Raw genomic sequence first — 64,096 nt, 5'->3', positions numbered from 1 at the left:
CGAACTCACGATCTTCGGCTTGATACGCCGCTGCTCTACCACTTGAGCTATCGTGACCTCGATCCACTCGGACACCAACTTCCCATCTCAACCGCACCTTTTTGAATTTTCCCTCCTTTTTGCCATTTTTCAAATGCCGTGTAATCGGGTTGGATTCTTAGATTCTGGATAATCTTACATTCTAATTCGCCCTATGATAGCCTGATTTGGGCAGAGAAGGCTGATGCTTCTGGAAAGAAAAAAGTTAGAATGGTAATTGACCACAGAAAACTTAATCATAAAACAAGAAAAAAAATTTCACTAATCAAAACATTAAGACTCTCTTTAGTAGCATATAATCATTCCATAATTTCAAATCTAAAAATGACTCCTAATGAAATTATTTCGGACCATCACAAAACTCATACGCAGAAGACGTTATCCTAGAACAGAAAGTTAAAGAATACCACGACAACAGAGAACTTGTAATTAAAACAATAAGAAAAATCAAAAATGAAAAGACAACAGAACGCTTAAATTGAATCAAACCCGAGAAAACAAAGAAATGAAATTTATATACGAGACCAACAGTTTAGAAAAGCCAAACCTGAAGTTGCAAAACGGGAACTATTCTCAAGATACAAAACTAGCCATAATTCAAAGGAAACAATGTAAAATTCACCACAATCTTATAAGGAGACCACAGAAATTTTCAGGAAACCCTGTATCTGTTACGGATGAGGACGTGGCTCGCACTGCTTCTCCTGACATAAGCGAAACGAGCCAGACCAGTCGAAATAATTGACTTGACGAATGGACCTGGCATTGTTGCTATTCAACTACCGCAGGCACACATGGTAGATAAATACTATACATTCATACATGTAATTGACTTAAATGTACTAAAAAATGAATTAAAATGTACACGATACCTAATAAACATAAACTGAACGAATCAGATCGATTTGGGCACTATATCGATACACAAAAAAGGAAATTGTTCATTTAATTAACAGTGAAACCAAAACTAAAATAGAAATGATAAATGGTGGAGTTAGTGTGGTGTTCAATCCTTTTTTAAAAAGATAGTTCCGACTCACAGTAAGTTGTTTTGCAACGATCGGGATTTCGAGCATTTTAGCTCATCATCAGGTTGAAGGACTTCTACAACCANAATATTATTAAATTACTATAAAAATAATAACAATTAAAATAAATTAGTTTAATTATTTAGATGTTTGATATTATTTATGTACATATTTAAAATGGGTAACACTCTTGTATTTAGATTTGAATTGAAATTATGTTTTGTTTCTTTTAGATGGTCCTTAAATTAAAAAAATTTGCTCGATTTAGGCAGGTGTTCTTTTACTCTTGTTTTTATTTCTCTACCGCTTTGTCCTATATATTTAATATCACAATCATTACAATTGAGTTGGTAAACCCCGCTTTTTGCCAAGTTGTCTACTTTGTCTTTAGGTTTTGAGAGGACGTTTTTAAGTGAACCCGTACTTCTAAAAGCTAGTCTAAAACCTTCTTGTTTAAAAATTTTACGACGCTATGTAGACGATATTTTATGCGTATGGTCGGGAACATTAGAGGAGGCTCTCAAAGAATTCCTGTAACTAATTAATTCTCTACACCGTAATATGAATTTTACATTGGAAATTGGCAAAGATGGTTGATTGAACTTTTTAGACCTAAAACTGTCCATAATAAACAACCTAATAGAAATAGACGTATATAGAAAACCCACAACTACAGACACTATGATACCAGCGGATTCTTCCCCCCCATGGTCCCAAAAGGCTAATGGTTTCATTTGGCTCATAGACCGGATGTTAAAACTTCCGCTAGCACCTGATAACTATAAAAAAGAATTAAAAACTATTAAAACCTTAGCAAAAAACAACGGGTATCAAGAAATATTTATTGATAGGTTGCTAGTTAAAAGAATAAAAAAATTAACTTTAAACGAATCAACAATAGGACTCAGCCACCCCACCACAAATGAATCATTAGGTTTCCGCTGTTTGCCATACATTGGTGAATTATCGGAAAAAGTTAGTAAAATTCTGCATAAATCAAAAATATTTATTTAATACAATATTTCCAATTGTATATAACAAATAATAGTAATAAAAAATAACCAAAAAAGAAGTGTGAATACCTAAAACATAAAATTGCTTTCAAGTTTATTAAATTTATTCGTTATCAAGGGGAACATGGCCGAGTTGTTAATGTGTCTCCCGGCTATACAAGACACAAGACGTAATGCCTATAAAAAAAAGTGCATTATACACTGACACCCAAAAAATACCACCCAACTGATTTTTTTTTTCATTTTCTCGATAAAAAAAAATTCTGCCCTTAATTTGTCTCATTATTTTTGGCAATAAATATTTGTTTATGCTATGTTTTAAATTGGGAATATAACGTAGACGTAAATACATTTTATCCAAAACAAGGATAAAGGATTTTTCAATGTTTACTTTTTAAGGAATTTAAAATGTTTATTCAGTCTCTTTTGACTTCTGATGCAATAAACTGTTTAATTTTTATTTTTGTTTTCTTAATTTTAATTTTTAAACTTAAAAATGCCATTTAGTGCTGAGGATGTTGCGAGTGGTGTGGCACTTACTGATGATGGATATTCCATCTGGTATGCGTCTTACTGTTGTTCAAGCGATTCATCTGCTCCAGTTCGAGGTATCCAAATTTCTGAACGCACTGCTCGAAGAAGAATAAATCAGTATGGACCGATGGCTTTTCGCCCCGTAAGAGGACTTGGGGGGTGAACCGCGGGAAGGTAACACGTTCAATATAGCCACGTGCTAACCGGCGTTTTAAAAATCACGTCTTTTACTCGATTCAACCGAAGTTTTCCACTCTGATGAGTGGAAAACAAGAGTCTAACCCTGTGAAGGAGTTAGAGAAGGAGAGGAGGCGGAATAAGGACGAGATGGAGCAGACAACGANCTTCTAGGGATGGGGTACGGGCCTACTCAGGCTTTTAACCCCTCGGGTCCTGGTCGCCCGCCCTGTGTAATATATAAGAGGACGAGAATTGAACACACAGAGTTGCACGGCTCGCATTTTCTCGAGACATGAGGTTCCCGAGTACTCGTCGTCACAAGACTAGAGAATGTTTAGCGTCCGCACCTGGCCTATTCGGCCTTATCGGACGTTTTGATTGTCAAGATGAGAGCTGACGCACCTCCGCATACGACGGAAGAGGGATACCGCCGCAGCATTGGTGTAGAGGCGTCCCAGCCCCTAAGGGCCAAAACAACCTCGCTCTCCGCTCGCCCACTCCGAATGGTCGGGCCCGCATTGTGCATCGGGTCGTATGCCGCGCGCAAAGAGCTAACAAGCCGAAATACATCAGCCTGTTCTCCCGCGCACGCCCTAGATAGAAAAAGAGACTCTATCTCCAAGAGTATTGGGGCTTCCCATAGCGTAGAAACTACCGGATTCGCCCCGGCCGCGGTTTTGTTTTAAGTGGAATTGCTAACCACCCCCTAGACAACCACTGCCTACGGTAAACCCTCCTGTCGAGCTCAGCCTACACCAGCCATGCGCATTCGACGGACGGCGTAGGCTCAGCCTAGTTGGTCCGATTCTTCGCTTCCCCAAGGGTACCACGCCGGACAAACGCACAACAATGCAAAACATACTCGAGTCAGAGACACCGATTCACTACCCATTTCCGTTCGCTTACTCATGCATTCGAGGGACTATTCAGCATGATCAACGCATCCTCAACGCTTACACGCTGTCGTCCGGTCGCAACGTCTCCCGTGAGGCCGGGGGTAATTACGCTGGCCATATGCAAGCTTCACGAAGGTCACAGATAGAAGACAGCCTCTGTCTAAGTTCCCGCCAGGGGCGTCACCACGCGCCACCACGAATCTCTTCCCAGTGTAACTAGTGCTGAATTTGGAAGGCTTAGTTACCCCGTGGTTCAGATGGCCATACACCCTCCCCCGTCTATGCAGACAGGACCTAGTGCACTGGCCTTCGTGTGACTCTGCTAAGGCACCCGCCGCCCATGCTGACCCCAAGCCGACCCGAGTACAGCTTGTGATTTAGACAGCCCTCTGGGCTGCACCTTTATTTTGTGCCCGGATACCCCCTTTGCAACCAAGGGTTGGGAGGGGTTACAGGATAGAATGAAGGAACCCGGATTGAGAAAAAGGGCCGTGGATGAGAACACGAGGTGAGCCGTTTCGGGGTCTCGAGTCTCACACCACACTATACCACCCGTCCTCGTCGTAGTTCCACACATAGTGGGCCACGACTCCCGGGGTGGGTTTTTAAATCCATCCCTAATCCATTTCTCGAGACACACAGCCATTGGTCTTTGGTCGATTGGTCTGCTGTACTTTTTGCAGATGAGTGTAGATTTGGTCTTTGTTGTCTTGTCTTTGACGGCCACTTTCTATGTGGATCAAATTTTGGAACATCTGCCTATCCTCGATGAAATCAGCGACAATCCTGTTTTAATGCACGATAACGCCCGACACAATTATTAAACGTTAAAAAACGTGAAACTTTTATTGATATATAAAAATATATACACAGCAAGTTATATTACAAGTGGGCGGAATTTTTGCTTGTCAGTGTAATTATTTTAGTAAAATGCAAATATGTGCAAAGTGCAAACGGTTTTTCTTCATGTACTTGATGTACTTGGTTTTACCAGCCTTTAAAACTATCGCACATTAACTGGTTGACTGATTTCTTCTACAGATTTGATTAACGTTGTGTAATAATGAAAATTTAGGCAGTGATAAGCCATTTATTTCTAAGAATAAGTAGGAGGAACATTAGGTCTAATTTTATGTCATTCACTGCCATTCTCTCAAGTCGTTCCGTTCACCCATCTCCGACTTATTGACAATGAAGCCGGTTTGCTTAGCCGGCGTGAAAGCGCCGGCATATCTGGAAGTGCGGTTTAGAAAATTATTAGCTTTTCCCTCTTCAATGCCCTCGGATACGCTGATAGGTAGATATCAGGATTCCGTAAACTGAATGCTAATACACTCCCAAAATAATGCATAACTCCGGTTGTTAAATCACGACTTTAATTTTATACACAATGAGAAATGTCCTTCGATGAAGCAGATTTACAACATGATATTTGATCAAAAGTTCAATTTAACTCAGGATAATTTTCATCTGCGTTTGAAAAGTTTTACACTTATTGATTTCTATGTAGGACGCCGACTTGTCTTACTCTGAGTATTGGCCACACCTCACTCTTAAGCAGCCATAAATTAAATATGATTCCGGGAAAAGGCATTATGGCTTAGTCTTCCATAGAACTTTCCTTTGTTCTCGCAATGAGGCTGCGTAAATTTCCTTCCATGAATGGAAGACTACTTTTTTATTTGGGGTATGATATCCGAGGTCGATCTGCTTTTTCGTTTCCCGTTACCCCAGCATGTCCTTTTATCTATTTACTTGCGGTAGAACTGATTGGGAAATTGTTGACTCCGCAAAGCTGCGTTAAACTAGGAGGAATGCACTTCATTGTATTGAAAACTCTTTGGTTGAACAGAATTCAATATAAATCCTTACGCTCGTGTCTAGGGGCTTTGACGTCTACACCGACCCTTCTATTAGAAGCTAAAAATCCCCCCTTGAAATTAGAAGGTACAAATTTATGAGAAAGATACTGGTGAAAAGATTAATGACAAACCACCAACCCCCTTATGGCCCAGATGTCAACACTAACCGGGGATATACTGACAAACAGATTCTGGGGTAAGAAGAGAACACCACTTGTAAATGTGGCTGTTTTGGGAGTTTGCGCCGAAAATTAATTCGAACTTCAAAAAAATCCATTGAACTATCGATGTATAACCTTTAGTACTTTGGAGCAATTAGGAAATTCACAATAAGACCTAACTTCCTAAAACATGAGAATGACAGTTCAAAATCTCAGAAATTACACGTAATGCTGAACTCCACGTTTCCAGAAACCTACACATATACACGGATAGCACTAAAAATGAAACTGGGGTAGCATTTACCGATGTATACAACAAACTGAATGACCTACTGCCAAAAGCCCAATAATAATATTAACAATAAGATAACTAACGACTGAATATATTCCTTGTGAGGAACTACAGTACGTTATGCACTGTTATTCAACTTGATTCGAATCTCAATATTAACAATTATCATATTTCATTAATTTATTCATGCCATCCTTGAAATTACTGCTGGGCGATATTTCATGGGGGAGGATTTTGCAGTATGTATTCTGAATATAATGTCCCAAACTGGCTATCAAAAACTTTTACTTTCCTTGTGTTAAAAATTGAAAGACCTCGGAACAATGGCATTAATGAAAATGTAAATTATTAGTTATGTGGGTAAAACGTCAAATACACAGATGGACAAAATAAACGCATCACCTTTAAATTTTAATGTATTTATGTTTATTCCTATTTTACATAGTAAAGATAGGTTTGGTTGTAAAATAAGACATTTAAAAAGAAAATGTTTATTACATAATTATACAAAGAACGATTATTTAGTAAAGAAAAAATGTAAGGAATTCTTTCTTATTCATAAAGATAATGATCACGTTTCCAACTTTTCTAGGGTGTTAGGAAGTGAGTTTGACCGTCTTCATATAAGTCGGTCCCAAAAGTTCGATTGGGTTCACATTTGGACTTTGAGCTGGCCACACAAGCAGTCAATTCAAACCTCACTCAGGTAGTCATCCACTTACGTGCTCTATGGGGCCTAGCATCATCTAGGCATGCATTAGCAAGAATCTCTCGACCATGTGGGGGACACATGTTCTTTGATTATTTCTTGTATACTGTAATGCCACCTAAAGGAACCATACCTTTCTCCTGTGCGTCTCCATACGAAACTACACCCATCTGAGGCTTTGAGGACAACTCTCACCTTATCTGTAAAAAGAACTCGTCCCTATTCTTCCAGTGCGAATGTCTGGCCGTTTTATGAGCTGTGGTAAAAAGAGGTCCATGAGCCGGTGTCGCTCCCTAAGGTTTTTTCATTGAGCATTCTTCTTACAATACAGGAGAAAATCGAAACATTTCGGACTTGTCTTATCAGATTTCTTATCTCATTTCCCGTAATGCTGCGGNTCGAACCTGTCCTGTCCTTCTAGTGTGAAGCCCTGTTTCTCTGAAACGCCGAAGAACCCTTCTTATTTATTTCTTTTTATTTTTACGAGGGTTCGCAACAGCAGAGGTTATATTAATCCTCGGGGTGCCAGTGTTTTTGAAAAAGAGCCCATTTGTAAACATGTTGGGTTCAATTGCAGGGCCGCTGGATTCGAACCGGAGACCATTACCCTACAGTGATGGGTGCCGTGTCAACGTCTAAACTGTTGCGGCCACCGACGTCCCCCTCCATAAATAGTTTTATCAATACTTGAAATGTGATTTGATAAAAACCGAAAGAAACGCTTCTTGTCATAAGACCCACAAAATAAAAATTCTCATAACATATGTTCTGATACATCTCCAAAATTGTAATAATTTGTACTCATATCCGTTTTATAACATACGCGTCTCTCGAGTCAATAACCGATGTTACACTGCTTCAGCTAAACTATTCAAACTTTGTAATATAACAGGATATCGAATTGGTGTGCGTCCACCGTTGATATTATGACCGCTCCAAAGCGTACAGAGTTAAATTGATCAATCAGGAGATACTTTCCACACCTCGCATCATCCATCTACTTGTAAGTTCTGTTTTTACTAAATTTAATTGTAGAATTTTCTTTAAAAAAATGAAATTTAGGTACGGGGCTAAACATTACAACAATGATTTTTTTTTAGAATAATTTATTTGTAGCCTCGACATGAATATTAGAAATATGTGAGTATATGGTGTATTTTCTCCTGGTCACGACACTGACACCTTGGCCAGCACTGCCCGTAGAACGTAGGTTAAGCCAATGATGGTTCTCAATATGGGAGATTATGGGGAGAGGTCTCGAGGCCATACTCGTTTAAGGAGGTGTGGCTTTTTTTAAGAATGGGAAAAGGTTTGACAATACATTTAGAATGGATCGAATGCTTGTGGAACGTTTTAGAGCGGGATGGCATGACCGCAGACAAAAGGACTGTTAAGGTCATTGTGAATAGTAATGGTAGTGACGTAATAAGTAATTTGGACAGTCTGAGGATTTTTGATTTAAAGGATTGGATGCGCTGATATTGGATGATTTGGCCGAACCCCAAAGTTTCACCCCGTATGCTCAAAGATGTCGCAGTATTGTCTCGTAAAAGTTTCTTGAATATTGAACGTCAAAACAGATTTCGTCTTTCAAAGTTTTTGTAGTTTGTCCCAGTCTGTTAAGTTGTTGTCACTTAATCTTATATCGGAATTTCAAACAGTCTGCTATCTAGTCATGTATAGTTCGAAATATCAATTAGTGGAAATTGGTAGCTCCTTATTATACAAGGACACTATAAACCATAGAGGGAAGAAAGTTTTTTATTTCCCACTGGAAATGTGCACTGTATACATTTTTTTTTCATTCAGTTTGGAAGCCATCGTCGTTTTAGGTGGCGTGTTCTAAGAATGGGGAAGTGTTGATAAGGGTTTGAAAATATGGTTAGAATGGATAGAAAGATTGATGTGGAACGTTTAGTAAAGGGATGGCATCACCTCAGACAAAAAGCCATGTTAAAGTCAGTGTGGATAGTGAAAATAGTGACGTAGTAAGTAGCTTTGACGGTCTGAGGAATTTTCATTTGAAAGATTAGATGTAATATTGTATATAATAATATATATAATAATGTATAATGGATGACTTGTCAGAACCCCACCGTTCCGCCCCGTATGTGCAGAAAGTCTATTTTGACGGTCAAAACAGATTTCGTCCTTAAAAGTCTTTGTAACTTATCTAAATCGTAAAGTTGTTGTCTTTTATATCTTTTATGAAGATTGTACGTCTGCCTATGTACTTAGTATGTGACTTGAGAGGAAATTGGATTTTTCAATGTAAATGTCAATTTGCTCATGTAGTGCAGTTCCCTTCTTTTCGAATCAGTCTTAGATAAAGTCAAGGCGCTCTTCGTTGGTGTAGGTTGCTTGGTGGTGGGATGGGTAGATGTAATATTATGTATAGTAATACATATAATGATGTATAATGGATGACTTGTCAGAACGCAGATGACTTTCCGGGGGCCGGTAACCCACGCTCTCCGCTTGTCCACTCCGAATGGTCGGGCCCGCATTGTGCGTCGGGTCGTACGCCGCACGCGAGGGGCTAACGGGCCAAAATCCATCAGCCCGTCCCCCCCCCTCGCGTACTCCCTAGATAGAGAAGGCCACTCTATCTCTCTGAGTATAGAGGCTCCCCCAGGGTAGAAACTTCCGGGAACGCCCCGGCAGCGGTTTTAGTTTAAAGTGGAATTGCTACCCACCCCCTAGATGAGCATTGTCTACGGTAAAAGTCTCTTATCGAGCTCAGCACGCATTCGCGGGACGCCATAGGTCTAGCCTAGGTGGTCCGATCCTTCGCTTCCCCAAGGGTACCAGGCCGGTCATACGCACAACAATGCAAAGCATACTCGAGTCAAAGACGCCGACTCACTACCCGCTTCCATCCGCTTACTTACGCATTCGAGGGACTGTAGCATGATCATTACGTCCTCAACGCTTACATGCTGTCGTCCGGTCGCAACGTCTCCCGTGAGGACCAGGGGTTACTACGTTGGCCATACGCAAGCTTCACGAAAGAGAACCCAGATGACTTGTCATGGGTATAAAGGATGGGACAATGCCCCGTTGTAGAACTCCGGCTTGGATTGTATTAGTCTGAAATCTGAGTTTTATTTGCCGCACCTCACTATTAAGCAGGGGTGAGTTAAGGATCCAGGAAAAGGTAATAATGGGTGGGTATGAAGTTTTTAATTTATAAAGGATGCCAGGGTGACAGCCCCTTCAAAAGTCTGGTCCACATCCATAACACATCCAAGCGTCTTTGTCCTTTAGAGTGAAGGAAACGGTTTCAACGACTCTGATATCTTCCTCGATCGTGGATTAATGTTGACGCAATCCAAACGGGTGCGAAGAAATTATTCTAAGTGGATCTAGGATGGTTGCTAAACGTTTTAAAGGAATCTTTTGAGGATTTTGAACGTCACAGGAAGAAGACTGTAGGAGGTTGTTGTTATGAGCATTGCTAGGGAGTCTATGGACTCGTGAAAAAAAGTTAGGAAGTATAGTGGAGATATAAAATTTTTAATGAGAATAATTTGAGAAATAAATAATTGTATGTAAAGTAATTTTCTGCTATGTAAGATGGAATTGTTCATAAGAAGTCTTTATGTACATTCGAGATATTTGATAAAAAGAGATACCAGATCCTTGAGACCGCATGGGATATGTCAGAATAATGGAAAGCCACCCTTACTTGTTTACGAGAATAAGGCCGAGCAATTTAAGGCTTATTGGCTTGCATTAAGCCTTGCCTTCAACGTGCTAGGAGTTTAGTGACCCTGTAACTGTAAAAATGAAGCAGTGGAAATCTGCTAATAAAGCGCCTCAGATTTTGCGTTTTACCGCAGTTTTATTTTTACAATACCATTTATAGAAACTGAACAATCCACAAGGATTTTAACCGAGTTTAAAACACTTATAAAAATCTAACGCTCTATTATTTAACAAAAATCTAATCATATATCTTGTATGAAATTTTGTTTGAACGGCCAGCCATAAATTTACATCTTTTTGGGGAAGTTTATGAACAAGTTCATCTCGAATTCAGGCCGATGTTGTTGTAAGCACTGGCTAAACGGCTGGCGCCATTTAGCCATTTATGCGAGCGGTACATAAAACAAGACTCCTGTGAATGTGCTTGCATTTTTACGACCTTACTTCGAAAGACACATAAAGGCGAATTGCTTGAAATCCTACCAAACAAAAAACTGGACGTGAATCTTAATGAAACTCACAATTTTTGAAATATTCACGGTTCGTTCTTACGTTGTAAAAGTTTTATTTTATGAATCATTTGTGCATTATGCCATAAGCGTCAAAGCTTGTGTTTACATTGAAGTAGTTAATCGTAATAGTTTAATTTTACTTTTGTAAACAACCAAAAACATAGGCACTTTACAACGTAAACGCAAACAAATAACAAAAATATATAACAAATTTGAACGGATTCGAACTCTGAACCACATGCGTGGGGGCGCGTGGGACGTCTTAATAACTCAGCCACCAAAAGAACATCCAAATATGTATAAAATAAGAAACGAATATATAAACTATGAAACACACCAAATAAGCAAAATATCCATCAAATCATTAACCTACCAATAAAGTCAAGTATACGAAAAAACTAATTCCTAATTTCGCCATTAATAATCATTCCGGTTTGACTATTCTCACTGAACTTTAAATCAAATAAAAAAACTTTATCATAAGTTTATCATCTACAAACATCTATTTATGTATACTGANACACGCACACACATACACATATCCAACTAACCACCTATTCATATTATCCATATATCCATATTCCCACCTATCCATATATCTATCAACTATCCATCTACCCGAAACACCAACTGGGTGAGATACAGAGAGTTACAGGGGGGGGGGGGAATACACTAACTACAATGGCTAACATTAAAAGCACTCACAATATTGAGTTCTTACTTCTAAACAAATACAAGAAGCTATAATAAACTCATATCAGTAAGCCTTCCTACAAACCAACTTCACCAAATAAAAGAGAATCTGCTGGTGTAATGGCAATCTGGTGGCACTAAGAAAGAAAACTCGCAAATTCTGGAATAGAGAGAGAGAAACGGGAATACTTAAAAAGTAGAGTAAAACCTTAACATTAGGGAAAGTAAAAAGGCAAAACTGGGAGTCGTAGAGGAAATATTGCAAAGAAATTGATAACATCACTGAAGCAAGTAGACACCGCAAAATCCTTGCCAAAGACCCTATGAACCTGAATTTGGGAGGCAAGCATAAAATCCTTTAAAAATCATCTTGTGAGAACTTGGGACTCACGTCCGCTTTCCTTCGAGGAACTGAGTACCATAGCGAGCAGAATAGAAGCCCTGCTTAATTCCCGGCCACTACATCTGTTATCTGCCGGTCCTGATGACTACGACGTTTTGCCGCATTTTCTCATTGGTGCGCCCTTATTTTCGATGTTGTAATGGATGTCGCTGATTATATTAATATGACAAACCTCAAAATGGTCATAGTACATATATCTACATCCATCTATTCATTTACACACACACACACACACACACACACACACACACACACACACACACACACACACACACACACACACACACACACACATATATATATATATATATATACATACAATATATACATCTATTCATCATTCCACGTTATCCACCATGCATATACACATCTTACAATCTCTCACTCACTCTCTCTCTCTCGCTCGCTCTCTTTCTTTCTTTCTTTCTCTCTCTCTCTCTCTCTTTCTTTCTCTCTCTCTCCCTCCCTCCCACCCCTCTCTCTATCGCGCGCGCGCGCTCTCGCTCTCTTCACTTTAGTCCTCGAGACCAAATCTTGAGAGATTATGTAAATAAAGCGATATCAATCAATCAATCTCTCTTTCTTTCTCTCTCTCTCCCTCTCTCTCTCTCTCTCTCACTCCATCTCTCTCTCTCTCTTCTTTGTTTTTTTCGTTTTCTCTCCATTTATTTAGTTTTATTTCTGACTAGATCTCTCTTTTCAATGACACTTTTATGCATGTTGGAGGAATTTAAGCAATGTAAATATTAATATACAATTAATTAAGGTTTTTAGTTGAGATGAAAAAAAGCTAATGGCACGAGAGGGATTCGAACCCACGACCTTCGGCTTGATACGCCCGCTGCTCTTCCACCTGAGCTATCGTGACCTCGATCCACTCGGACATCAACTCCCCATCTCAACCCCACCTTATGAGTTGAAAAATGGCAAAAGGAGGGAAAACTCATAATGAGCTTTTTTTCATCTCAACTAAAAACCTTAATTAATTGTATAGTATTAACTGGTCAAGCGGACCACGAAATTAGTGAATTTAAGGAAGTAAATATTAATAACCTAGCCACAATAACTTAAGGAGTGAAATCAAGTCATTCATCTTTCATGTCATTCACGCAAAAGTGAGAAAACACAGTTAACATGTCGTAATCCGAACACTTTATGTCAAAGTAATTTACACCTTAACATTAATTAGCGAGTATTAGACTGTTTAACAATCTGACGGTTTTTTCCATATTCTAACGAGATTAAGTCCTGTTTACAAATTAAGAGGAGAAAAAGTGTTAAATGATCTCCAACTTCTTATCTTCTTTGAAATAAAAACCTCCGGACTCGCAAGTTAACTTTTATCATTTGTGCTAATCCTACTAGCTTTATCGTGTTTCCGAGTTAATCTAATTTAATTTTTTCTCACTTTGATTAATGTTTTTAATTGTGTAGCCTCTACCTTAAAGAGCCTTGTTAAATTTTTCTGTAGTTATTTAAAATTAAAATGCATTTGTTAGAGATAGCTTTAAACAAAAACATAGAATAAAAGGAGCACTTCGTATGAAAATCAATGAAATTTCGTTGATCCAAAAACTTTACCTTATTATACTTATTTTAATTAAGCATCTGTCTACTAGAACATTTAAAATTTTAGAGTTTGATGCTTAAATCGAAAGTACAAACCCCTCTGAAAAATTGATGCGTGTCAAAATTGAAATCCATTTGGTAGAGATGGGGTAAAACGAAAACATATGAAAAAAGTTTGCCAAGGTGGGCAGCACAGCTTCCTCACATTTTTACCATGCGCAATCAAACCATTACCGCGAAATCAATGAAATTGTTATGTTTCATGTTATGTCCCTAGAGACAAAATAGTTTATACGGCATGCGTCATATCCCAGTACAAATATACCACAAAAATTCAAGGCAACGGAATAATATTTAATGAGATACGTCTACGGGATTTTACATTTGCGCAAACCCATGCACTAGATCAATCCAAACATTACAACTACAGTCACTTTTCCACGGAAAAGGAAACTTGATCGCATGAGGGAAATAACACTCAATAACACTGTGATAGAAATCAAAAATGAATTCAAATATCTGGGCATCACACTAGATAAAATACTAACATTTAAGAAACACATCAGCTCTATCATCACAATGGCGACACGAGCTTTGATGGTGTGCAGAAGAATAGCAGGAAGAAACTGGGGATGCAGACCAGAAACCCTGTTATGGATGTACACCATGATGGTAAGACCTTTACTTACATACGGAGCTATAGCCTGGGATGATAAAGCAGAACAAATAACCAAAAGGAAAGAACGAACAAAAATACAGAGACTTGCGTGCATCTGCGTAACGGGAGCAATGAGAACATGTCCTACAATTAGCATGGAAAAGATACCAGGATTAATTCTCCTACATCACATGGTAGAAAGGACAGCACAGAAAACCATCATCAACTTTATCAGAGAGAAACCTCCAACAGGAATAAAACTGAAATGGAGAGACAGTAACAAACTATGGAAAGACCATCACTCATGGCTCCAAGAGACGTCATGAACAGGATGTTTGAATTATCCAAAAATTCCGACTATATCTGGGTACCAAAAAAGAGTGGGAAAGAAAAGGAAATAACTCCTTCAAAAATGGCACCATCCTCTGGTACATAGATGGATCTAGAACACAAGAAGGTACGGGGGTAGGAGTATTTGGATCCGGAACCAAATACTCAGAACCCATGGGAAAACACACCAGTATCTTCCAAGCTGAGATTCATGCAATTGAAAGATGTACCCAATTCAATCTATGTAAAGGGTACAAAAACAATAATATAGCTATCATGTCAGATAGCCAAGCAGCCAACAAAGCACTAAACTCAAGGATGGTGCTGAACTGCAAAACCAAATTAAACATATTAGGTATGCAGAATAAAGTCAGCCTCTGCTGGGTCCGAGGACACATGGGAGTAGAAGGCAACGAGAAAGCGGACACCCTTGCAAGGAAATGGGCTGCTACACCGCTGATAGGATCCGAACCCTTCTGTGGCATAGGAATCCACACTATTAACGAATATCTCAGACAGAAGGACAAAACAAAAATGAAGGAACGATGTAATTCACTCATTGGACATAAGCAATCCAAGAATCTTCTAACCAATTTTGGTAAGAAAGAAATCACAGAATGTGTCAAAGGAAGCAAGAATCCTAACAGGATTCCTAACAGGACACTGCAGACTAAACGGACAGAAAATTGGAACAATCCAAGATGGCACATGTAGATTCTGCAAGGAGGCAGAAGAGACACCAACACATTTACTAACAAACTGCGGAGCTAAGTTGGCCCGCAGGAGGAAATGTTTTGGGATGTATAATGTGACCATAGAAGAGCTTCAACCACTGAAACCGGGCCTATTAATCAAATTTCTTGATGAAATAGGACTCACCGATGTGCTTTAGGCAGATACAATAGCTCTTAAAGGGCGCAGTATACCATACCCTGGAAAAATTACATCTACATCTACATCATCTACCCATCTACCCGGCACTACCGTCAATCCGATTGCCATTGGGGCTTACTAGATGACACATCATTCAATCCTTGAAAATTTCATATAAATACAAAAAGAAAGAAACTTGTTCAGAAACGTTTCAAACGCAAAATGCTATTGGAAATTTTGATTTTGGCGGGCAACATGTTTTTCGTCTTTCCACATGGCTTCCCTACGGTATTTCTGAACCAAAAATATCACTTCTTCCGAAAATCAGCCTAATTACAGTTGGTGCCAAAACTTAACCATTGTTTTAATAACAACTGCGTTTACAAATTATCAGTATTCAAATACAAATATATAATATTAAAAAATGTGCTGTAATAGATTAAATAGATTTTGAGAAAATCCTAACCAAAAATGACAACATTATAGCCATTCTTTAAACATTTAAATGGCCTAAAGGAATTGCTGAAATGCATGAAAATTTTAGAGTTTGATGCTTAAACCGAAAAGGAAACGAAGATTTTTTTAATAAAACCTTTTCCTTCGAATTATTAGTATACCAATCCAATTATAATAAAAAAGATTGGTTGTAATAGACAAAATAGATTTTCAGAAAAACCTACCGAATAATGCAATTTTTTGGCCATCCTTTGAACATCGTTACTGACCTACATATAATGTTGATATAATAAAATATTACAGTTTGATGCTTATACAGAAAGCACATACACTTTTGACTAAGAAAGGCCAAAAATTAAATTCTTCTTTTAATTTCCTAAATAGAAATGAATACATCATTGAGCAATTGAAAATTTCTATACGGGGTTTAGAGCCGCTAACTTTGGGCGCTTCCGGTCTGTAAATACATGGTGTGGAGTACTGAGAGATTACATAATAAATTCCACATTGTTTAGAAATGCCATTATCTGTGCAAATGTACGCAGATTTAATTGAACAAACGTAGCCATCACACTTCGGTCCCTGCGTTTTGAAACTTTACGATGTAAGCGAATAAATTAATTGTATTGAAATACCTTACTATGTGGATCGACTGATGACGTTCTATAAATAATTTAACTTATTATTCTTGATGAGGATATGTAAAATTATGTCAATGTCAGTGTAAAGGAAGAGGAAACTATTTTAATTTACATTTGTAATTCAGCATATCAAAAGCGAACCTGGATCATATGCCATATCACGAAATAAACAAATGAACGTTCCCTCTGGTTTATTGAGTTTTTCTTTCATTATTTGTAATAAAAAAATTGCATAGCATGCTTAGATAAATTGTCCTCTTGGGAGAATTAAATGAAGGTTTGGCATTTCTCTTGATCCAGGTAACACTGGTCGGTGGCAAATTTTAAAGAATCAACTAAGCATAAGAAATTTTATGAATTTGTAAACCTAAATTTCCGTCAAATTAAGACTCGACACGCCGAAGCTTCTCGAACCATTAAATGCCCTAGTTTTATTTGGGTGTTTTCTTCTGTTAGAAATGAAATGTTACAAACCCTTTCAAAGCCTACATAATCATCTTTGTCTTCATCTTCAGTATTGAACGTATGAACCTGAAAAACTCTTTCCATGGAGTTCTTACAAGAACAAAGAAGCGAGGCCGCGACTGAATGGAAGATAAAGACGGTAATTAATCAAATTTCTAACGAACACGCTACAAGTTTTTGGTCAACATTTCTTAACGTGATAGAAAAAAATCCGTTCCTTTATTAAGCTATTACGGTTGTTAATAAGAACCTAATGTCTAGTAAAGATAGATCAGAATTGTCGTATTTGTCAGAAAAAATCGATAAAGTATGGTTTTGATACACATTTCAACGTCATAAAAATTCCACAATAAAAATACTTCGTAAATATCTGAGTAAACATGTTTCGAGTTAAAAAAGATTAGAAAAATGGTGAAAATAAGAACAAGCTAAACAAAAATTACTATCCGGTACTATATAACTTCAAACAAGAAAAAACAAAATGACTAAATTAAGAAATTCTAAGAATTCTAAATAATAAATAACAAAAATTTTAAGCAAACGTTCCAAATATCTACATCCTTAAAAAATAAAAATCTGACTTTTTTAAAGTTTAATTTGATTTCATCGAAGTGATACATTTTCTTACTATCGATGAATAATTTCAACAAATATACACAATGTCCGTTGAACATACGTTAACACTTCGCAAGGATATACAAAAAAATTAAGGTTTTTAGTTGAGATAAAAAAGTCAATGGCAAGAGCGGGATTCGAACCCACGATCTTCGGCTAGATACGCCGCTGCTCTACCACTTGAGCTATCGTGACCTCGATCCACTCGGACATTGAAAAATGGCAAAAAGGAGGGAAAATTCAAAAGGTGGGGTTGAGATGGGAAGTTGGTGTCCGAGTGGATCGAGGTCACGATAGCTCAAGTGGTAGAGCAGCGGCGTATCTAGCCGAAGATCGTGGGTTCGAATCCCGCTCGTGCCATTGACTTTTTTATCTCAACTAAAAACCTTAATTAATTGTAATATATTAATTGGTCAAGCGGACCACGAAATTAGTGGATATACAAAAACTTATATTGGACTAAAAAGTCCAAAGTTTGATTTTCAATTGTAATCAAGATATTTCCCTTTTCAAGTAACTTCAAAGTTTCACAACATTTTTCCATAAAGCCTGTATATCAAATAAAATATTTTTCTTACTGTATATTTGACTACACAGGTATAACGATCTCTGTATGGTCTGTATGAAAAAACATTCAATTATTTCTGCCAAGATTTCAACCTATTTTAAGGTCATCATCAGAGCCTATATTAATTACCATCTATGAAAAAATATTAATTATTAGTGTTAATAGAACAAGCAATCTAACAATATAGATCTAAGAAACCTATATTAAAGATGTCTATAAATTTACATAATTAAGTTGTTAATGAATGGTTTCAAATTTCTTTGAAGAATAGATTCAGACTTTCGACTCATTATCAAAACCTCCTGTTTGAAATTAATAAAAACTTCATAAATTCAACTTATTAGACTACATCAATGAATTGTAATGGAAAGAAAACAAAAATAATCTTTGGCGCAAAATGAAAAATTAGAATAAAGAAAAAGCTTCAACAAATTAAGATAATTGTTCAAAATATTCGCCGATGCAAGCCTGATATTTTTCTCTACACCTTTAGATTTCGATTTTTCTCTACATATTTTTTCGAAAATGTTTGCTTTTTCGCACCTTCGCGACACGACGCACAACCGTGACACATCTACACAGAAAACACACACTTTGAGCCCTGAAGATTATCTAAATAGAGATCAAAACGTTGGCACAATAAAGAAAATGTTTTTCTAAACCTACGTCACACAAGATCGCATCCCATGATCTCCAATTAACCATTAATTAACGGTAACTAAATACTACACACTTATTTTAATAGAACCTTCCAAGTCTGAAATCAAACGTTTATTTTACTGTTGAAAAGAAGAATGCGGTTTTATATGGAAAACAAATCCTTAAATATCGTATATAACATGCTCTAACAAAACCTCATTTATTTTATTTAATATGCAATAAAATTCTGTAAATATGCCATATAATTTGGACTAAAAATATTAAAATACGCATCCTCAATGTCAGTGACTCGAATAATATTTAACTTTTTTTAAACCTAGATATGTATATATTTTCTTTTTAGACTAGTATCAGTTAAAAAGAAATGGGAATATTTTAAATTTTACGTGTAAAATTAAACGTTGCAAACAGTTTTTTATTTTAACAAAATACGGCTAACATGTTTCAGATAAAAATTCTCTAGTAGACCCCAGATTTATATGTAATAAAAATCTTCAAGTATGCCATATATTTTGGACTAAAACGTTACAATACACTGCATGAATATCAAATGTATCACTTAAATAATAATTAAATAATTTTTAACGTAGACATATTTTTTCTTTTTGGTCTAGTTATTAGTTTAAAAATTGGTATATTTGCGAACAGTTTTTTTATTTAATAATTTACGTCTACTGTGTTTCAGATGAGAATGCTTTCACTTTTGGCAATCCTGTGCACAAGTGTAAAACTCGCTTCAACCCAGGCATTATGGACTCCAATTTATGTAGACAGCACGAGTGAGTAAATTTTATTATTATTATTATTATTTTTTTGCTGGGGCTTCCGACATCTAGGTCATTTCAGCCCCCCCACTAAGTCTATATTCTATATTCTATACCCGTTCAAACACAACATTCATACAAATAAATACATTCATACACTTAAATACATCCATACAGTACACTCATTCCGTTTGGTGGGTGGAGTACTTGATATTCCTCCACCGACCTACACTTAAACTAAACTAGATTGGGGTCGATGGGGTACTTTTATCAATATTCCGCCATCGACCCCGAACACACACTCACTCGCTTTCACCGTTCGAGGGGCGATGATGACGTTATATTCACCCTCACCCCTCGCCATCCACGCTAATAAATACATGCACACAGACACATAACACATAAGACATACTATATACAATAAAAAACACTCGAATTTCCCCTAAAAAGCGGAACAGGGGACTCTGAAACTCGCTACCGTGCTCGAGGACTCTTCTTAAATCCGGCGGCATGCCTACACGCTCTCTGTATGGAGCCAAGGCATGACACGCCTCTATTATGTGGGACACATCGAGCAACCTTTCTCTGCATAAGTGGCACCTACGCGGGCTTTGGCCCAAAAGCAGGTGCCCATGTGTCAACCGAGTATGGCCAATCCTCAGTCGGGTGAGGACGATCCCTCGTCTCCTGCTCAGATTCTCTGAGGGCCATCTACCGGTCGTGCTCTTGACTCGCAAGAGCCTCTCAGACGACCCCGCCCACTGACGCTGCCATCCTTCTTTTATCATATTTTTAACTGCGTGTTTAGCGTCAGGAGGCCTGATCGCGATGGTCCGATCTGGAGGGTGGGACGTACCGGCTTTCGCCGCCTTGTCCGCGCGTTCGTTACCCTCCAGGCCGACGTGTCCGGGAATCCAGACAACAACCACCGTTTTTCCGAGAGGCTCCAGCTCCGCGTATTTCTCTAACAAGAGCACGACGAGAGGGTCCACAGAGAACCTGTCGAGTATAGCCCAGACAGCGCTCAGAGAGTCGATACATGCGAGGAAGGCTGAGCCCTCCCCGGTCCGCACCGCCTCGAGAGCGTGCCAAATCGCATACAGCTCTGCCGTGTATACGCTGCAGTGAGGGGGCAACGACCAGAAGGTGGCTACTCCCTCGCTATACACAGCACACCATCGCCGGTCTTGGACCCGTCTGTAAAAATCAGAAGAAAACCGGTGTATCTATTTCTAAGTTCAAGGAACTTAGCCTTGTAGAGGTATGGCGGTGTTCACGATTTAGGCAAGTTCGCCAGAACGTCGCGGACGAGTACGACCGGAAAGGTCCAAGGGGGTGTCGGCCGGTGCCCCACCCGAAGCACCGTCCCCAGCGCCAATCCGGCCCTCCCTAAGGANTGGGAGAAATGTATTGAGAGTATGGGAAATTATTTTGATTAAAGAACATTGCTTTAAAGTAACTAGTTTCTTTTTTTTTGGTTAATACCAAAATCCTGCATTATTTTCCGGACAACCCAATAAATAATTTTTGTATATTCTTTATCAATTTATTATTTTGGTAAATATTGAAATTTACTTTAGTTTCGCGTACACAATGTTGTGGTTATGGAACCGTTTGGGCTACGACAAATAAACTAAATCATTAATAAAATTTAATAATAAATAGAACCATATACGTCCGTACAACCTTCGATCTGGTAATTTTAATACACTTACAGCTTGAAAGTTTCATAAAATATTTTTTCTCGACGTTAACAACAAATAACGTAATACAGCGTGTTTTTGTTATTTACAGTAGTAATATTTAAAGCAAGATCGCTGAAAGTTTAAACTGACATCAACTTTGTAAGAATTCGTTCCAATAGCTAAAGAACAAAAATCTTCCTGATTGCCAATGTTAAAAATCTTCTGTAAAATTGTAACAACAAAACCTCAACAAAAATCTCAGTAATTATTTTTTAAACTGGTAAAGATAATTATATAACAAAATGATTGAAGAAAACGTGATTAAATAACAATCCGGCCATTTTCATATTATTGTTCTTCCCTCTTCAAAATATTTATTTCTTCTTCCTGTGGAATACAAATTTAATTAGATATTATAATTAATTAAGGCTTTTAGTTGAGATAAAAACGTCAATGGCCGAGCGGGATTCGAACCAACGATCTTCGGCTTGATACGCCGCTGCTCTACCACTTGAGCTATCGTGTGTGTAAAGATGTTTAATTCTTTTTCATTTTATCGGTCATTCAAAGTAATTAAGTAAGTAACTTTGAGCATATTATAGAAATCAGTTCGCTTATCTGTAATCAGAACTTTCACACCTTTTGAATTTTCCCTCCTTTTTGCCATTTTCCTGACGTGGAATGTCATGCTCTACCACTTGAGCTATCGTGACCTCGATCCACTCGGACACTAACTTCCCATCTCAACCCTACCTTTGGAATTTTCCCTCCTTTTTGCCATTTTTCAATGTCCGAGTGGATATAGTGCTCTCAACTGGTAGAGCAGCGGCGTATCAAGCCGAAGATCGTGGGTTCGAATCCCCCTCGTGCCATTGACTTTTTTATCTCAACGAAAAACCTTAATTAATTATAATTTATTAATTGGTCAAGCGGACCACGAAATTAGTGAATTTAATTAGATATTTTCATTGGGCCATTGTTATTACAGTTCTGGAGGAATTTATTGTAATACATTTTTTAAATTTATTATAAATTCGTAATTTTTAGAACCCTCAGGAGCTATCTTGCAGCTAGTTATTCTTATTCGTTCCAAGTCCAGTTTTGAAAAACTTCAGAACGCGATTTATTGTTATTCAGAAGAACTTGCAGACGGATCAAGGAGAACGTGTCAGGACATTTTTAAGGATGTTTGACTATATTAAAAAATCACGTTTTCATCCATTAAAATTCTTTTTCCTGAATGGCCCCAGTATCCATCCCCTTGTACAGTAGTGTTCATTTTCCATCCTGCATAATTGCGTAGCTTGGCAGATCCATAAAAAAATGTTGCTGTTTTTTAAACATTACATCTATTTTTCACTTACTATTGTAAAAAGAGTACATGAAAAAATTCGAATTCGCATATAAGTCCCAAATGAGACACCGAACACGACCAAAGGAACCCACGTTGTGCCACTTTGAAATGAATTATGCATGATTTGAAATATTAAAATAACTAGGTCGGTCTGGCGGAATGGCAGGTGGGAAGATTTCATCGCAGCCCCGTTTCCCTAGGGCCGACAAAAGAAACCATTAAAACGAAAAGAATGTTAATTTTTTCTCAATAGACCTGTTTTATACGATTAATGGATAATTTTGGAATTTTTCCTTGTTTATTCGTAGAATATAACCTATAGAATAGGATTATAAAAACTTCTTTCTATAAAAAGAACAGAAGGATTCTTCTTTTATGAACAATTTCGTAAACAGTGAGCAAATTTAATATGAATTGTCATGGATTTTCCTCAATTGGCAATCACGGTTTGCCAATAAGAGGAACGAGGTTGTATTGTAATAAAAAATGGCAAAAACGAGGGAAAATTCAAAAGGTGGGGTTGAGATCGAAAGACTTTTGGATTTATGTAGAAATAACCCGCCGGCTAGCTTTGCAATTAAACAAAACAAATTTGTCCTGAAAATGAGCTTTACAGTTTTAAAAGCATATCATAAAGCCTGGATCTCGTTCTTTCTCAAACCGTTTCTCAGGTAATCAAAGTCCCTAAAAAATCACATAGAATTCAACCATCGGGATAAAGTGAAAAAATCACATTGACTCCTCTCCGGATAGGACACACCAGGCTGACACATGGTCATCTACTGGCCAAAGAAAGTCCACGGAGATGCTCTTTATAACGCGCACTAGTTGGACAAGCATATACGGATGGTTGGAAAGACCTATCACACACTGTACTTTCCAGACCTAGTTCCACTCTGACTTTCACCTGTTCTTTGCACGGACAATCACCCGCGCAATCGGAAGATCAATAATCACCAACAGCTAGAAAATTATAAGAATTTATTTTTCAAGTCCAGGGACCGAAACATTTATAACGGGGCTTGTAATACGTTGGGCGAATTTTATAGATCCCGATGAGGACAATATCCCAGAATAAAATATTTCTAAGCTAATATAATTGTAACAATTGTTTCCCCTTTCAACCAACACTAAATTTTCGGGTTAACAGATATTAAAAATTAAATGCTAACCTCATAATTTTTCCCGACGATTTAATATATGTGGTTTAAATATTTGTTTTTATATTACAGTAATAGGTAATTGGGTATAAAGTTTATTTTTTAAAATAATATTTACGAAGGGCTAATATATTTTCAAAACGATTTTTTTATAATATAAAACAATTACTTTGGTTGCGTATCTGCAGACATTTATCAATTCAAAACCTTGGTGGTGTTTTAAATTTTTTATATTGTTCAAATTGTTTTCTTATGTTATGAAGATAATAAAAAGCCAATATTCAATTTTTACTGTTCATTATTATCGCAATAAATATACAAAAGTTCAAATTATTATTTTTCTTTATTTAGACATTTGAAAAATTGACATTCCATTAGGTATTAATGAGATACTAAAAACAAATATTTTGCCAGCTTATTTTATATCCTTGGGAAAACCAAGGGTTTACCATTTAAACCTTTTTTCTATAACCCTTCGTTTTTGAAAAAAAAAGTTGATTTCGCGTTGAAATAGACACCATGTATATCATAGTTGTTTTAGGATTTATGCACATCAGAAGCAAAAAAAACAAAGAATGAAAGAGTACTTAGGTACTTAAATTGATTTTAGTCTCCTAGTGCCTATTGGAAAGAAAGCTTGGATACAAGTGTAATAATAATAATAATAATAATAATAATTAATAATAACAGTAGAGATCACCTGACTATAAAACGTGTAACAAACAAGAATTTCCGCTCCGGGAAAAAACCGAAGTTTTGAGGTATATTGGTTTAATAAGTGTATGACAGTGGTTTGTTGTGGAAGCTAGGACGTCCCTTTGTCAGCCGAGCGTTTTTTGAAGTGTTTTTTGGTGAGGTGAGTTCAACTGGATAAGTTTTTTTGGACGATTAGACAAGTCTGCTAGGTGCTAGTTTGTAGCTCGCATTCCCTATTGGGAAGTGTTGGGAAGTGTGGGGCCTGAATCTCTCTAGAAACCTGGTTTCAGGGTTGGGCAAGATTTATTTATTTAGTTTTTCTCTTTTTATTTAAACGCCATCTGTTTTTCAATTTTTCAAAATTTCCCAAAATCATTTCAAAGGCCCTCTCGGCCCAGTGGGCCGAGAAGGTTTTCGAAATCGATTACCTCCTCTAAATAGGACTCCCTCTCCTGTTGTTTGTACGTCTGGGGCAAGACATTTTATCATTTGTCGATTGGATAGGAAAGATAATGGCGGCCTTCACTCACTATCGCCAATTAAGATATGTNACGCAGTATTTGATCCTTCTTTGGCCAGGCTGTCCGCCTCCTCATTGCCATAGTGCCCCTTATGAGCAGGTATCCATATGAGGGTTACCCTATTCTCGTACCTGGTAGTAATCCTATTAATGAGTTCAACGGTTTCCTCTACCAGCCTAGATGTTGATAACTCTTTTTGTAAAGATTTAAGACTGGCCTGACTGTCGGAAAAAATTTTAATATATTTTCTCTTAATCTTGTTATCCATGCGTGTTCTGCAGCAAACATTGATGGCCCAGACCTCTGCTTGAAAGACCGAGGTGTTATTACCAAGAGGAGAGGAGATGCTGATCCCTAACTCCCTAGGTATATTTATTCCAGCACCGCTTCCCTTGTCCTTAATGACTTAGACACCTTAGATCGGTGAAGCAGTCTAGGTTACGATGGTAATCATCTGCCCTATAGTTATAATCACAGGGAGTAACTACCTGAAAATACTTTTTCCCTAAAGGTGTTTTCACCTTTTTATCACTTACGCCCAGTAGTTGGTTGTTGACCTTACTCAATAAATGTAGAATTTTCGAGTGACCTATATTGTTTCCCTTATGGTTCCAGCTGCCTTCACTGATTAATCTATAGCAGCTGGTTAGTGCTCTAACCTTGACCTCAATGTGTAGAGGTGTGGTGTTAGTTATCACTTCTAAAGCTAGGGTAGGTGTAGTGGGAAATGCTCCCGTCATCATCATACAACCTAGTCTTTGAAATGACCTTAGCTTGTTAATAGCCCCTTTGTTTTCTAGCCCTTTCCACCATACTAGGGCTGCTAATAGAAATCTTGGTAGTATAATTGCGGTGTATATCCATTTGCCCACCCAAGGTTTAATACCCCATGTTCTACCAACGATTCTCCTACACTGCACCATGGATATTGTGCCTTTCCTTTGTATATTTTTAATGTGGCCTTTCCAATCGAGTTTCTTATCTAGCGTTATCCCAAGGAATTTGATTGAATCCTTTAATTTTAATTCAATGCCTGACATTTTGGGTTTTTAAAATTGCCTAGTGATCTTCTCCTGCTGAACATTATCAGTTCCAGTTTAGCAGGATTTATCGAAAGAGCTTTATCACTACACCATCCGGTAGCAACCCCATCGCCTCCTTCATCAGCAGTGATAGAGTCAGAGGATCCTTACCCGTGATCATTATGGTACCATCGTCTGAAAATAATTGGCTATAAAAGCCTGAGTTATTCAGAAGCTCTAATAAGCTATTTACTGTGATTAACCACAGTAGAGGGGATAAGCAACCTCCCTGTGGACAGCCTCCTGTGACCCTGATTCTCAGAGTACTGCTACCTAAGCACATATTTAGCATCCGACTCTCTAGGTAGGTTTTCACCCATCCTATGAGGTGTTGGTCTACGTTATATTCATTTAGTGCTGCTATAATGCATGAGGTATCTGCATTATCAAAAGCTCCTTGGATATCAAAGAAGCATCCTAATGTATAATCATTATTGTGTTATGATTTCTCTATCCTTCCTACAAGTGAATGCAATGCAGTTTCCACTGATTTTCCTGGTAAATAGGCATGCTGATTGAGATGTATGTATTGATACCACAGTCATGTCTAATATGTTTATCTAAAATTTTCTCTATTATTTTTATGAAAATAGAATATATACTTATGGGTCTGTATTACTTGGGTAATTGATAAGAGACCCTACCTGGTTTGGGTAAGAAAATTACCCTTATTTCCTTCCAGCATTTTGGTATTTACCCCAACGCCAGACTACTCCTTAGGAGATCCCAGACAGCACCGGAAAGACCAGGCGTATCCTGTTGTAGGAGGGCAGGAAATATTCCATCCATCCCTGCTGCCTTGAACTTCTTGAAGGACCATACCGCCCATTTGTATGCGTCCCAAGAGATCACTTCATATGCCTTACTCCAGTTCGACATAGGTATATTATCCATGGTTTGGGTGTCGGAGGAGCCTGACCTGGGGAAATGGGCCCTTGCCATTAAGTTCAGTGTCTCCTCGCTTGGTGTGGAGTACTCCCCTTTTTCATCCTGCAATAAACCTAGTGGATTAATATAATCCTTTTCCAAAAGTTTAAAAATTCGAGCACTTTCCTTAATATTCTCTGTCTTCAGACAATATTCCCTCCAGGCCTTTCGTTTGTTTTCCTCAACTCTTTTTGTAATCTTTTTTCATGGAGAGATATTCTCTCCAAGACTGTTCAGAGTTCCCCTGCAGGGCTTTCGTGTGTAAGACTCTGACCCTTTTCCTCGCACTAGCCAGAGCTCTGTTCCACCAATGATGTCGATTCTGGCGTAGTATTTTTTCAGGGCATGCCTCCGTATATGAAGAGTTGATGACCTGAATGATATTATTAGCAGCCTGCTCCAGCTCTGTTATGTTGGTAGGAGCAGGTGTACAACCTGTAATATTATTATTAATATTGTTAATGTAGGACTCCCAATTTGTTTGTTTTGGATTCCTACACCTTATTTTTCCAACTTCTCCTGAGATCCTAAAATCTATTATACAATGATCTGAGGAGATCTTACCTGGTGTCACCTTCCACCCCGTTACCTAGTTGGCACTTGGCATGGTGGCTAGTGAGATATCCAAGACCTCCCTTCTGTTTTTTGTTATAAATGTGGGAGTATTGCCTACATTCAGGATTGATAGGTTTTTACTCACTATAAATTCCAGGAATGTATCGCCTCTTGTGTTATTATCTGAGCTGCCCCATGCTATATTATGCGCATTTACATCACAGCCCAGTATAAGACCTATACTTTTATCCTCGCAATATGTTGTGAGTTCCCTGACCGTCTCGGTTGGACAGTCCTCATCGTGGGGTAAGTAGGCACTCGCTATGTAGAGATTATGACGACTTCCCCTTCTCCTGAAATCAATTGAGATAGTTATGATATCCCTAGAACAAAACCTAGTTATGAGGATGGGTTTTAGTTCCTTATGAGCCACAACACACGCTCTTGGCTTGTCCTGTCTTAGGTCCTGAAACAGTTCAAAGCTATTATTTTTTAAACCAATTACTTGTCTCCTACATGTGTAGGGTTCCTGTATTAGATAAATCAATGTTTGCAGCGTCACCATGTCACTACCGATTTCGGCAGTGGCAGTTTTGCTGTCCTGCATGTTTATCTGTGACACCCTGAGAGGTCTCATGACTAACTCATGGTACCCTTGGGGTATGTCGCCTAGATGTGGGCGTATGGTTTAGCCCCTTTCTAAGAGGGAGTCTTCGGCCTCACTGGATAGTTCGGCCATCAGCCCCTCCGTCTGGGACTACCCGCCTCATCATCTCCCTTACCTTTCGCCACGTTAGCGGGGTTTACCTTTATATCCTCGTCCTTTGTTGGTAGAGGTGTCTCTTTCTCGATCTCCATATTCTCATGTATATTGGGTATGGAGATCTTCACCCTTATACGGTTTAACTCCAGTGTTAACATAGGGTTTTTCTGGAGTGTCTTAGCATCCTCTTCCGGTACTTCCCAAGAAAGGTAAGTCCCGTGGCCTGTATGGGGTTCTCTATTGTAGGCAGTCAACTCCCAGTCCTTGATACTCAAACCTGCCTTTCTGTTTGAGATCCTTAGTAGTTTGTTTATGGACTCTTTTTTAGTTTCGAGTCCTGCTACATACGCGGATACTTTGGCCTTCCGCGGTAGGTCATTGATGTCGTACACCACGTATCTTCTCTACCCATAGTTTCTTTAACGTGTCCCTGACAAACTTGACTGTAGATTCATCGCCACAGCTTATCAGGAACATTTACTGAACTTTTACCAGGCCAGAGTTTATGAAGTCTACGCCTTGGTCTTCATCATCTTCTTCGATTAAGTCCAAGGCGCTGTTGCAGATCAATGATCTCAGCTTCAGAGGCTCTTCGTTAGTGAAGAAATCCTTATTGGTTTTCCTGAAAACAACTTTATGAATAGGTTTGGGAGTTGTTACCTGCTCGCTTTCCTTTCCCTGCCTTTGTTTTTTGGCAGGTCCTGTGGCAGAGGGAGGAGTATTAGAGTACTCCGTACTACTTCTTTTAGTGCTTTTCCCCAGTCTCTTTTGGGCTGGAGTTGTACTCACCTGTGGGCCTCTTTTATGTCTAAACCTGTCCTTCAACGGTGGCTGGACGGTTGATGTGGGCCCACTCCTACGAGGGTTAAGGCTACCCCTGCTGTGTGTGCTCCTAGATCGCTCGCCTCTCTTCCCTCTTTTTACCAGGGTGAATCCTTCGTCCGAATCACCCTGTACCTTACGGAGAGCATCCTTATCTCCTTCACAGCGCTCCAAAACGGTGCAGCCGGTGGATAGAGGAGTGCTCTCTACTATTTCGCCAGTCTTCTTCGTCGTCTGCTCCTCTCCTTCTCCAACTCCATCACAGGATTTATTTCCTGTTTTCCACTCATCCGAGTGGAAAACGTCGATTAAGTTGTAAAAGTACTCAATTACTGGTAGTCGATTAGCACGTGGCTATGTAGACCGTGTTACCTCCTCGAGGTTCACCGCTCAAGTCCCCTCTAGTCCGATTAATGATAGGTCATGAGTGGTCGAATGTGCAGTGTGAGAGAGCTGATGATGGAATATTGTGTACACATCTAACCAACATTAGATTAGTTCCATAATATGTATAATTGGTAATGAAGGAATATCATGTGTTTCACCAACCTAGCTGAGTCAATTGCATGTAAATAGGAAAGGTTGTTTTTAAAAGTGGGTGGAAGGGTGAATGGGAGAGTGGGCTGAAATGGCCTCTCTGTTGATAGCTCTTGAAGCTCATCTACCGTGTCCGGGCAGGATAAGTCTGAGGTCTGACCTCGGAGTGCCAACACCCGGGAGGATCATTCTCGAGGCTTGCCTTTAATTTATTCTAAATTACAACAGGCCGAATTGGCGGTGGACTGCTAGAAATGATAGGCTCAACTCTATAAACGTACGTATGGGTGTGCCGGTTTGAACTTTAAGAACATTTATTATCTATCCCTCTTTATCGTTTTATAAATTATCAAATAATTACATGTGCCACTGTTATTGTCTGGCACCTCCTGAGTATTTCAAATAGTTTTGAAGTAATAATTTGTCAACGTTGGAAGGAAATTAAAAACTTAATTGGACAAGTTCAAGGGATTCCGATGTGAGAAACTTTTATCGTTTTGTCATACTCACTCCGTTGCCAATTCAATGGGGAAAACTCATTATGAGTTGGAATCTGAATTCCAGGGTCGGTCTGCTTGATTCAAATTGTCAATCCTGAGAAGAGAATATCAGTTTACATATGATGTTTCTCATGAGGAGGATTATTACTCAAAAACTGAACCTTCACGATAGCAATAAAACTTTTGGTATGAAAAGACTTTTCGAATAATGAAAAACCGTAATAGGCGTAATAGGTTAGTGAGGGCCTCGACAAAAATAACGCCGACACACACATCCACCCCACCTCTTCCAACCTTAAATAAGAAACATGACTTAACTGAAATTACGCAGACATACTGAAGAAACAAGTTTGACAGACCAACCCAGGATAGGCAGACCAGAATGGCCGATAACGACCAAATTTCAGTTACATCACAACAAGCAGAAATGCTTATTTTTAATGCACAATAATGATACTTCGAACAAAATTATACATTAATAAAGCTCTATTATGTTCCGTACATATTACAAATGTATCACAAAACATTTTTCATACGGTCACAGCACTAACACCAACGCCAGCGCTGCTCCCGAAAGATAAAATTTTCGGATTTTCTACACGGAGAATGTGAATGTGGGATTTTACTTCCGATGAATAGAAAGAGTTAAAAGGGACATGAAGAGAAAGTGTTATACTACGGTTATGTATTTCATGAGGGAGACATGATTTATGTTTTGATGAGGAGTAAAGGGGATTCTAAATGGGCTGCAAATAGGTTTGATCTATTTTTGAATCAACTGTGAACTGAGTGATAGTTTAATTTTTTTTCCTAGGAGAGTGCAGTTCCAAACCGATTCGTACTCACGTTCATTCTTAAATATGTTCCCTCCTATTTATGTACTTTTCATTCAATTAGGGGATGGAATACTCGATATTCCTCTATCACCCTTAACACATATTATACAATTAGCGTAATTGAGGGTCGATCTCGGTGGTTAAGAACGGAGGTTGGACGACCCGGCCTTAGCCGCCTCTTCCGTCTTTGCACTAATCCAGTTGTGCTCCAGTTCGTGGTATCTCTCCAACAAAAGCACTACGAGTGGGTCGACGGAAAACCTATCACGAACAGCACTAATCGCGCTGAGGGAGTCGGTGCAGACTAGGTAGGGAGAGCCACCATCGTCTCGAATCATACCAAACGAGAGACAAATCGCATACAGTTCTGACGTGTAAACGCTACAGTGCGGCAGGAGCGACCACGAAGTGGGCGCACTCTCGCGGTACACGGCACACACCACTCCTCTGTCAGTCATAGAGTCGTCTGTGAAGAAGCTCGGTAAAGGCTTTGCGGAGTAAACGACTTGGTTAATACGTCGAGATTTTCCCGAACGAGCATGGCTGGGAGGACCCGGGGCAGAGTCGGCCTAAGTCCTCCCTAATGTTTCGCCAAAGCATATTCCTAGACTGTTAGATGAAGAATGTTAAAGTTATGTGCGGTCATTAGGTGCGGCCAAAATCAATACGGTATTGTATGTTACCATAGTAATTATTTTATCATTGGTGGACCGTGAAGATTTCGTTTCAGCAAGATATCGGCTGGATAAACCATTTTTTGTGGCGTGTTAGTCTTCGCGTCGTCTATTTCGTGTTGAGTTGGGTTAGGTTAGAAAGGGTTAGTTTGTGGGGAGAATGCTGGATAAGTTAGGATAGTTTATTGGCTAGGTTACGTCGGGTTATTGCTAGGAAGGCTTGGGTGGTTTCGTTTAGTGGCTTGGCTTTGGTTAGGGTTTGATTAGGTGATGAGAATTCAATGAGAATGAAATGAGAGATCGCGATCGACCGTTTGAGCACCCATGTCCTAGAGCGTCCGGGTCTGAAGTCGCTCGTAGCTACTATACTGGCATCTAAAGCTTGAAAGCGGATATCACGTTTTGGCGAGGAAACCTGCCACATAGCTGAGGATGAGCTGCTCCCTCCGAATCGGGCGGCACCACTTCCAGCTCGCAGCAAAGGCTGGCAACAGCGCTTGTTCTGAAGCGGCAGAGAGCTTCTGCAGGCGCGTTTTCGGGCTGAAGAATAGACCATGAATCCATAAAAGAAGGTCGAGCACAGCATCGAGTCAAATATTTTTAGGAGGGGTCTACCTGTCCGCTTCCCAACTGAAGGGATCATGACCTTTAATAATGTTTTTACTTTCCTTCCCTTCACCTTGAAGGCGTCAATGTGTGGATGCCATTTAAGCTTGTGATCAAACGTAAAGCCGAGGAACCTCACCGTACTTAATCGCAGCGCCCGTCAGGCAAAGAGGCGGATGGCTGTGGGCCCTCCTCAAACTTTTCCAAAACCTTCGCGGTTTTCTACGCAGAAAAGGCGAGTCCAGTCTCCTCGACTCTTCCTGCCACAACGTTTATCTCTGACTGCATCACTGCACCGACCTCTGCTAGGTCTTTCCCGAAAAGAAAAAATCAGAGGTCGTCGACGTTCGGGGGACACCGTCAGCGGTACCGTTCACTCCGATCGAGAAAAGTGTAACACTTATCACTGAACCCTGAGGGACTCTATTCTCTTGAACAAAGTCCTTGGATAACACGGACCCCAATCTGCCACGGGAATCTTTAGTTCCTCAGGAAAGCCTCAAGAAACCGGGGCAATTTGGCTCTAAATCCTATAACCCAACATTTCCGAACTTTCCTATATCTCCACGTTGTATCATAAGCTTTCTTTTATTTTTATTCCACCTTATTTTTATTCGGCCTGAGCACCTCTTCAATAACAAAAGCTGTTATATGTTTTTCAGAACAACGCCCGGCACTGTACTTGTCAAAGTCTTCCCTCTCAGTTTTTATAATTTCACAAGTTGATTAAAAGAATCATTTTTGGTCCAATATTGTCTTAATATGAAAGACTTCCATAAAAAACTCCATCTTTCTGTTTCTAGATAATTAGTTGAACTATGGCTTTATTGAACTAGTCAGTAATTTGTAAAGAAATGTATATCGTACTCTACAAAAAGTATTAATTATTGTCAAACATTGGGACAAATCAACATACTTACTGTCTTTAAAAATCGTGCATTTGATCACGCCGTTAATTTCTCAAACCCTTTATTTTCGTTGACATTGAACAATTTTTGTTGACCAAATTCAAAAACAGTTTTTTGCATTCCATCTGTTATCGTGCGGCCATAATGGCTTTCATTTAAGAAGCTATAAAAAAGATAATAAACTAATGAAAATTTTTGCATCGTAAAATGTAATATCAGGGATATATTAGATTCTTCGTGGATTGTCAGTGGCCCGAGAAAAGCGTGTCAATTTCAGCCCTTTGTGCCACAAAAAAAGAATGTTAGCTGGAATGTGCTAAAATAAGACATCCATTACATTTTCGTGAATAATAACTAAATTGGAAGTGATGGAATGTTATATTCTTGTAAAATCTTGCCTGGTTCTACCACGGGCTCTCAAGAGCCCTTTTGAAGAGAAAGAACTCTTAAATTTTTTCCCTATTTTTGATACCTGAATTATTGATATTCAGAGGTATTTCGAAACTGTTAGCATTAGAAGAACTTTACTAGGACAATTCTTTTTGGAATAAAGCAATGCAGAAACAAGTGTACGATTTTCTCCGTAAAATGAGAGGGCGAAAATTTGCAGAAATTTCGTTTCACCTCTTTTGCTTACATGCGTGAAGTGACGCTATCTTCAAGCTTACCGCCCTAAGGTAATTTTTTTAGTCAACCTTTAAATTTTCAAAAATGTAATGGAAGAATGCTTTGTGGTTTTGGGTTGAACAATTTTGCAAAAGTCTCAGTAGAAACTATTACTAAACTTGTGGAATTTAGTGGATTACATACGTTACTAAAAAAAATTTAAAAACACATATAATTAAATGTTTAAAACTTGTTTTACTTATAAAGTACTTTTGTTACTATCTAGTATGTGCGAAATTTCTCAGGTTAACATATAAAAAATTATTTTGGACTTTTGGTGTGAAATTTAAGTTTAGGATTTTACATTATTGATTCGAGCCGGGATATATATGACATTTTAGAGGGAAAATCTGCAAATATGTTGGAATCGGGCAATCGAAACGTAATAAATAGTGTAGCCCATTATTCAACTACTCTAAGCTGTTATTCTTCTTTTTTTTTTTAATTTATACTTTACCCAGAGAATCTTTTTTTGTATTAATAATTACTTTAATTGAAGTTAATGCTCAATTGAATAAAATTGAATGCGCAATTGAATTCATGTTCAATGTATATAATCGGTAGAGGGTGCTGTCACCAATCACAATTGCTCGAAAAAGATTGAAAAAAAAGAAACTTTATTCAAAACAACCGACAGAGAGACAAGCAAAAGGCTATTGCACGAGTAAAGCATGTATATTTGGGGATCAGGGCTTTATACTATTTTAAAGAAGTGCTGATTAAGATGATGGGCGGGCGTCTGAACCCGCCAGAATTTGCTGACTTGTCGGTCTGAGGGGCAACTGGTTACTTCATTACGTTGATGTTAGTTCAAATGATTTTGCTCAATGTATTTAATCGGTAGAGGGTGCTGTCACCAATCACAATTGCTCGAAAAAGATTGAAAAAAAAGAAAATTTATCAAAACAACCGACAGAGAGACAAGCAAAAGGCTATTGCACGAGTAAAGCATGGATATTTGGGGATCAGGGCTTTATACTATTTTAAAGAAGTGCTGATTAAGATGATGGGCGGGCGTCTGAACCCGCCAGAATTTGCTGACTTGTCGGTCTGAGGGGCAACTGGTTACTTCATTACGTTGATGTTAGTTCAAATGATTTTGCTCAATGTATTTAATCGGTAGAGGGTGCTGTCACTAATCACAGTTCCTCACATCATTTAAAAAAAGTTTCCTTCCATTCTGTTGGTCGTTTTATTTTTTGCCTTATTATTTTCTTTGAGAAGAGAAATACTAATTTGAGTTAAATTTTATTTTCATTAATATATGTTCATTTCTTTATATAATAAACAAGAGTATAATTTTCTTTTTATTTATTTACTTGATTTTATTTATTTGGAATACCTGTTTTAAATCTCGTCACAAAATTGAATATGCTGGCTGGGTTACTTCAGTCTCAGAGGCGGAACAAAAATGTCTGAGCAAGAGGAGAGTACTTCAACAATTCAAAAGAAAATAATTAACCGGATGAATTAGACTGAATTGGTCCCGCTTAGTGAAAGGATTTTGAGAGACCAAGAATTTAAAAATTTGATGAAAAATATCGTGCCTAACGGATTTCAGAAAACCCTAATCCATTCAAGACAGGTTAAAACCCTGATTTTGAACCTTTGAGGGCCATTTCACCAAAGCAATAAGAAGAAAAGTCAGCTCATTTAAGTTACGTAAACATGTTTTATAGATATATTTTCAGGGAGATATAATTTATTGCAAAACCGATTTATTTCCTAGGTTGTTGTATATAAACGATTTAGTTATGTGGAGGTAAAAGCTGTTTGATAACCGTAAATGCATATTGAGGTCGAAGGCAGCTGATATCAAAACGACTCGGTGGCTAAATTGCTCAACCTCGTAAAAACTTAAGTCGTCTGGAGAGATGTAGCAACTCCTTCTAATGAACCCGGCATTACTTTAATGCAATAAAATTATACAGTTACAACTCCTCGGATTACGCGAAATTTTACTCCACTCGAACTTTTTCGTGTTTTTAAACCATTTTACCCGGCGCAATTATTAATCAGACATTCTGAACCCCTGTTCAAACGTTTTTATAACTAAAATTAATTAAGGTTTTTAGTTGAGATGAAAAAAAGTTAATGGCACGAGCGGGATTCGAACCCAAGATCTTCGGCTAGATACGCTGCTGCTCTACCACTTGCTCTTTCGTGACCTCGATCCACTCGGACATCAACTTCCTATCTCAACCCCACCTTATGAGTTTTCCCTCCTTTGACCTATGAGTTTTTATAACTGTCCATTATAATGAACATTTCTTTTATTTTTCATTCTTAAAATTTTTCAACCACCTTGGATCGTGGTTTGTCGGTTATGGTTTCTCGGATTGATTGAATTGTCTTTAAAAAATTAAGTATTTTGTTTTAGACGCATAAGTTACTCGATTATAACTCTATAAATGTCAGTTCAGTTTTGTTTATTTTTTAATAATACTTTTTTTTTTATTGGCCTTATGATCTTGCATATTAGCCATAGTACGAATTCTTGTGTGTTCCAATTGGGGGTTATCGGGAAAAAAGGGCCAGAGGCGACGGTGGGAATCGAACCCACGACCGCGGCGTGAGAGTCTCTCATGCTAACCACTCGGCTACCGCGGTCCCTCTTTAATAATACTTCATCTACTCAATGCAGGAATAATGCATATAATGATTTACAAAAAATTTGTAATCTTGTACAGAAAAGAAATTAGTGAGCTCAGGAACTTAATTTTCAAGTGCCGGGGATCAAATGCATTTGTGAAATTACAGTTGTCTAGAGGTAAGAGGTAGATTAGATAGACGTCTTTGTCCCATTCGAACAGAGGAGAGACATTGCTTCCCTTTTTAAGACATATTTCTACCTGTCAAGCCTTTTAGACAAAGCGGTGTCTTGACACAGCAGCGATCAGAAGAGATCTCATTGATTTCGACTTATATTTCTAACATTTTATCTATTGTAACTTTTGGCCTCTTTGTTTTGTTCAGTTAATTTTAGACCTTTGCAAAGCTAAATTTAAAAAAATAACTTACGAAACTAAAAGACTAAAAGAAAGGAAATCTTTTAAAACGGGTTTATATTTACGCATATTATAACATTTGCAAAATAATTTCGTAATCAAACACTTTTTTAGCAATGATTATTCATCGCACTGGACAGAGCCAAATTATGAAAACAGTGAAAAAATCGTATGATATTCGTATGAAATTGCTGGTTTTTCAGTCAAAGGATTCTAAGGGGTATTGAAATTCACAAACATACTATACACACCAAGGAACAAAAAGAGATATTTATTTCAAACTATATCAAAACGAGCTCGGTTCGTAGACCCTGCGGTCGTGGTTTGATTCCTACCATCGCCCCTAGCCCTTTTTTTCACGATGCTCTCCCTCCATTAATACAATACACACACGCCTTCATTGGTTAATATGCTATGTTCATTAGGCCATAGGGGGAAAAAAGACACAAAGTTATCCCCAATAAATGGATTGAATTAGACCACATTTTCCATAAGAAATTCCTCAATGTACCTTAGTACAGTCAAAGATCTATTCTCTATGATAATCAGTTCGTTTCGGGCATGGCCGTTGCTTACACCCCATTCCATAACTGACGCTCTTTGAAAACGGTGATTCGCGCATCGCAAATGAAGTATAGCGTTTTCCACACACGCTCGAAGGTCTTCTGATTGCCACACACCAAACTGGCAGTCATCTGTGAAGAGAACAGCCTCAGTTCAAGAGTCCAAGCGAGTTGCTGATTTGGTAAAAGTCGCCTTACTGTTCGATACCACTCCAGTAGTAAAGAAACTAATGTGGGACGTCTAGACACAAGGCTATTCTCACGAAGCTCTCTGATGACTGTTTTAGAGCTCCCTCTGGCATTACGGACCGTTTGGAGTTGACTACCTATGAAGGAAGCCATTATATGACGGTTCCGTAGTGCTATAAGGGAAATAATATGCGTTTCAATATTGCGCCACCTCAAGTGCGGACCTCCTACTCCTGGTTCCTCAGTGAAGACTCCTAGTTTCGGAAATACCGAAAGCGTTCGAATAACACAAAAAATCCGCGAGTGGAAACCCAGTAAGTGACCCTGTGCCGGATCAGCATGAGTTCACCGACTCGCGACCGAAACTCAGCATGATTTAACAACAGTTTGCTGAAATTAGTTCATATATANCACATGTATTAGTCAACAGGGAGAACTTATATAAAAAAATCTTAATCCTTTAAAAAAATGATCGAAAACTTTTTGAAATTTATATATGAAGTGGGAGGTTTATGGGCTGACAAATAGCTGAGACCATCGCTGGCCCTTTGCGTGTTATCCTTCTTTTTTCTGATCTTTCTAATTCCTAATATCGTAGCAATGAAACACTAATCTAGTAAAACGTATTGAGGGTTAAAATGTGCCCACTTTTTTTATAAATTATTAATGCAAAAATTTAGTTGTGCTAAAAAATAACTTTATTGAATCATACTCAGCTATCCCTTTTTATTCCCTTTCTCACCAAATATATTAAGTTTGTCCTTCATTAAAATAATCCTTTAGTAGAATATATTACAAAATCGCTTTACGTATAATGTAAATTTGAGCTATTATTAGATATACTTGTCTTGTAAAAACTAATCGTTATTTAATGGGTGTGGGTTTGGTGAGGGTTGGAATGGTTCTGTTAGATAGGGTTTCGGACAGGTTAGGTTTTGAACTATCATTAAAAAGCGATGTGTTATAAGACTGACCTTCATTTCATGGGTATTGGTTGAATTAGGTTAGGTATGGTTAGGTAAGAGAGGGTTAGAGTTATGAAGAGGTTAGGTTTTGAACTATAATTGTTAACGCCCCGAGATGTCGCTGCTGGCATCTTTCATATGAACTTTGTACAGCAACTTCCTAATTGTTTTTCTGGTTCCTTCCGTCGGGACCGGAAGATTTTTACTATTTCGGTCTCTAGTGGCTGTTGCTCTTATCTGTTCCCTGTGTGAGCTGTTCTCCCGTTTCTATCAAAGCTACCTACATATTTCTCTCTTTTCAAAATTCTCTCTCTCCCTCTCCCTCTCTCTCCAAACCACCCTCCTCGGCACACTACACCACAGCGAAGAGTAGGATTCGGGCTCGAAGTCCTACATCTCTTTGCCGCCGGCCTACCCGGAGCCAGAAGAGTAATTTATCTTATTTTTTCTTTATAATTTTTTACCGTTACGTTATTTCATTTTTCAATTTTTTTAATCCTTATTACTTTAATTCAGCAACCCGCGGAAACAATTAATAAATAGCGATGTGTTATAAAATCTAACCTTCATCTCGTGGGTATGTGCCTGGGTTAGGTTAGGTAAGATTGTTGACAGGTTAGGTTAGATATCCCTGATTCATTTATTTTCCGTGAAGGGGAGAAACCTTGGGTTAGAGTATTTGTCCTTCTTGTTTTCATAATCAATAAATTTCTCAAGAATAATAAATAGTGATATCACAACAGTTTGCTGAAACTAAGAATTCCTAATTGCAATAATGACTAATAATTATTATCAAATTGTTTGTTAGACAAAAGTGTTTTCTAAAGGCTTGACCTCTCCTAGACTTGAACAGAGCACAAATGAAACAGGAAAAATATCGCGTGGCAGCTCGAAAGAAACAGAGTTCAGAAAACTGGTGATTTAAGGATAAAAATTGTACTGCAAAGAGTATTTTTATGTTCCAGTGAAACATCTGGGTCCAAATCCGCGCGAAGAGTTGAGCCTGAGAAGATAAATTAATTCCCCTCTCTTACCTTCATCCTTATCAATATTTTCCCGCAAAAAGAGAACTTTATTTTTTTATGTTTCATGGAATAAGTTCAATTGAATTGAACGATTACGGTGTAGTTTAATAAGGACAACGACCAATATCACAATGCTGTAAAAGCCAGGCTCTGTCGCCGTCTGAAACAATGTAAACTGGCGTCGTGCCAATGGGGAAAAAGTATCAACATTTGAGCCCTGGGACTTCAGAAACCCCAGTGATTCTAAAAAATGCATAAAATAAAATGCTTCTCTGTCGCTTTAACAAGGCAAAAACCCTAGCCGTTAGAATTTATTAATACGATATGATTTGACGACATTTTTTGTTTACCGAATTCTTTTTTACCAATTATTCCACTGGCTCAAATTCTTCCTTAGTCTCACGAGAAAAAAGTTAAACGAAAAATAACGCTATGAAACTAAAAAATAAGAAACAGCCTACCAAATACGTTATTTTTCCATCTGGATTGAAGCATGCTGTTGTCATAACACTTTATTGACCAGAGTTCTAACCCTGAAAAAGGCCCGTGTGAAAGGTGCCGATGATCTAGGTTCGTGGACTGATGTCGATGACCCAGTTGTTGATGCAGCGGGAGTCGGTAGACGCAGTAGCAAGCGAAGGGCTCGTGCAGCAGGTACCCAATCGGCTGTTGAGAATGTAAGAGATGATGCTGCATACTTCATCAACATGTAAACGTGTCCTCATATTTACATAATTGAACCTAGGCTGTACGGTGTGATGCAGACAAGTCCTTTTTACACCTATTATTTTATATACGAATCCATAAACACTTCCCATTTAGAGGTGCAGTGTACGAATTCAAGAAAAAAGAGAGAAAGATAGAGAGAGAGTGAAGGAAAGTGAGTGAGAGAGAGAGTGAATGAATTAGTGAAGGAGAGAAAAAGTGCAAGTTCTTTAATTCTCGGCAAGTTTAAATAGAACAAGTCAATTTCTATAAATTTATTGCCTAGTTTTATGATATTAAATAGAGAGGATTGCTTTAAATAATTCATTTTACAATAAGGAACATGGAAGGTGGGTGAGTTTAGAATATATGGTTGGAGGGTTGGAGTAAAATTAGTGGGAGAGATGCCCGCACATCTTCCCCCCAGTGTACTTATGTATGAAGAAACTGATGGAAGAAAATAATTTCAAAACAATCTCTGTGCGATGAGAGAGTGGGAATATTAAATGGGTTCTGAAGTTCGGAGTAATCTGTAAATAATATGTGAGGTCTAAATGCAGAACCTAAGAAAGTGAGCGTATCTGTGGTAGAAAGTATGCATCGTAGTACAGGCATAAGCAATGACTTGTAGAAAATGATAGTTTTGAATTTGTGTAGCAGTGGGTATATTGGATAATATAATCCTAAGGTTTTTAATAATTTTTTTCGGATATGATCATTGATGGTCATCTTTTCATTGAAGGTCAATTATATATGAGATTCTATGAAAAGAGAAAGAGTTCAGAATGGAAGCATATAGAAGAGGATGGGAATATGCAATGAATGGAGCATTTGGAAATATTTAAGTGCAAATGATTTTTGGAACACCACTCACGGCACGAAGAGTTTCGTGAAGAAACTAAATAACATTGAAAGTCTATGAATTGATAAATTTGTGGGCCATCTTCAAATAGGAAGCGAGGAAAATTAGTCAAGCGAGTTTGATATACATAAAAAAAACAATAAAAAGTAGTGGTCTTAAATGATATCGATTTACAGGATTTCATTTTAACTATTTGAGATCTACCAGTAAGATAACTTAAACGATTTTATAATAGTTTTGTTAGTAGGTGTCCCTCAAGGCACTATCCTAGGACTTTTCTTGTTGTCACTGTTCATAAACGATAACTCTTACATGTTCAAAAAAACATATTTTCGATGATAATTTTGTCAATTAATTTAATATATATGAAAGTGTGAAATGTAATGAAGAGCTTATTTGTAGTTAAATTTGGACCAATGATTTTCAATCTATTAAAATCACCTAGTTTGTCGTAATGTGTAGGTTCTGCTTACTCCTTAATCAACTTCCACTTGTATCTCTCTTCTTTTATTATTGAGACATAATTTTTTCAAACTCGCTGGATTTCAAATCTTTTCACAGGTACTCGTTAATGCATCTACTAATCAATTCAAGCTGATCAATCTGATGATTTTCAATTCAGTAATTCGTCATTATTATGAAAGAAGGTGTTTAGGCCTTGGTTTCTCAAAAAAAATTGAAAGTTGAACTTTTCCGTTTTTCAATATTTCTATTTTGCTATTCTATTTGCTCAAATGAACTATTTGGATACATCATTTTACTTCATTTGTTTACTTTGTTTGTTTCATAGACGAAGAAGAAAAATACCTTTATTCTGGAACTGGTGTACCTTAAGAATAATATACACGAAATAAATAAAAGAAGTTCCTTCTATGAAATTAAAAGTAAAATGAGATAGAAATCTTGGCACAATGTATACCAGTAAGGCAGGCCAGAAGAGAAAATTACAAGAATATTTAAAAAAGAAATCAAATATTAACGTAAGGTCTCTGCTTGGAGGGAGAGGAGGTGATTATACAGGTTGGATTTAAAGGAGTAAAAGGAGGCAGCGTGACGAATAGAAAAGGGGTGGGAGTTCCAGAGTTTAGGGGCTCGGATGAGAAAGGATTTTTCGAAGGGCATGGGTTGTATGTTGCGGAAGGATAAGGTCGATTGGGGATGAGCGGGTGTTACGAGTGTGATGTGAAGAGTTGAATTGGAGGGATTGGGTGATGTAAGGAGGACGAGGAGTGTGGATGGACTGGAAAAGAAAGAAACCTAGGAAATATTGTGCACGGAAGGAGGGGTAGCGCCAGGAAAGTTCGGAATACCACCCCGACACCCGGGAACCCCGTGGGTGCCGAACACGAATTAGCATGAGAGGTGCGATGCTGGGGAGGGAATTGCCTGCACCCGATAATTATGGCGGTGGATTTGGACGGATTGAAGACGAGGGAATTTTTATGTGCCCATTCGTTGATGGAGTTTAAGTCTTTTTGGATCTTGAGAATGGCCGAATGAAGATCGGAAAGGATATGTACATTTGGGAGTCATCGGCATATAGGTGATAGTTACAGGACTGGATGGAGTCTGACAGGTCGTTGATATAAATGGAAAAATGGATAGGAGAGATGCTAGAGCCTTGGGGCACCCCAGATTTTAGTGGGAGGAAGGAGGAGGTAAGGCCATTGGGAAGGGAGACAGCTTGGTGGCGATTGGTAAGGTAGGAGTGGAACCAACGGATGGTGCTGGCGGAGAAGGAAAAAGATTCGAATTTAGAGAAGAAAGAAGAGTGAGGGACAGAATCGAAGTCTTTGTAAAAATAAAGAAGGACAAGTATAGTAACTTTCTATTGGTCCATTGCTAAGTGGAGTTCACTGATCATTTTTATTAGTGCTGATAGGGTAGAATAGCCTTGGCGGAAGCCAGATGGAGGGGATTGAGAAGATGGGACTGTTCAAGGTACCTGGAGACTTGGGCTTGAACTAATCTTTCTAGGGGCTTGGACAGGTTTGAGAAGAAGGAAATTGGACAGTAGTCTGTAGGGGAGGAGCTGGGTTGGGGGTTTTGTTGACAGGGTAGGCAAGGGCTTTTTGCCAGGCTGTCGGAAAAACAGAGTTTTGGAGTGAGTAGTTATAGATGTGAAGTAGAACATGTAGTAATATTGGGAGGCAGAGTTTAAGAAAATGGATAGGGATGCCATCAACCCCAATGGCCTTGCAGTGGGATTTGGTTATGGCCTCAAGGACTTCGGTGGGGGTTAGACAGGAGAACTAGAAGTTAGACGAACTGAATGAGGGCCCAGAGGGAGCATGTATGGGGATAGGCATTGATGAAGAAGAGTTGGGCGAGACAAAGTGGGTGTTTAATTCATCAGGGGAGACAGGATAGGAAGATGGTGAGTTGGGTGGGCGACATATGCCAAGGTTCCGAAGGAGCTTCCATTTTTCTCTATAATCAGGAGTGGTGGAGAGTGCCTTTTAGTAATGAAGGGCTTTGGCAGATATAGGATTGGTTTTTATTGCGAAGAGCTCGGAAGGAAGAGTGGTCTTCAGGAAGTTTGGTTCGACGAAAGCGCCTTCTTGCTGCTTCCCGTCTTTTAATTAGGGCGGATAGTGTGGGTTTTTATGGGGGCATGTTTGTTAAGGATATTGAGGAGATTGGAGGTTAGGAAGCCGACCATGGAATCGATGGATGAGCCACGGTAAATGTTGGCCCACTCGACCGACTCCAGATCTGGCTTCAAAACCTCGAATGAAAGGGTATCAAGAGGACAGAACCTTATGATTTTGGTGCGGGACATGGGGTAAGAATATTATATGTGATATGGATCAGGTCATAGGAGGAGATAGGGTGTTGGGAGAAGGATAGAATTTTATCGGCAGAATCCACAACCATAAGATTGAGCTAGGTGTATACAGAAGTAGTGTGATGTGGGGGATTAAATGGTATACATAAGAGATTAAGGGAGAACCATAGGTTTTCAAGGAGTCTTTTGTCATAGGAGTCAGAGGAATAATTTGCGTTGAAGTCACCTGTGATATCACGTTGGAATATAGAGGGCAGTAGGTGTACAGGGTGGAAAGGAATTAATTAGGGAATGGAACCTGAGGGGGTCGGTAAACAACTACAAAAAGGAGATGGTGGGAAAAGAGGGATATTTCACCAAAAATGATATTTATGGGGTGATTCGAGGATTGGTTTCTAGGATGCGACATCGTAGGCTGTTGTGGACAAATAAGCAAACACCGCCGCTGGTCCGGCCTAGCCTATCATGCCGGAGTAGGGAATAGTTAGGCAAGGATATGGAGTAGGAAGGGATGGTTGGTTTGAGCCAAGTCTCAGAGACAGCAATTATGTGGTAGAAGTTATCAGTGAAATGTACAAGGAATTCATCATAATGGGCACTATTCTTCAAGTAAACTAGGTCATAATTTTTTTTATGAAACTAATAATGCAATTTCATTTTAGCACCACTAGAGATAACAAAATATAAATTTTTGTCAGAAAATGGTCAAAACTTGAATTTGACCTCATTGCCATGATTCTGGTGTTTTAAAACTTTTAGATACCGACTTTCGCGAAAATCGTTGTAAATTAATTTTTAACTGATAATTTTGACGACCTTCTGCATGACTGGCATTGCTGTGCCATAACATCATTTATCTCAAAAGCCAGTGGACCGATATGCATGGTTGGCAATTCAATTTAAAGAAATAGTCAAGTTCATTTTAAAACTGTATCAAACATTAAAATCAGACTATCATGTCCATTTAAAAAATGAGGTTAATTTCCACCGAATGCATTCATTTCACCTTACTTTTTTAAATTTTTTTAGGCCAAGTTGACTTGTGGACGCAATCAGGAGTCGGGTGTAAATGTAGTTTTGACAGTACAAGTAAAAACTGTGCTTGCTGCGTTAAGGAAGGCGGATGTCCATGTGGCAGTCAGGCACCCAACAGATGTGCCCAGTGTGGCATCCAGCACTTCTGCACAAATAGTAAAAATTTCAATACTTGTCTTTAGATTATTATCATTAAATACATTAAATTATTAGCTTGTACCCAATTTTGAACAATTGTAAAAATTGAATTAAAATAAACAGCACATTTTATCCAATGCTTGCATGTATTGTTAATTATCTAAAGCTAATGACAGATCATTCGTTAGTATTTAATGAACAACTGTTTTATTATCTTTTTCTGCATGTAACTTTTAACATTGTTAATCATTATTTTTAATTATAGTGTGCAATATGACATTAGATGCGAGGGTTTTGATTTCCAAGTCGGGTAAAAGCTTCGGCCAATTGAAATCACCACCAGTGCAGGGGCCTACATTCTGCTGGTTTTCTTTCATACCCGATGATGATCAACGGGTTGAAATCCAAATATACAGGCTTATCAGTGTTGGAAAATTTAATGGCACGAGGTAATCTATTATTACAAATAATTTATAAATTTATTTTTAAAATATATCATTAATCTATACTTTTTTTTAACCATTTTAATTAAAAATATTGTCTCATCGTTCAGAGGCCTTGCATAAAGGCCTGGGTCCATATCCTCCGAGTCTTTATTATCGAAGGCTCAAATCTGAAAATCAGAGGGCATGTACACAATTTTCTCAGCAAGGACTTGGGGTCCACAGCCTCAAGTCTTCACCACCCAAGGTTCCCAACCCGAGACCACTATTGGCTGAGCTAGGATTTATAACTGGCAGGTACCAAGGGTAGAGCAGTGTTGAGAAGAGTTGAAGGGAATTGAATTGAGAGTTAAGAGTCAGTAGAAAAACTAACAGAATACACCTGTGTCCAGTTGCTGAGTTCCATTGCAAGTTCCTCACACAAAATAGAGCTCGCAGCGAACCACTGTCCACAAGATCGACAACCCAGCTCGTATGAGCCTCCCCACAATGAAGATGTACACGAGGAAATAAAATAAGCCAGGAGTGCCACCCCTTCAACTGGATCCAGTATTAACCTAATCCCATTTTCCCATATAGGCTCATTGTAACTCTTTGAGGGAGATATCCCCGGACATAGAGGAAAGATATAGATGCGCCACAGTATTTACTGTCAATAATTATTACTGCAAATTATATAGGCCTATTAAGGAACCCCTATAATGAAAATCGTAATGTAAAAAGTGCGTTTTTTCCATTGAGCTAAGCACTTTGTTTGGTGTTTAGTGTGAACACCTTCCATGCCAACAGGTTCTCTTAGTGTCAGAATTGCCACACCGAAGTCACACTGGGTCCGTGAGTCCAGGTTCCAAGTGGTGTCAACTGTTGAATCTCATCTTGGAAGATTGTTGGGACATGTCCTATGTGTTTTGCTAGGGTGTAAATTAATGATTGTCAATTAAAATTAACTAAACCGAAAGCATATTTATGTGATGTTTTTAGTTGTGAAGCAGGCTTTGTTCAGTTGGTGGATGGAATGTCTCCGACAACAAAATTTGGAGACACTCAGATTTGTGGGACCAACGAAAGATTTACACCTCCTGTCTTGCTCTTCGCTGACAATGGGCCAGCAACACTAATTTTCAAGTAAATATTTAACCAATTTGTTTTAGATTTTTAAGTTTGAATTGTCATCGTGTGAAATATAAATTAATTTTTAGGGTGGCAGAACCTACGCATAGATCCCAGTTCATGGCTTATTTCAGTTTCACGTCAGTGAACGGCAGCCTAGGCCCTGGCTTTAGACCTCGAGGAGGAAAAAGTTTAGATGGGACAGGTAAAACACAAAAAACATTTGTCATCTAGTACAATTTATTTTAAATTTGATAATTATTGTATATTTCTTGGTTTAAAGAAGAAAAACAGAAATAATTCTTGTAGAAGAAAATTGTCTATGGGAACAAATTTATCCAAAGTCAAATATATTAAAATTGTTTGAGTAGAAATAAAATTTACAAATTATTTTTTTATTTGATTCTAGAGTGTGATTGGATGTTTCAAGAGAGCGCATGCAAAGGGAATATTTGCCAGTTTTCAAGCCCTGGATATCCGGGGGTGTATCCGCCCAACAGAAGGTGTCTGTATCACATAGCCGGTTCTTCTCATTCTATGATTAAATTAATTTTTAAGGCTCTTTCTCTGCCGCACAGGTAAGTACATATTAGTATTTAAGAAAAACGAGTATCTCGATTCATACTACATTTTATCAAATTATTAATACATATTAATTAATTCTCATGTTGATTTTTTTTTTCAGCCATTGTAATTCTCATTTTATTAAAGTCTATTCTGGCCCAACCACCTCAAGCCCTGTGTTAACTACTTTGTGCAGAAATAGAAAACAAACAATCGTTCACGAAGGACCTAACCTTCTTTTAGAATTTAGGTAAATCTTAATTTATATAAAATGTGTAAATTGTGTAGATGAAATTATTTTAAATGGTAAAACATCGTCACACACAAATTGGGCATTTTTTTTAACATGGGCGTAGTTGCCATATAAGATTTTCTCTAACAAAGGGATGGTTAGGGATGGTTAGGGATTACAGGGTTAACACAAGTAAATATTGGATTTTGAAGGGGTGGGGAAGGAAGTAGAGATAGAAAGACATTTTTATATAAGGAGTCAGCTTTTTGAGATTAAGAGCAGTTCCATTGATGCCAATTTTAGATAACTTTTGAATTAGTGTTGTCAACAGAGTCAAATGCCCTCTTATGTCCAAAAAATGCCTACAACTTTTTTTAACAATCCAATTTTTGTAAAGTTAGTCTTAAAATTAATTAAGGTTTTTAGTTGAGATAATAAAGTCAATGGCACGAGCGGGATTCGAACCCACGATCTTCGGCTTGATACGCCGCTACTCTACCACTTGAGCTATCGTAACCTCGATCCACTTGGACACCAACTTCCTATCTCAACCACACCTTTTGAGTTTTCCCTCCTTTTTGCCATTTTTCAAATGTCGTGTAATCAGATTGGATTCTCAACAAAAAATGAAATGGCCACGGAGAGCTTTAGTGAAGTATACTTCATTTTAAATCATTAAATTCACTAATTTCGTGGTCCGCTTGACCAATTAATTAAGGTTTTTTAAAAAGGAGGGAAAATTTAAAAAGGTGCGGTTGAGATGGGAAGTCGGTGTCCGAGTGGATCGAGGTCACGATAGCTCAAGTGGTAGAGCAGCGGAATATCAAGCCAAAGATCGTGGCTTCGAATCCCGCTCGTGCCGTTGACTTTTTTATCTCAACTAAAAACCTTAATTAATTGTAATATATTAATTGGTCAAGCGTACCATGAAATTAGTGAAGTTAGTCTTAAAGTTAGGTTGAAGTTAGGTCTTGAAGGTTAAAAGTTAAGCCTTTGTATTTTTGGTGTCATAGACCCCCGTGGTTCAATTTTAATTATATTTTTCCAAATAAAAATAATACATTGATTTTTATCTAATTAATAATGATTTGATGACTTATTATAAATTATATTTTTCAACTACAAATTTTAATTAATAATGCATTCATCCAAAACTTTTATAAAATTATTTTAGCTCTGGTTCATCTATTCATCCATTTGATTTCAACGGATTTGTTGTTGCACTGGAATTTATCAATATTCCAACAACACTTGCTCCGACAACTATGACCTCAAAGACAACTCCAAGCAATATCTTAGGTATTTCATTTTAAATGTTGCTATTATCTTTTAAACTAATGAAAATGTATAAACCATATACTATAAATCCAGGAAGTATATCCAATAGCCATAAGAAAGAGTGCTCTCTCATATTTTATGGTAACGAAACAAGAAGTGGACATTTTGATTCAAGAGGAAAAGCGTGGCACCAGAATTGCACAGTTATGTTTATCGGAAGGCCTAATGATGTAATACATCTATCACTTGTAAATTATCACTTACGGTAAGTAATTTTTTCTAGTTTGCATTATAACGGACCGATATTTCAATTAATACAACTTTACATTTCTAATTCAATACATGTCCCTTCAAATTATTTAATTTAGTTGACATTGTGCTAATTGATTCCAGCGCAAGCGCTTGCCAAACAGCTCTTGAGATTTATAGTACATTTCCTTCTGAAGGGAAGAAACCACTTAAAAGAATTTGTAGCCCAGCAAAAAAGCATGCTCGTGATCCATCTAAGTAAGTATTTTCCATCTCTTCAGTAACTTCTATCTAGATAACGATTTCATAATTAATACAAGTTTGTGATGGTTTAAATACTATGGAGACATCATATGATTCAGCAGTACCACTGGGTGGTAGATATACTTGCATCCACCCTTGAGTAGAAAGCTGCCCAGGTGATTTCTTAGATGTGAGGCAAGCCTTAGATCAAGTGTGGCACCCAGGCTTGCTCTGGATTCTCAAGGAATCCAACCGAACCTTCCTTTTCACTTATTACCTTTGTCTGATATTCTTTCTGCTTTATTCATTATTTGGTTATTCAGATATCATGAGATGCGGTCGGGTGTGATATAGGTTTCAGAAAAATATTTTCTTTATCGTGCCAACGTTTCGATCTTTTATTGAGATCATCTTCAGAGCCTGGGATTTACAAACAATGTTTACATTTAACAAATAAATTTAGGATGTGGAAAAGTGAATTTATACAATGCAAAATATATTTTATATTCAAATTCCTTCCTCACCCCTTCAAAACCAAACATATATAAACATAAAACAGCAAAATCTCACTGGCACTCTCAACACGACATGCAAGGATGGCACAATTACACAGAAGACAAACACTTTGNGACTAAAAGCTTGTGTGAAGGCAAAAGGTGGTCATTTCGAGTAATATTATTTTATTTCAATCTTAAAAAATATTGGATTTTTTAAAATAAATTTCTTTTTCAAATTATCAAGTTTCTCTATTCCCTAATGGCCCTTTTTCTTGTAACAGAACTTATGGCAGGACTAGGTGCATCTCTATTTTACTTCCAACAAATGATTAACTTGGAACCCCTGCATTCAACTTATAAAAATAAAACAATGGAAAATAACACATGGTTCTTTTTGCTCACCCATCCATTCTTTCCAGGCAGGAATCCCTCAAGGTATCATCCTTGCTCAGATTCTCTCTATTCAGTATACACTGCAGATGTTCCTATAAATCCAGATTTTTTTTACCGGTGTTCTTCCATCGAAGAAACTCATTTTTGAAGGGGGTTGGGACCAAATTCATGGTCGCTGAGATCCGATCCCGCCCCTTCCATTGATGAGTGCCGTGTCAATTTCTCTCAATTGCGGCCATCGGCCCCTTAGGCGTCAGAAAAAGTCCAGAGGCGACGGTGGGGATCGAACCCACAACCGTGGAGTACACCTCATACAATGGACTTCAGAAAATTCCAGGGCAATCTGTCCTATTTGGAAGGATAATTCAATAAATATAGGGTCGCATTCAAAAAAACCAAATCCAAGCAAATTAACAGATTATCTCTCTCATCCAATGTATACAAATTTGTTCATCTCTCAGCATCCAACATTATCCACTTTTTAGGACATTACATCGACTAAAAATAATAGAAGACGTTATAAACTACTCAAAATTCTTGACAACATGACTTTCACTACAGAACAAGTGCTTCATTTACCTATCACTACTACGGAATTGAAATTTTGGGCCTACACAAGCATTCCAACTTCAAAAAAATCTAGTCATTCCTGTTCTACAATCCTTTGATCAAGTTTAACCAAGTTTCCTATGTCAAATCTAACCTTGCAATCCACCGGAGATCTTTCTATTTGTCCTTGAAACCAATAGAGGTACACTTCTATAATACCCTGGACCCTCATCCCAACCCCATAGTCCAACACTAATCAATTCCAATACAGCACTCCTCACGCAAATAATACACCACATTTACAGCAAACCCAGACACTAATGGACTTTACTAACCTCCATGTAAGAATGGCTCATGAAAAGGAGGATCGAACACAACAAAAGCAAATCCCAGAAATTCACCTGCCATTTGGGATAGATTTTCCTGGAAAAAAAAAAAAATTGCCTTTACTAACAATGGGTTATTTTACCTCTGTGTATTATGTTTATTACTTTGCTGTAACATAAATAAACAAATAAAAAGTGATTTTTTTAAAACTGTTATTTAAAATAAATGTACATACATAATTATTTTTTTAATTAATTTAGGGCCACATCGCAGGAAACATTTGCCTCGTCTGGTAATGTGATGGTGATATTTTTAAGAAGGCCTTCCAATTATGAGGATATCGAACCTGAATTTGTGGATGGGATGTTTTTATTCCATGACCGTAAGTAAAATTTTCTTAATTCTCCAATATCTCTTGAATTAAACATAAGACTTAAGTCTTAGATTATAAAATACGTTTTTTTTTTACTAATTGCAAATCCATTTTATTTTGTTTAAAGAACATGTTGATGGGACGCTACAACCAGACACTATCTGTGATGTTGAATTTTTTGGACATAGTAGTAATTCTGTGGGACAGGTTCGAAATCCAGGGAACCAGCATTATTTCTGGAACTCTCAGAATCCAATACGATGTTCACAAAGATTTATACCAGCTGCAAACCAAAGTATAACAATAAAGGTAACAAAAAACCGCTACAATTGTAGTAAAAATGATAATGATTTGGTAGTAATGGATTTGTTTATTATGATTATTAGGTTGTCTCTCTTACCCATCTTCCATTGGAAAGTAACTGTAAAACGGAATGTGGCGATGGTGGTTGCCGGTGTGTACCCAAAGGATACTTGGCTAGTGTTAACCATCTAGTTTTAACATCATCTACAGGCAAATCACTGTCGTGTTTGTGCAGTGACTTTAAGGTAAATCTCGCTCTACAATCTTGTACATTATGAAGTCCAAGTGAACATTCTATTTATTATAAACTTATAATAATATCTGTGGCTGCAGTGTATAGTGGGCTAAGTCCAAAATCGAAATTTTCAGGGTATTGAGTGGTGGATAAAATTCCCAACAATTTTTTTTTCTGGTTCTCTCAATATTAGCCTAGTTTTCGAAATCTTTTTCATTATTTTTCTTTACATTAAACACAATTTTCACAAGTTTTGACTATTCTTATCTTAAAATATTAGAGTGTAATTCGTATAATCTGTCTGTGTAAAAGTAAGATGTGTATAAAAATCTGTGGTTTTTTTTTTTTTTTAAATATACCACAACTTTCTAATCAATTAATTGTTTCTTATTTCTACTGTGCAGCAAGAATGGCTACCTGTAGGACTCCGAAGCTGGTCTCCTGTCAATGTTGTTTATTCCGTCGCTCCTAACAGCTGGGCCACAAAAGGCTTTCATTTCCAAGCAGATTATATTTTCCACAATGACAACATTTGTGGATTTCGTGTAATGAAACAGCATTCAGGTATTTATTAAATTTTATCCACATTCTCCAGGGTGCCATATTGATAGATTAAATTCCTAAAAAAAGTCATAAAAAATCTGTACCATTTCAAATTCAATTCATTTATATACTTTGAGCTCCATGTACCATAAAAGCTCTTTGAAGGTTGTGTTAGTGCGCTCTCTCTAATCCGAACTTTGGTATTTATAGTATTAAAAAAAAAGTAAAATAACAATTAAGGCTGACTTTTAAAACTTTAGAGTAGTAAAAGTTATCAAACCAAACAATAAAATGAAGTTGTAACAATTTTAGTACTTTCTGAAAATCTGTAATCATTATGGGAACAGATAAAAACACAAATAAACTCTCCATGAGCAGAGGTACTGTCTATGGAATAAAAGAGAAACCGAATTAGAGATATAAATAGATNTAAATGAGTGAGTGTGAGAGAGAGAGAATGAGTGCGAGAGGGGGTGGGAGAGGAAAAAGAGAGAGTGAGTGAGAGGGGGTGGGAGAGGAAAAGAGAGAGAGAGAGCAAGAGAGTGATAAGAGGGAGAAAGGGTGAGATGGAAAGAGAGGGAGAGAGAGTGAGGTACCAAACCAAGACCAGTTTAGACTATCAAATTTTTGAGAATTTCTTTTGTTCAGTCAATCCCTCACCTCCCTTCCCAACACTGCTAAAAAATGAAATGTTTGATCAGGCTACATTGTTCTTCTGTTAAGTGTAATTACATATCAATTGCTTAAAAATTAGATAAAAGAGGAAGAAGCAATAAAGAAAATGTTAAATAAATTTTATCAATTTTAAAAACTTATTTTTTAAAGAAAAATTGGCAGTATATGATTGTTTTATTAGGTTTATCGTTTTGACTATCCAATAATAATAAAATGTTGGGTTGAAATTTTTTTTTTTTTAACATATTTTTAACACTCACTGTCATTCAGATAACCCCTGCAATAATTAGTTTTGATTACTGAGAGAGCGCTCTACTTGCTTAGACAATTTTTTTTTTCATTTTGGAAATAAATTTTTTTTTCATTCATTCACACCTAAAAATAACCTATGATTAAAATTATCTGTTCAGAAGGTTTTATTATACTGAATACTATTATACTTATTATTATCTATTTATTATTTTCAATTACAAACATTGTTGCAACTATAACTGTTTTTATTAGATGATTAGCAAACTAAAGATGTTGAATATAATTGTATAAATATAATTTATATAACCAAACAAACACAATATAAGCCCTTATTTTACATGATTTGTTGTAAATTATCGTGGATTAAAGGTACCATAATACATTTATTTTGTTTGTCTGACAATTTCCAGGTACTGTAAGCTCAGGGCAGTTGGAAAGGGAGAACCCTTTGAATTATTATTATTTCCAAACTTGTCACTGGGTACTGGATTCCAACGTAGAGAGACAGCTTACTGTTGATGTACATAGCGTTCAAAATCGTAAGTTATAAACATTTGACTCAAGAGTAAATGACAAGCCTTTTTTTTATTTATCTGGCTTATTGAACAGACACGCTGTGTATGTAGACTTTTAATTTTAACAAAAACTATATATATATATTTTTTTGTTAAAATTTATATATGCCACTCATAATATATATATATATACAGGGTGAATTGCTACTCGTGCTACAAACTTCTCCAGTAGATTCTTCACCCTAAAATGAACAAAAAAGTTCATATTGTCCATGGTCCGATTCTCAACCATTTCAGAGTAATTTCGCTTTTTATCGATTTTGAAAGATATCACGTCCTGGCGTCGGAAAATCGTGATATCTTTTAATCTAAACATTTCTCTTAAAATCTATAAGCACCGTTGAAATCCCCGTTAATTTTTCAATAAGAAGATGAAGGTGGCAAAACGTTTGGGTCTTTCTTCCTTGACCTTCTAGCTGTTTGTAAACTTCTTAAGCATTACATACTAAATGGGCATTAAATTAAATTAAAAAATTTCAATGGAATTATGATTTTGATTCTCTCTAAAAATTAACGGGGATTTCAACGGTGCTTATAGATTTTCAGAGAAATGTTTAGATTAAAAGATATCACGATTTTCCGACGCCAGGACGTGATATCTTTCAAAATCGATAAAAAGCGAAATTACTCTGAAATGGTTGAGAATCGGACCATGGTCAATATGAACTTTTTTGTTCATTTTAGGGTGAAGAATCTACTGGTGAAGTTTGTAGCACGAGTAGCAAGTCACTCTCAAACATTAGCAATCCTTGAACCACCATTTTTTCTCTTTTTGTCATCAACATCTTGGTCTCACAACCACTAAATAAGAAAATGACGAGTGCGTTGGAAGCGTTATTAAATCAGGTAGTTTTCCTCAAATTTGCTGCCTTCTGAGACTAAAATTAGAAACTCTGGATTACTTTATACACTTTCCGATTTACACAATTTTCCACTCTTTTTGTAGTTCTGGCTGAAATAAAACACAAAAAATTAGCCCAAACATTTTGCCACCGTCATCTTCTTATTGAAAAATTAACGGGGATTTCAACGGTGCTTATAGATTTTCAGAGAAATGTTTAGATTAAAAGATATCACGATTTTCCGACGCCAGGACGTGATATCTTTCAAAATCGATAAAAAGCGAAATTACTCTGAAATGGTTGAGAATCGGACCATGGACAATATGAACTTTTTTGTTCATTTTAGGGTGAAGAATCTACTGGAGAAGTTTGTAGCACGAGTAGCAATTCACCCTGTATATACTCAGTGCAGTCTATTTTTAACACATTGAACATGAGATAATGATGAAAACTTGTTGAGATTGCAGGGTGGCAAATTTTTCGTCTAAATTAGCATTTTCAGGTTGAGCTCATAAGTAGAATGAAGTTCTTCGGAGCCCTGTGGATACAGTTTAATTTTTCTGCCACCTGCAACCTTGGCAGTAAAAGCAAGTTCTCACTTTACTAACTCACCCCCTAAACACTAGCTGTTTACGTTCTAGCTTCTTCTTGTACAAGAACTTCCTAACCATCCCTTCTTGTTCAATTAGGAATAAATATTGAACAAGAAGAAGCTTGAACATGAGTCCTGTTTTTTTTGTGTTTTTTATTATTATTATTTATTTATTTTACAGTTCATACTCTATTTTCAAAAATTAACACTGTAAAATAAATAAATAATAAAATAAATAAATAAATGTAAAAAAGAACAGGAAAGTAAAAATGGTAAAAACGTTGACCTTTCACCTCTTCCAGATGCTTCTCATGTTCAAGCTTCTTCTTGTTCAATATTTATTCCCAATTGAACAAGAAGAAGATAGAACGTAAACAGCCAGTGTTTACTCTTATTTGTTGTAATAACCAAATTTATTTAAAAATTAAATTACTTACAAATTAAATGAAAAGAACAATCAATTGCTTCTTTCCATCAATTCTGTAATTTCATTTAAAGTAAAAATAATCAAATCTTACCTTTAAAAACAAAAAAGTTGATAAAAAAAAGTTCACAACCTATTTTTTCTAGTGTCAATTGGAGTTATACTGGAAAGGTGTAATGTTTGAAAATTGATTTCATGCTGAATTTAAAGCTCGTTTTAAAATGGGAAAAATAATAGCCAATAGAATATGACACGTCTGAATAATGACCTGAGTCTCAAATGAGAGCCCCAGACAGAAGACAAGTCGGTTTTCATACGAGATAAGCCACCTAGCCATTACTTTACCGTGTAATAATTTTTTAACTTTTGAAAAGAAAGCCCATTAGGTTTAGAAAATGCATTCCAGTTGAATAAATGAGCCTGATGTTTTTGTTGAAATTAAAACCCTACATACAATATAGATAATACTAACCATTAAGAATTTGATTGCTACTGTTGAGTTATATTGGCACGTAATAAACATGTGTGTTTTATGAATGAGCATTTTTTTACTTTACTAAAAATCAAGACCTGAGATGGTTTCACTTCAAATAATACTTATTCTTTTACAGCTTAACATTCATAATTTTTTAAATAAAAAAAAAAATTAATGTCACTTATCAATGAATAATTTTATAGGTCCTTGTACTGCATGGAACATAACTCTTCATGAATACAATGAAATAAATCCTGAAAAAATTGGCGCATTATTGCATACATTTTGCCCAAGATACGTGCACAAAAGTTTCGAGCTTCCGTGGAAACTCAATATCATTGTAATCAGGTATGAAATTTCATTGAAAGCTCTATTTCTGAAAAAAGGTCTGTATTTCAATGTTAGTTTTTGATTGGAAAGATGTTTGAACAACTCCTTTGATGTCTTTGCCCCATAGTTGATTTCCTTGATTTAATCCCAGATCATTTTGGCTTCTTACACACTCTATGGTTTAGTATGATTTTGTTGTAATAATTACAACATAAGTTACAATTATTGTAACTGGTCAAGTCTGTACAAGTCCATTACCTTACTGCATCCATTATTATTTATTTGTTGTAGTTAATTCAACAGTTGTAAATGTACAATAAAAGGGAAAGCCAAAAATTGTTAAAATATAATATTGGATTTATAACATATTTTTCATTTTACCAGGTTAAATGCGATGACACGAATGGCACCGGATTTCACTTTTAAATGGAAATCACAGATTGTGAGGACGAATACGAGGTTGGCTGGCATCACACCCGCCCAGCCGTCAAACTCAGTAATTCAAACGAGTGATTGTTTATTAATTTTCCTTCTTGCTGTGATCGGATTGAAATAGTATGTGAAATAAATGTATATAAATGTGCTTTGAATGCAGTGTCTTTTACTGCCACTCATCTATATGACTTAACAAATTTATGTAAATTTAAAAAACAAAAAAATCAGCCAAAACTAAAGACTATTGAAGACCTTGTCCGAATTCAGAGGTTTTTCCACGTTTTCAATCTCCTGACAGTTCAAATTTAAATGAGCCAAAGTTAAATGCTGATCTCATCAAGAAAAAAATGAGGAAGTGCAATGAATCGTGTTTTAAATAGTTCATTAATTTCAGTGAACTGTGATTAAAATTCTATCCATCACCAGTAGTTAATTTAGAGATTTGTAAACTTTTGTAAAATGAAATACAAAAGTAACAAACAATATGTGTTCATTTATATTCAAGACAATTGTTTTGTTATATGATAAATCTATTAATAATTAATGATAAAACTCTTGTGAAGGTACTTAAATAAAAATGCATTTAACTGACATTAGTTTATTATTGTTGATGAATAATATAAATTGGATTTAAATGTCAACAATTATAATGGCATTATCTTTGAAATAAGATTTATTAAAATAAAATTTTTAGTTTTTTTTTAAATGTCTTTCTACATAGATAATTCAGCATTATAATAAATGAACTTCTTTTACATACTTTGTGTATTATATTTTTAAAAAAATGTTAATAAGTTCAACAATAGTGTCAATTGTGTAATGGTGACTTTTATTTTTTAAAAAGACATTGCTAGAGAAATATAAGCCTATGTAATGAAATTTGGATACTATAGCAAAATCAAGTTTGACCTTCCTAGGGGCCAATTGCAGAAATTTACAAGACCAGGGGAATCTATCTCTCAGATAGTTGCATTTCATGTGCTGCAAATTTTTCAAAAACTATAAAAAATAAAATAAAAAATACATGAGTGGTTGGCAGGCTGCATATGAGATTTTCCCTCAGAGCTCATTTCTCTAATAATCTTAGAATTTTTTTATTTTCTATTTTTATACATTGTTACTATTTATTTAGAAATCGTAAGATGCGGTCTGGTGTGATGTAGGTTTCAGAAAAACATTTTCTTTATCGTGCCAACGTTTCGATCTTTATTGAGATCATCTTCAGGGCCTGGGATTTACAAACACTGTTTAAATTGAACAAAATCATGTAGGATATGGAAAAAAGTGAATTTATACTATGCAAAAAATATTTTTTATATTCAAACAAAGTATTTTTTTAAATTCAAAGTGTTTGTTTCATGCGTAATTCGGCCATTCTTGCGTGTCGTGTCGAGAGTGCCAGTGAGATTTTGCTGTTTTATGTTTATATATGTTTGGTTTTGACGGGGTGGGGAAGGATGTCGGTATAGAAAGACATTTTTGTATAAGGCGTCGGCTTCTTTGCGGTGAAAGGAGCCGACGAAGAGAAAAAAATGTGTTGGTAATGGTTCGGCCAGATTATCCTTTCAGGATTATATGGAAAGGGATAAATAGGAAAAGTAAAGCTGAATTGTTGGGAAATTAGACTATGTGAAAAATATTTGATGTGTGGAATGTAATGTGATGATATAGGTATGTTATCTGTATTGAATTTGATTAATGATATTGGCGTAGCTGCGACTGAGTTTACATGTATCTGTTCTGTAATTGATGCTGTGTTTATCTCTGTTGATATAAACCATTTCTAAAAAATTACGTTTATATTTGTTTTGTTCTGTATGTAATATTTTTGGATTTTTAAAGTCGAAATTGTGTTGGTGTTCAAAATGGTAGGTAGCGAGTGCGGTAGGATTTTGCTTGGGTTTTTTACAATCATGTTGCTTTACTCTCTTATCCAGATATTGGGATGTAAGTCCAAAGTAAGTTGCCGGACAGTTTAAACAGTTGATCTTGCAGATTAAGTCAGATTTATTTGTTATTGGTGTGGGATCTTTAATTTTGGAAAAAAGTGTTTGAATTGTTTTATAATTTTTGAAGGCTATTTTGAAGTTATCGGACAAGAGAAATGTGTTTAATTTGTGTGATAGGCCTTGGTCTTTTCTATACCGACATCCTTCCCCACCCCTTCAAAATCCAACGTATATAAACACAAAATAGCAAAATCTCACTGGCACTCTCGACACGACATGCAAGAATGACACAATTACACAGAAGACAAACACTTTGAGTGAGTAGAAATACTTTGGTTGAATATATAAAAAACAAATATATATATTGCATTGTATAAATTCACTTTTCCACATCCAAAATGTAATTGTTATATATAAACAATGTTTGTAAATCCCAGGCCCTGAAGATGATCTCAATAAAGATCGAAACGTTGGCACGATAAAGAAAATGTTTTTCTGAAACCTACATCACACCAGACCGCATCTCACGATTTCTAAATAAATATCGATTAACGGTCTAATCACCACACATTGTTACTATCATTATAATGATTAAATATTTACATATGGGGACTGCAGTAGCTGAGTGTTCGGTGTGTCTAACAGCTTGTAGACCCCATCATCGCCCGTGGTCCTTTTTTTCACGATACCCTTTCCCGATGAATATGCTTAAAACCATTACATTCTCTCATTCCACAGTTAATTTCTATTTTACAAATGCAATTCCTCTCTGTTGAGTAAGATTTTCTCACATTGGGTTGTTTTTGTGAGTTGCCTTTCTGCTTGCCTCATGCCTGGTTTATGGCCATAATATATGTTGTGTTGTTGAGTTATCCAAGATTCCAGTTCTTTTTTAATGTGGATTTGCGATTGTGTTGCCCAAAGGTGACATTTTTAGTCGGGCAAATGACTTTCTTGTTGCTTCTCTCATGAACTGGAACTCACATCCTTTACAGGCAGGAGTCCGTCAAGGCAGAATCCTTGGCTCTATTCTCTCTATTCACTATACATTGCAGACATTCCTAGCAATCTCGATATAGTGCTCCTTACACAGTGGCCTGCATAAACCTCCAGGACCATCACTTCTGTTTGAAAGAATGGGCGAAGAAATGCAGACACAATGAAACCAAATCCTTACAAATAACCTTTTCCCTCTGCTATATCACCTTTTCCCTAACCTTTTTTATATCTAGTCGTCTTCCAGCAAATAATGTTTGCATTTGTGACTTTTTATTGACAAAAGCCTAATTTAAAACCTCACACTCGAGTCTGAAGGATAAAATTGAACATCACAACTATAAACAATCGTATGGAATTAAACCATTGGGTTCAGCCATGCTGTCCAACCTCAAAATAATCCATTAACTGTCCAAATTCCTTTGAGCCTAAGCTTTCAAATTAAAATCCAACCTTATTCAAAACTCAAACTGCTAAAAGTCAATACACGTGCTTTCATGGAATCTTGACTCTCATCAAAAGCCCCTAGTCAAACAATATTCATCCTGAACCATTATCTACCAATCCTCTGAGACGCCTAAGCACCAATGGCAAAGTTAGGCCGAGTGGGTTGAGTTACCTGAGATTCTATTAGTTCGTTTTAATGATTTTATGTCACAAAACGGATTTGTGCACTATTTGTTGTCCTGAGGCGACCATTTTAGATGGTTTATTTGCTTCCTCATTGCCTGAAATTTTTTCATGACCTAAGACCCACTTTAGTGTTGTAGAACTCAACTTTTTAAAAGCATATTTAGGCATTCATAAAAGTTTTGATTTGATCTCAGACTTGGAGCTGTAAGACAAAAATATTCATGATTTCCTCTTAAAAAGTAATTAATTGGAGCAATTTATTATTTATTTATCCTCACTGCACTAACAATTTTCATTGTTTGTTCAAATGATTCATTTCCCAATGTCAAATTTTATAAAGGAAAGGAACAAAAAATTTAAGAGTGGTACTTTCATTAACAGCTGATTGTGGGATGAGATAACTTCGCACTGAAAAGAATAATGTTTAATTTAAAATGAAGTGACTATAGATAGCACTAGATTAATAGATAGATCAATAGATTAAGAAAAAAAAATTAAAAACTTACAAACCAAAATTTTTATGAGAGAAAATCTTATATACTGACCACCCATGGATTAACGAACAACTTATGCTTTATTCTTTTTAATCAATAAAAAAATGCTGGTTTTGTTATATGATTATACCATTAAATCCTAATTTTTATATTAAAAATTTAAATCTTTATTGTTACGCATAATATTTGACAATACTGACCGGAGCGAATGGCAAGCAATTCTGTTGGGTCACAATAAATCATTTATCTTTTAGATTAGAGTAAAAATTATATATTTTATATGACAATGTCAAATACAAATGGAAAGCTACATGAGTGATGGTTATTCTTAGGTTAATGCAATCTAAAGGATGTATGCTCTAATTGGAAGGTTAAATTTAAAAAAGTTGGGCATAAAATAATTTATTTTCATTAGTGTAATTTGTTATATTTTGTAATAAAAAGCCTCTTGCACAGAATAGTNAGTATATATATAAATCTTTATACTTAATCAGATAGAAACTCTATATTTGAAAACAAAATCTCTATATTTTATGCAGCTCCCTTGAAACATTAGTGCCAAATTAAAGAATAAAAAGAAATAAAAAAAAGAGATAAGATAAAACTGTAATAAATAATTTTTGTCTTTTATTGTGTTTAAGATACTAATGTTAATAAAATATCACTTTTTATTTATTTTAAGTAGGATGATAAAAAAAACCTTTTTCAATTCATATTTTGTTTTTTAATAAATGATAATTTTGACACGTATATTATATTACAATGTTATATACTCATTAAATATTTAATGAATTAATTATAATGTTATAGCTTTTTATTTCCTTTATTAGCTGTTACAGATTTTATATGTATGAAAAAAGAAACAATATGTTTTCTAGATGTTCAGAGCATAAGCTCAAATCCCAAGGTTATGTTGCGATCACTTTGGGATCTGGTGTATAGAATAGAAAATTGTATTATTTCAAATTGACATTCATTGCACGTTTTAACTCTAAAACACGTCCAAGAGTTCAGTACACCCCTGTTTTGGTGAGCAGTAATGATTACATAGAATTAATATCATATAAATTGCTCAAATGTAGGCAGTATTAACATTCACTACATGTGTAAATTTGTAAATATGTACATTAGTTTATATATGTAATAAATATTATATGTAGCGATAAAAAAATAGTCCTTAAAAAATGTACATTCCTTTCCCTACACCCTGGAAATGAAATAAAGACAGATTATATGAACAAATATAGAATAAATAGTTGGAAATTAATCGATTTTTAATTGATGATTCTTTTTTTTATTGCTTTTTCATTCCATCATATCAACCAGTATTGGGTGGATAATTTAAGTTAATAGCATGGCGCTTGTTCTATTTCTCACAGAGGTGTAAAAATGAATGAATAATATATATACATCATGTGACACATACATTTAAAATACAATAAATATACAAGAGAAAATGGCTAGGGCCATTAAGGGTTAGATGACGGTTTGAAGATGGAATGGAAAGTCTGTTGTGTTACATCTGCCCTGGGGTAGACCAGCAAGGAGAAGGTGGTTTGGGGAAGACTCGACGTCTTCAATGACTTGGAAATACTGGCCAGTGAGGTAGCTTCGAAGGAAAAGGTAATAGGTAGAGCGAAGGGTGACTTTGAATGAGAACAGCAAGCGCCGGTGCCATACTCGATCAAAGGCCTGAGCCACAAGGAAGGCCCCCGAACAATACTGTCCCGACTCAAGAGTGGCAGAAAAAAAATCTTTAACTAACTTGTAACTTGGTGTCACTGTTGACCTAGTGCGTGACCGCCACGAAATTCAAACTCATGGTCGGGATAACTGTTTTAAGCTGGGAGCACACTAGGTCGGTGGGGCGGCGCGGGTCCGAATTGTGAAGGTCCGCACACTATGTAGGAACCGATATATATTCTCGGCCGCGTTGGTCGAATTTCCCCCTCCATCTGACTAGAATTGCGGTTTAGTGCTGATTTTGCATTCATAACAAATAGTATTGACGAGGAAATTGTTTTTCTTGTCGCGGCCGCAGAGTTGGAAGAGGAGGAAGAAAGGCAGAAACGAAAACGAAAAACATGGGTACATGAAATAAACACCAAACGCCTTACGTTTGGAGAATATCACCATTATTTTATGGAAATGATCTTGTTTTCAAACTTAACTTGAAACAATGCTACTACTATTCCAAAAAGCAGGGTAAACAAAGCAAGACGTTGGCTTCATCTTTACAAATATGGTGTCCGAGGACAGCCGAATATGCCCGAACTCAACGAATTCCGACCGTCCTAGTGTGCGGGATTACATTCGTTTCAGCGCATTTTTCTTGAGGTCGGTTTCGCGCCGCCCTACCGACCTAGTGTGCGCCCAGCTTTAGACAGACACGAAGATTTAGAAAAATGTTGAATGAATTTAGAAAAAATAATGAAGATGTATTAATCGCGAGATCGGACAAGGGAAACAAGACGGTTCTCATACACCAGGGGTGCTCAAACGGTCGATCGCGATCGACCAGTCGATCGCGAGTGCTTTTTGAGTAGATCTCGAGAAGAAAAAAATTTTTAATAAGTAGGTAGGTAACTAAACTACAAAAATGTATTACGTAATAAAATAACACTGCTTGCGGCAAAAGGTGGCTTTATCAAAGGAACGCGCGGCACTTGTCAAAGAAAAGCCGCGTTGTTTCTAGACTAGTAGACAGTACAGTCTAGTCTAGAAACAACGAGAGACAGTACAGTCTAGTTTCGGGCGGCGCGTTTGACGGGAACATTCGAGACTTTCGTTCACGCCGATATAAATGTTGTGCCTGCAGGAATTGGAGTCATTCTGAATTGTAACTTGATGGCGATACTACGTCGATACAAAGTTTATTATTAAATA

The 64,096-nt window shown here is 37.0% G+C and overlaps 1 protein-coding gene across 1 annotated transcript; it reads left to right on the top strand.

The window, feature by feature from the left end:
• Positions 1-17,104: 17,104 nt before the first annotated feature.
• LOC106669972 lies at positions 17,105-57,640 on the top strand. The gene is made up of 18 exons (XM_014399898.2): positions 17,105-17,161; positions 19,551-19,644; positions 45,056-45,217; positions 45,465-45,648; positions 46,624-46,767; positions 46,842-46,957; positions 47,162-47,330; positions 47,438-47,566; positions 48,723-48,847; positions 48,920-49,091; positions 49,220-49,333; positions 51,345-51,466; positions 51,585-51,766; positions 51,844-52,005; positions 52,400-52,559; positions 53,876-54,004; positions 56,577-56,721; positions 57,088-57,640. The coding sequence occupies exons 1-18, from the start codon at positions 17,105-17,107 to the stop codon at positions 57,257-57,259; spliced, it is 2,538 nt and encodes an 845-aa protein (XP_014255384.2). The 3' UTR covers positions 57,260-57,640.
• Positions 57,641-64,096: the final 6,456 nt, after the last annotated feature.

The sequence above is a fragment of the Cimex lectularius genome, unplaced genomic scaffold (assembly GCF_000648675.2).
Source record: "Cimex lectularius strain Harlan isolate CLEC.00 unplaced genomic scaffold, Clec_2.1 scaffold433, whole genome shotgun sequence".
Taxonomy (NCBI): domain Eukaryota; kingdom Metazoa; phylum Arthropoda; class Insecta; order Hemiptera; family Cimicidae; genus Cimex; species Cimex lectularius.
Note: the sequence above shows the minus strand (reverse complement) of the source record. Positions and strands in the feature narration are given on the sequence as shown.

Coding starts and splice junctions, on each gene's coding strand:
- LOC106669972 (XM_014399898.2), top strand. CDS start 17,105: ATGGAGTTCTTACAAGAACAAAGAAGCGAGGCCGCGACTGAATGGAAG. Junction 17,162..19,550: donor CTGAATGGAAGATAAAGACG/GTAATTAATCAA, acceptor ACTGTGTTTCAG/ATGAGAATGCTTTCACTTTT. Junction 45,649..46,623: donor GGAAAATTTAATGGCACGAG/GTAATCTATTAT, acceptor TGATGTTTTTAG/TTGTGAAGCAGGCTTTGTTC.